Source organism: Mauremys mutica, chromosome 2 (assembly GCF_020497125.1).
Source record: "Mauremys mutica isolate MM-2020 ecotype Southern chromosome 2, ASM2049712v1, whole genome shotgun sequence".
Taxonomy (NCBI): domain Eukaryota; kingdom Metazoa; phylum Chordata; order Testudines; family Geoemydidae; genus Mauremys; species Mauremys mutica.
Genome location: NC_059073.1, coordinates 294918673 through 294989527, shown reverse-complemented (window position 1 = coordinate 294989527; position 70855 = coordinate 294918673). Strand labels below are relative to the sequence as shown.

General features: G+C 49.3%; 2 protein-coding genes across 2 annotated transcripts; both read right to left on the bottom strand.

The window, feature by feature from the left end:
- Positions 1-17883: 17883 nt before the first annotated feature.
- LOC123363309 (GTPase IMAP family member 8-like) lies at positions 17884-43138 on the bottom strand. The gene is made up of 3 exons (XM_045004169.1): positions 42415-43138; positions 25765-26514; positions 17884-20189 (listed from the first exon to the last, which is right to left on the bottom strand). The coding sequence occupies exons 1-3, from the start codon at positions 43136-43138 to the stop codon at positions 19369-19371; spliced, it is 2295 nt and encodes a 764-aa protein (XP_044860104.1). The 3' UTR covers positions 17884-19368.
- An 85-nt stretch (positions 43139-43223) lies between these two features.
- Positions 43224-69446, bottom strand: LOC123363308 (stonustoxin subunit alpha-like). The gene is made up of 5 exons (XM_045004168.1): positions 69373-69446; positions 66561-66685; positions 46413-48539; positions 44439-44503; positions 43224-43400 (listed from the first exon to the last, which is right to left on the bottom strand). The coding sequence occupies exons 2-5, from the start codon at positions 66658-66660 to the stop codon at positions 43224-43226; spliced, it is 2469 nt and encodes an 822-aa protein (XP_044860103.1). The 5' UTR covers positions 66661-66685; positions 69373-69446.
- Positions 69447-70855: the final 1409 nt, after the last annotated feature.

The following is a 70855-nucleotide window of genomic DNA, read 5'->3' as shown; positions in this document are numbered from 1 at the left end:
CTGATGTCAGATTTGTGTCCATTTATTCTTTTGCGTAGAGACTGTCCGGTTTGGCCAATGTACATGGCAGAGGGGCATTGCTGGCACATGATGGCATAGATCACGTTGGTAGATGTGCAGGTGAATGAGCCCCTGATGGTGTGCCCGATGTGGTTAGGTCCTATGATGGTGTCACTTGAATAGATATGCGGACAGAGTTGGCAACGGGCTTTGTTGCAAGGATAGGTTCCTGGGCTAGTGTTTTTGTTCTGTGGTGTGTGGTTGCTGGTGAGTATTTGCTTCAGGTTGGGGGGCTGTCTGTAAGCGAGGCCTGGCCAGGCTCCCAAGATCTATGAGAGTGAGGGATCATCTTTCAGGATAGGGTGTAGATCCTTGATGATGCGCTGGAGAGGTTTTAGTTGGGGGCGGTAGGTGATGGCTAGTGGCATTCTGTTACTTTCTTTGTTGGGCCTGTCCTGTAGTAGTTGACTTCTGGGTACCCTTCTGGCTCTGTCAATCTGTTTCTTCACTTCAGCAGGTGGTTTTAAGAACACTTGATAGAGATCCTGTAGGTGTTTCTGGCCTAGCACATTTTCCAGGCTAAAGTTATAGGGGGGCTAAAACAGGGCTTTCAAATGAAAGCTGGTTACAATATTAATGTATCATCTTGGATGGTGCATGGCTTCCGCTGCTGCAGATAGCAGGATCCACCACAAGCTCCATCCACAGTCTGCCCACTGCTCAAACGGTACCACTCCCAAACCCAGCATCCCCTAGGCTGGAGAAACCCCTTTATCTGGCCCAATCCCCTTGCCCATGTTCTTAAGAACAAAAGACCATAAGAAAGGCCGTACTGGGTCAGACCAAAGGTCCATCTAGCCCAGTATCCTGTCTACCGACAGTGGCCAAAGCCAGGTGTTTCCGAGGGAATGAACAGAAGAGGGAATCATCAAGTGATCCATCCCCTGTCGCCCATTCCCAGCTTCTGGCAAACAGAGAAAGGCCCTCAGAGCTGGTGCAGAACCTTGCACAACATCCCCTGAAGCCACATGAGATTTAAGGGAAAACAGGGATGTTTTTGTGCGGCAGGAGAGTGGGGATAAATGTTCTGTGGGAGGAGAAGTTGGGGCAGGGTTAGGTTCCTCCATAACAGATGGAGATTTTATACACGTTTTAAAATGGAGCACAGATCAAATGTGTTTAAGTAAATTTTCAAGTTTCTTGAGACGGTGCCCTAGTAACGAAACTGTTTTGTCTCAGTTTGTAGGTGTGAGGATGATACCATCTGGTGTCAGAACAAGTCAAACAGCTGCCCGTTGGTAGGGAATAAATATACTACCTGTGCAGATTACCTAATGCTTTCTTTTCCTCCTCTGAAACAGCATTGAAAACTTAGCCTAAATGAAAGCAAAAAGCCTGTTTGAAATCTGGATTCAGGAATCACATCACTGCAAGGCTGTGCGGTAATACCTCAGGCAGGTTAGCAGCTGTTGGAGTTCAGTGATGGTCTCATTGGGAAGTGCAACACCCCTCCTCCAGGAAATGAAGGAGTTTTGTATTATTTGTACTGCTGAGCCCTACAACACTAGACGATGTCTAGCAGGTTTTTATTATAATGTTACGAGTTGATTTAATTATACAATTTGCTTTAAATTGAGCTACCTGAAGCCTCATTCACATAAACCAGTGGTTCTTAACCTTTACTGCAGCCTGCACCCCTTTGGTTCTCAAAATATGTTCTCGTACCCCTTAGTTAATATGTTACATTTTTGTTTGTATATGACAGTAATTGTTAAAAAATGTATAATGTTAATAAATACATTGGTTTGATGAAACAAAGTAGTTGTACTTACGTGCCTGTGCTTAGTTTGTGTTTTAGATTATTTACCTTCTAAAAAAATCTGGCATGTCTTGCACCTCCCAGAAAGGGCATCTCGCACCCCCAGGGGGTGCATGCACCCCAGGTTAAGAACCACTGATGTAAACCCTATTGATGCTGCTTTTTTCCTCTTTGGGTGACCAGACTCCATTGCAAGCAACCCCTGAAATCTTCCTAGAGTAGTAGTAGCTACTGAATAACTGTAAAAAGTACAACTAGGTAAGTACAACTGGCTACAGTGCTGTAGACAGAACTCACCCTATGCTGGTAAAGCTTTTGCTATGCACATGCACAGCTATTGAGCTTATATAACCTGATACCCTAAAAAGCGTCTGTTCACAGAAGAAGGTTGTGAAACAAACCCCAAAACTAAGGGGTTCATCCAGGACCAGTGCCAGCTTTTTTGCCGCCCCAGGCAGTGCCAAGGACGGAAGAGGACAGGAGAGGGGAAGTTCCGGGAGAAGCTGCCACCGAAATGCCACTGAAGAACGGGGCGGCCAAAGATCCTGCTGCTGTGAAGCATCGCTGCTGAAATGCTGCCGAGGGACCCAAAATGCTGCCCCCCAATTCCTGGTGCCCTAGGTGACCGCCTAGGTTACCTAGTGTTTGTGGCAGCCTTGGGTTCATCTGTTGCTGGGAACAGAAACCTTTCCTGGTCCTCCCAGCTCCCCACTCCGGATCTGAACTGGCTCCCGGCTCCTTCTCGCCTCAGCACCTCAGCTCCGATCAGCAATATAACAGAGAGGTGAACCCACAGTGCAGCTCTCCTCTGTCTATCACCCCTCCAGTGCTTTGACACAAGGAGCTTTCGAACACCTTATCCGCCAGCCCCATGGCAAGGGGGCAGCAGCTCCCGCTGCAGAGGGCAAACTCCTCTATGGAGAGACACTGCCAAATAAAAAATTGCATCTGCCCACGCCACCTCGGCTGACTACACAACACATTCTGTGGTGTAAACAGGGAACAGCATCACCCAGACAGACCCAGCCAGACCTTCTGCCAGACACTAGTACAGCATCGCCCTCTGCAAAAAAGAGCAAAGATCATTTTCCCTGGCCCCTGATCAAGAAACCAAAATGCCTGGCTCCAGACCTGAGCCAGAAACCCACCCCAAACAATGCACATGTTTTCCCAGCTCTTTCCACATCAGAGACATGCAAACAGCTGGCCTTGCGCAGGACACAGGGTCCTGTGACTGAGGTCAGGAGCTTTCAAGCAAGTAAGATTTATAGATGGGATGAGACTAGGCTGTTGTCCATAAGCAGCACCCCATCTCCTCCTTTGCACGTACAATGCTCAGTGCAGAGACATGCCCCTGGGGTTTCAGGTTGTGATGTATCCCACAGCATGGCAGCTGGTTTGTCTGACACCTCACAAAGCTAGAGAGAGAAAAAGCAAAAGGGTCTCAACTCAAGGCTTTGCTCTGCACAGGTTACTAGCGGCTGTAAAACATACCATAGCTACTAGTGGGGGGTTGTGGTACTAGAGGTATGTTCAGGTTTTGACAAACAGCCAATATCGATGATGCTGAAGCCAGAGAAGGGAATTCGCACTGACACTGGATCAGCTTTTTCCATCCCCACAAAGACTCTCCAGCAATGCAGCCTGTAATGGGGGTCTGGCCCTTTAAGGCCAGAGAACGTAGTTTCTCATTCCGTGTGTCCAGGGAAGAGTGGATGGAGGCCTGGAAGCAGCCACTGGGAGGGAGGACGTTGGTCCCGGGGAAGGGGCTGTTCTGGGAGATCGAAGGTACAGAAAAACCCAGAGCACAGTTCCTGCAAAGGTCTGGGACCAGGAGCCCTGTAGCAGCAAGGGTGGGTGTGACAGGTTGGGACTCACCACCGCAGCACCTCCTGCTGATCATCTTTGGGAATTAGCTCACTCCAGTGAAGCGCCCTCTCCTGGTGGTTGGCGCCTGAGCTGGCATCACTGCCTAGCTCACAGCATCCTCTTCCGGACCACTGCCCTCCGGCAGTGCCCCTTTGTCCATCCACACCCCCTTCTGGGGCAGGGGGGTGATCAGCAGTCTTTCTACGCCCCAGCCACCATGTCCAACCACACCCCCAACGTCTAATCCCTCCTGTCATGGATCTGGTGTAGTCTGTGATGGCTGCTCTCCATGGCCAATGGCTGGGTGTACTGCAAGGGGGGAAGGGGCCCAGGCCTGCCCTCTTCTCTGGGTCCCAACCACAGACCCTCTGGTAGCAGCCTTGCTGTCCTTCTCTCCTCTTGTCTGTTCACTTCCCCTATGCCCCCCTTGCACCCACTAGGCCCTTCCCTTCAGGGCCTGCAGCCTGGCAAGCTATGGGCTAGAGCTCCCTTCTGCTCCCTGAGCCTGGCCAGCGCTGCACTGTCCATAGTGCTAATCTCCCAGCTCTGGAGACAGACCTCCCTCTGTCAACGGTCTGGGCAGCCTTTATATAGGGTCAAGCTGAGCCCTGATTGGCTGTCTCCAATCTTGGCTCTGATTAGCCCCCTCTAAGCCCTTTTCTTATTGGCTGCCGGTCTGTGCACGCCCACTGGCCTGCTGCAGCCCCCTCTAGCATGGGGGTGGGGCAAACACCCCACCACAGTGGGGCAATGCTCCCCCTCTCCCAGCTGCCCCAGACAGGTGTTTGGGGGTAACTAGACACAGCTGGGAAGGGTCAAGGAGTGGTCAGGTGCCTGGGGTCCGGTGACTGAAATGGAAGCTCCAAGTAGGGGGGCTACTCACGCATAGGGTGACCAGATGTCCCGATTTTATAGGAACAGTCCCAATATTTGGGTCTTTTTCTTATATAGGCTCCTATTACCCCCGACCCCCGTCCTGATTTTTCATAATTTCTATCTGGTCACTCTACTCACGCATTCCTGGAATACCAGACGTTCTGGTACTTCTGGGAGCGGTGTGACCCTGCCCCCTCTGATGTGATCCCACCCACTGGTGTGACCTCGCACGCACTGTCAAACCGCATGGGGGATGCTGAGGTATTGGGGGTCATCTTCCCCCGGCCCTGCTGAGTTGGGAGCTCTGCCACTCCCCCTCCCTGCAGGGGATCCTTTAGTCCCTGCTCCATTCGCTCCCCGCCCTGCACCCCCAATGCTGGGGCTGCGTGTGCAGGGGAGCCCCGGCTGTGTGCACCGAAATCTGGCTGTGCTCTTGTGACCAGGGAGCAGCTCTTTGCAAATAGCTTCTTCTGATCGGTCTCCATTGCAAACCCTGCAGGCTCTCTGGTGTTGTGCTTGCAGACCCGTGTTCAGCAGACAATGGGTTAATGCTGACTGAGCTGCTGCCCTTCAGGTAGATGTGGTTTCCCTTTGCAAGACTGCAATAGACGGCACCCCAGCTTGCCAGCACAGAGAGGACTAAGGAAGTTGCCCCAAGGAACTCTGGGATACATCCAGAGGACTTCTGGGACCTGTGTCAAGCTGGGGCCATGTGCACACAGGACAGCAATACGGTTCGGCCCCTAGGTCGGAGATCAACATGGGCTCAAACCCTCCAGCCCTGCAGGACCCTGGGACCCTGAGCCCTCGGTTAACACAACTGGTGTGTGGACTCAAAGGGGGTTAGGGTTGAGCCTCACATTGCTGTGTGGACAGACCCAGAGAGATTGGAACGAAAACATTAAGCAAGCACTTGTGATATTTTAAGTTTGTCCATTTCATGCTAAAGTGTTCAGACAGCAGGGACCACACTCCTAGAGGTGCCTTAGAAACAAGTGCCTCCTTCCTCCGGGAGGAAATCCTGGAAATGTGATGACCGGGTTAGGTGCTAAGAAACTGATGTTTGATGATCAGAAGTGGCTGTAATAAGAAATTTGGTGATTTGTTTATTCCTCAGTATAACTGCTGAGCCCCACGTCTCCAACCACTGCTAACCACTGCTTGCCAGGCTGTGTTGGTGTGTCCAGTACATGCCTAGGACCAGGGCCGGATTTCCAGTTGGGCACAGTAGGCACCTGCCTGGGGCGCCAGTGTTCTAGGGGCAGGGGTGAAAGTAACTTACAGGATTTACCGGTACTGCCGGAGTCCAGAGGGGGGCATGGCCTCATCCAGAAGGGGGCGTGGCCTCATCCAGGAGGGGCATGGCCTCTCAAGATTTAAAGGCCCTGGGGCACCAGCTGTGGCTGGGAGACCCAGGGCCTTTAAATCAACCAGGGCATCCCAGCTGCAGAGGTAGCTGGGAGGCCCCCAGAGCTCAGGGGCAAATTAAAGGGCCCCGGGCTCCTGCTGCCACAGGGAACCCTGAGCTTTGCGGGGCTGGGGCAGGTATTTAAAGGGCCAAGAGTTCCTGCCACTGAGGGGAGCTCCAAGCCCTTTAAATCCTGGCCCCAGCCCGGCCACCGGAGCCACGGCCGGGATTCAAAGGGCTCTGGGCTGCCCGCAGCGGCGGGGAGCTCTGAGCTCTTTAAATCTCAGCTGCGGCGGAGGGTTTAAAGGGTTCTGGGCTGACCGCAGCCGCAGCACCCCAGAGCCCTTTAAATCCGGCCCCCGCCCGGCCGCTGGAGCCGCAGGTGGGGGGTTTAAAGGGCTCTGGGCTGACTGCCACCATGGCAGCCCAGAGCCCTTTAAATCCCCGCAGCGAAAGCTGGTGCAGTCCGGCACGGGGTACTGGCTCTTGCTGGTACGCCGTACCGGCTTGTACTGGCTTACTTTCACCTCTGTCTAGGGACACCTAAAAGTTAAAAGTTTCATTTCTTACAGAAAACACAAAGGTCGGCTGGGGGTGGGGGAGCGCTGAAGACGCTGGGCCTAGGGGTGCGTAAGGTATAAATCCAGCCCTGCCTAGAGCACTGGCTGTGTCTCTACTGGCTTGGCGAAGTGCTGCGGCTCCTGGTTTAGATGTCAGCCCCCTGGGTTCAGCCCTTGCTGATGACCCCCAGGGGGACGCCGCACAAGGAAAGAGACAACGGGAAGCCAAGTTCTGCTCTCGTGTGTGCGGCTGCTCTCGGAGTCACCGGCCACTTGTGCCGGCAGAATCTGACCCTAAAGTTACCGAGCTTCTTGTTGGGTGCTTGTCTCCTCCCTGTATTGCTGTTACGTGAAACAGCTCAAGATCCACCAGGGGGGAAGATACAATCGGTGAATAACTCCTCGGTCTTTCCCGCGGTTCCTATCCTAACAGCAGCCTGGATAAACAATGGTAATTAACGCACATCATCAATTGGGGAAGCAAAAGGCCACACGGTGGCGCCAAACCCCAGCAGTGAGTGAGCAGCTGCCCAGGGCACAGAGAGACCTGGTTTCTCTGCCTTCCCCTCCCTGGGGAGAGATGGTTCTGGAGAGACGTGTCCCTGTATTCCCAGCCCTTAGAGGTGGGAAAGGCCTGTCCAGCCCCCTGCCCATCTCCAGAGCAGGCTGCTCCCTGCAGCACAGAGTGACCTGGAAACACTGCACCGGAGCCCGGCTAATATTCTATTGCCAAGTGAACCGAACCGAGCCCAGCGCCATGACCCTCGCAGGGGAGAATGTGGAAAGAGAGCCCAAGACTAAACCTTGGGCTGTGTGTTCCCCTCTGCTCCCCCATTTCACACCAGGGTTCCTCCTCCCCCGTGGCTGCTGATGTTGCATTAGCTCATTCTCTCTGGGAGCACGTTGCAGGCAGTAGCTGGGGTTGGTGGGTTTGATTGTATCTGTCTTGTGTTTCAGTGGCTGGGTAGCACCATCATCCCCTCTCTGGCTGCTCCTCGCTCCCCTCCATCTGTCCCATTCCAGGAGAGGTGGGTACAGCTGGGTCATTGCCTGCCACACACCCTGTGCTGCTAAGGGACCTGCTGAAAGGCCATCGGAGCCAGGGAGCCCCAGATGCGCTGTTAGCCTGATGCTGTCAGAGCTGCAGTGCAAGGGGCTGCTGCTCTCCCCGGTAACACCCGTCCCCATCCCCAAACCCCGCAGCACAGCCTGGCCAGGCAGAGCAGTGAACACCCCCTTGGCCAGGCCCCGAATGGGGGTTCCAGCCCCACTGAGATCAAGGGACAGGCCTTTTTTCCATGGGTTCATCCTGCCTTTTACAAGTATAAGCAGGGTCTGAATGACTGCTTCCCTGGCAGCTAGCTGGGAGCGGGAGAGACTTGGGTGTGTTTATGTAAATACAGTTTGCTCCTGCTCTGCTTACACATTCAGCAGACACTGTGGTGTCAACGTGATCAATTTTGGCTGGTGTTGGGTACAAATCACCTTAGTACTGAATGTCGGGGTAGTGAACTATGGTTACCAATGCTGTAATTATTGTGGGAATACAGAAACACAGGATCGTGCTTAACCTGGGCCAAATGAGGGGGCAACCCTCAGTTGAAAGAACCTCATTAAGCCAGGGGCTCGACTGTCAGAGCCTTATGATGCTAGTAAGTAGGGAAGAAATATCTTAGTTGGTAGTGTGGCAAACCCAGGCCAAATGGCTACAAAGGGAGGGGTAGGAATTAGTCCCAGGGGGGTTAAAAGGCCTCTCCCTATACATTGAGAAGAGACAGCAGTGAGAAATTAGGTTCAGCTGGAACAGAGGTTACCAGGGAACTAATTAGGTTCAGCTGGCCCCAATTGCTGGTGACCTTTTTAAACCCTCCCTGGCAGGGAAGCAGGGGGGTAGTCAGAGAAGCAGCCAGGGAGTAGCTGCAGCAAGACTCTGCTCTCTTCCAGCCAGAAAGACTGTGCTCTGTCCCCAGAAGGGGAGAAAAACAGCAAGGGACTGACTGAGAGGAGGATCAGCCAGACCCTGCGTGACCGGGAAGGATTTTGCTTTGCCCAAGCCTGTGTCTCCAAGGCAAAAAGGGACTGAGCCAGCCGAGGAGAAGCAGGTACTTTGCCACAGTAGGTTCTCTTGCTTGCTTTCCCCACCTTTCCTCTCTTTCTCTGCTTCTGCTACCCACCCTGAGGGGCCTTCTGTGACTGGTTCAATTGGTTTTCACCCACAGGTTGAAAAAGGGAGCTAAGTAGGTTTCACAGGGAAACTATTTGGTGTTTTAATTGCTTGTTCAGCACTGAAGCTGGCTGTGGTAGGACTGTGGTTCTGCACTGCTTACCCAGAGCTAGAAATCACTGGGAGCTGAAATCACTTGAGATGGGGCTGTGTTTTTTCCCAGCCTGCAAAGAGTTGAAGAGACTGATGTGCGGAGGTTGAGGCAGGTAGCAGCAGAGGGCCAGGAACAGTCAGCTGGTGAGGTGGGGGCACAGTCAGAGACCATGAGGGTGGTGGGGGGAGGTTCGGTGAGCTGCCAGCAGGGCTGCAGTGGAGATGGGTGGTGAGAGCGGTGAGCAGGTGGCTGGTGGGAGCAGGCGGGCAGCAGAGAGGGGTGGTGAGCAAGTGCCCAAGCAGCGGAATGAGTTAGGTGCCTCTTTACCCCACCCAGGGGGGAGGTGAACTCTGCAGATGCCCCTCTGAACTCTGGGTCTGCACTGACCAAGGACAACAGCTGTGAGTGGGTGCAGAGAAGGATCGGGCACATGAAAGGGACTTTTGTGTTGCTGGACTCGAGAACCTGAGGGGAAAGGACGCTGCCCAACCTGCTTGGGGGTGGGTCTGTACTCATGGTTTGTGAACCCTGGTTGCAGTGTTTTCCCAAATTAATGCTGTTACTTTCCCCTTTTATTAAAAGTTTCTTTCCACACTCAGACTCTGCCTGTGAGTGGGGCAGTATTGCCTCTCAGAGGCACCTAGGGATGGGATGTAATTTTCCCAGGTCACTGGGTGGGGGCTCGAGCCGGTTCTGTGTTGTATTGATGGAAAGGAACCTGGCCCAGGTTGCTGCTGGTTCCGTCTGGCAGAAGGGTTACACAAGCAGGATCCCAGGAGGTTTGCGTCCATGTTGTGACAGGACCATGTGGCTCCATACGTCACCACCTGGCAGCCAGTGCTAGGGCACCAGGCTGGTGAGTCACATCCCTGCGTGAGGGCACAGTGTGAGCCCGGCGCCTGCTGCAGCCTCCACCCTGGGGCAGTGACGGGACACGGAGACTCAGAGCTGCCGTGTGAGTATTAGTCCCACAGGACGGACCCTGCACCAGGAGGGGCTGCGCCAGCAATAGCCCCACGATGACGTCACAGGCAGGGGGTGCAGCACACACAGGTGCCGGTTCTGCCCTCGTCAGCTCACTGTCCAGATCCTCCGAACCAGGCTGCTCCTGCAGCACCGGGAGCAGGTGTCGCCGGCGTGGGCAGGGGAGTGAATGAGCGAGTGATGGGGATGAGATGGGGAGAAGCAGCATGAGCAAAATCCTGTTATAAATAATCCCAGTCTGAGGCCCCAAAGCTCCAGCAGCCTCCGTTCAATACACTGCAGAGCGGAACTCCGGGGAAATCCTGGAGCCCCGGCAGAGCCAGGAAGGCTCGGGAGGATGGGGGCAGAGCTGTGAGCAGGCTGCCTGGGCAATCTGGGGCAGAGTGAAAGGCTGCCATTGCTGTTAGGTACCTAACTCCTATTGACTTTCCATGGTGAGTCTGGAGTAGTGTTACAGGTGTGTTAGCTGCCTCGAGCTACTGACCCACAGCTAAGAGTGGCCCCCTGCCCCACAGTTCCCAGCAGATGTTGGGAACCGACCCTGGGAACTGAGATCAGCTGTTAGGTGACTGGTTCTTACGTTCTGGGATTGCAGGAGACCGGCAGGATCGGAGCATTAGCAAGAGCCCTGAAAGCACATTTCCTGCAAAAGCAAAACTAACATTTTGGAACCCTGGTGGGTCAAACATGTGTGTACAACCCCAAAGTATCCCCCAGTGTGCTGTGCACGGGTTTGTCCCACCATCATTAGGAGACTGGCTCCCTTGTTCTAGTCACTGTCTGGTACTGGCTGGGAGGACTCAGTGGAGAGTGACGAGGCTGTTGGGGAGAACGGGGTTTGTACCATGTGGAGCAGGGTTACAGTGGAGAGGGAGGGGGGAAAGGAAGCAAGAGAGACCTTCGTATGGAGCAGAAAGTGCTGAATGGATAAATCACCCAGCAGCCAACTCTCCTCTGGGGATGGTTCAGTCATTAGTCATTTCCAAAGGCTGGTTGAGGTGCCTGATTGGGCAGCTGGTGGGTGCGACTGCTGCTTATGCTGCTTATAACAGTCGCAGTAGCTCCTTGGGTCCCTGCCTGTCCATACCCACCTGCTGTCTCCCTTAGAGTGCGAGGCCTTCTGAGCAGGGCCCCTCTTCCTGCTCTGTTTGTACAGCGCCTGGCACAATGGGGCCCTGATCCCAGCCCAGACTGGGATCCCTTGGTGCTCCCGCAATACAGACAATTAACAACACGTAGGATAGGGGCTGTGAGGGACCTCTTGGTGCCAACTGGGGGGGCAGAGGGGTGCATAGGGGTTACAGGGACCCCCTGGGTCTGGTAGCTACATACTTGTTTGGCAAAGAGAGCTGTGGAAGGTCTCTACTGCAAGCCTGTGTCATGCTGGTCATCATAATCATCGCAAGGTGTATGTACCGACAATATGTAAGGATATTGTGTGTGTGTGTGTGGGTGTATATACACACACTGAGAACGTACAAGGTCTGTAAAACAGGTCACCAGAGAGTGACAGGCTCTGTTCAGATGAGGGACAGGAGACAATGCCTGGCTGATCCCTGTGTAGTGTGTGTCTGACAGTGGAAGTCAAATTGCACACAGAATCACCAGCTAATCAAGAGTGCAAAGTCGATCAGAGATCACACAAAGGAAGGAACGTGCAGCAGGAGGGGGTCTGGTTTAGGACTAAGATCAGCGAATTAGTCAGGTCTATTAGGAGAACGCAGGGAGACACACGACATATTTCACATAGGAAGTGAGCTGACAGTGGCCTTGCTCCAAGAACGGAAGCTCACAGCCACGCCAGGCTGGAACACATGGGGAGGATTTTGGGGGAGCTTCTGCTCTTCTGACATCATATTGTCCCATGAGTTAAGCTGAGGCTTTAGACTGTCAGCTATCGCTTTATTTGATCTGTAACCCATTGTTTCCAGTGCTGCTGCCAGCTGCCATCAGACTCTGATCTTTGTTTAATACATGTACACTCACCTTCTCTATGTACGAATCTCAGTGCCGAGTGCTACACGGAGCTGTGTTCCCAGGGTAACTAGTGAGCGGTGCTGTACTGCGCCTTTCGGAACCTCGGGTCTACAATTCTGTGAGTGCCCAGTGGCTCCAGGGCTGGACACTGCTGAGGATGCTCAGATGCCTGGGGGCCCATGTTTGTTGCTAACCTGCAGAGGGAGCAGAGCCTACAGAGGCTGAGGTGTGAGTGCTGGTGCAGCCTGTATCTGGGGGTGCCAGGAGCTGACCATTTACTGTGGTGTAGGGGGCTTTCAATAGCCCCCTAGGACTGCTGGAGCTTGTCAACCCCTAGAAAGATCCTCTCCTCCTCCTTCTCAGCTGGGGGGCTGGGGCTGCCAGAAGACACAGGGTGCTCAGTTAGACACAGAGCTGGATTCAGGTTTCCCAGAGCCCTGGGTCGCAGCAAGTGGAGAGACCTCTTCCACCTGCAGACCCACACACAGTCCCACCCCTTTCTGCTGCTTGCCATAGGGTCATGGTGACCATATTGCTCCTTTAGCCCCACTGACAGTAATAGGAGATGGCAGCCATTTTGACCAAGGGAAAATTGAGGTGTGGCCCCTGCCATCATGTTTTCCTGAGACAGATAATAAAGCAACCCCTCACCTGCTAGAGTCATGATAAAATTGTGAAAGTTGCGATAAAACAGAGGAGCTGTGGTCATACCGCGCGCAGCAGGGCCCGGAGTCATGGCTAGTGCATCTCCATCAAAGGATTCATTTGGGCCAACCTGCCATATGACCCGGAGCTGTCACTGGCATCTAGCAGGATTTCCCTGCCCTCGGGCCCAGGCAGTTCACTGAAAACGCCCCCATCACTTGCTCATTCTTTCACCGCACCCAAAGCTGGGCCAGCACCACCCAACCCAGGGGACACCCATTCCTGCCCCTGACGGTGACACACTGGAACCAAACCAAACCAAAGCCAAACAGTCAGGGGCAAATTCCCCACTGATACAACCCCATTGTCTCCAGGGAGTTACCCCAGGGGAGAATTTAGCCCTAGGTATGGAAGGGATGTGGCATGGCTGGGAATGAATGAGGATGTAAGCAGTCAGGATGAGCTCTACCCTGACATCTGGTGGCAAATTATAGTAAGTGTGGAAAAGAATTTCAGAGGCTGATCTTGTTTGCATAGGCATACCCACCCCTCCTAGCATGAGCCCACGGCAGCCCAAAATGGTCACCTTGACAGCTGTGGGATCCCAAATTTCTCTGTTATTGGGGCAGGATGAATAACGTGTTACCCTGATTATGTGAATGAGGGACTATGAAACTGTTTTAGGACAGAAGGTCTCACCATCAACTAAGTAACACTCGGTAGACAAGGGACATGGGTTCCAAAACCCAGTGACTTGAGAAATGTTGGATCTATGTATGTGTTTCTGGTGGTATCAATGCCCTTGGAGAGCCTGAATTCTCAATTACATTTTCTATTCTCTTCAGGGTTGAATGGCAGAGCTACTAATTTCATGAAGAAACTAGCTAAAGATTGTTGAACTGGATTGGCTTTGGGCCAATGGTGCACCAGCACTGGGACTCCCCTACTGCAAGCTAAAATTACTGAGCTGAGATCACTAAGTGGCTGGCAGAGCAGTTTTGCTGGATGGTTGGAGTAGCCCATGGAACAACGAGCAGAGCAGTTTGTAGGGACAGCTGAAGGAGCAGAGTGGAGTGGCTGGTGGAGCAGAGCCATTCATGGTGAAGGCTGCAGCAGAATTCCACAGAGAGGTGGGGCAGTTGGCCTTGGCCCACCTAAGGTACCCCTTAACACCCTGTGCCCCCCCATTTCCACCGGGGGGGGGGGAACTCTGCAGATAAACTTTTGAACTCTGGGGCAGCACTGACCAGGGACAGAGACTTTTGGGTTGTTGGACTTTGGGGTGATTTGGACTTAAGACCCGGAGGGGAAAAAGACACTGCCAAAACTTACTTGGAAGTGGGTCTTTTGCTCATGGTTTGTGTTATGAATCCTGTTTGTGGTGTTTCCCCAACGTGATGCCGCATTGTTTCCCTCCTTTATTAAAAGGATTTTGCTACACTCGGACTCTGTGCTTGCGAGTGGGGAAGTATTGCCTCCTAGAGGTGCCCTGGGGGTGGTATGTAATTGTCCCAGGTCACTGGGTGGGGGCTCGAGCCGGTTTTGCATTGTGTTATTGAAACGGAACCCCTGGATACTGAACCCGGCCCTTGTTGCTGCCAACTCAGAGGGGCAGAAGGGTTACAAGAACAACCCAGCCCAGTGGCCGTGGATGGGTGAACGTCTGGGCTGTTTGTCACTCCGCTCCCTGTGCCTGGGGCTGGGTCAGAGTCAACCCTTTACAAGCCTGGTCTGGGGTGTTTGTTCCCCCTTTACACTCTGACCCCTCGTGCTGTGTGCCGTTTGGGTGGATTCATTGCCCCTGGAGGGGAGACCAGACAAGAACTCCTGAGCTCCCTCCTCTGGCGCCTGCTCCCTGGGACGGGAGGGGGCAGCTTTCCCCAGCTGAATGTTTCTAATCCCACCACTGAGCCACTGGAGGATGGAGCTGAGGACAAAGCCAGGGGCAATCCTGCCGTGAGCCCTGGGGCTGGACTATCTGGGAGCTAATGCGGCTTTTCCAGCTCTAGCCTGTGTGATCCCATGGACCTCCAGCCCAGCTGGTATGAGGGGAATAAATGCAGCCGGAGCAGCTCTCTCCCTCCCACCCACCAGAACGGCTCGGGGGCAGAGCAGAGCATGGGCTGCTGTAACAGTAATCCTGGCTGCCGTCTCTCCCCTCCCACAGGAGACCCCCAGGGATGTGGTTACCATAGCGATGGTGGGGACAGAAGGGAATGTCACTGATATGGAGAGAGACGCCAAGTCCCCCAGAGACCCACTGCCTTGGCTGCTGTGGTGCTAACACAACCCATGGCCCAAACCAGCCAGGGAAAAGAGGCGGGAAATGCTGCCACCTGCCTGCAGTGTAAGGAAATGCTACGAGCCAGCAATGTCAGCAGGAGACCGTGCTTTGGTGCTGGGCTCACCAACAGATTACATAATGCATGTGTGGAGCATCTCAGCCTGGGTAATCTCCTCCTTCGGTGAATCCCCTGTACACAGAGCCCCTTCGACCATTGGCTCCTTGCCCCCTGTTCATCCTACAGCAACTGGTGAACTCTCTGTTTCTGGCTACTTAAGGCCTTTAGGAGGGGCTCTCTGGCTACCCCACCTGCCAGTCACAATCAGCAGCAATTTAGTGTCACCTCTTGAAACAGACTCGAACCTCCTGCTTCTCCTTGTGCCGGACAAACCCTCCAGAGGGGATGTGGGGCCCCTGGGCAGCACCCCCAGGCCAGCACCACCCTGGAGAAATGAAATGACAGGAGCTCAGCGCCCCAGCAGCTACTCTGTGCTGAGCTGGACACCTCGGGTACCTGTGCCAAATGTGCCAACCAGATTGAATGAAGACACCCCAGAAGGGGGCACAGCATGAACTGATGATGTGCCAGGGTCCCCTGAGACAGGGGACAATCTAGAGACAGTCGGGCTGGGTGAGTCCCAGGGGTACAAGGACCAAAATGAGGAAACCAACCCCAGTGCCCAAGAGCTCCCCACTCCGCCCCCATGCCAGGCCTGGAGAGCACATGATACCAGTGTAGCAGCAGGAGATACAGCCCAGGGTGCAGGCTGCAAGAGGCAGAGTGTCTGGGCTGTTTGTCCCCGAGCTCCCCTCCATCATGCACAACAGCCAACCCTCCACCCTGCCCCCACCCCGGGAGAAGACAGACCAGAGACAACCCCTTAAAATACATCAGAAGTAGGAAGCCTGGCAAACAATCAATGGGGCCGCTGAAGAGTCAAGGTGCTAAAGAAGCACTCAAGGCCATTACAGGGAAGCTTAATGAATTATATGTATCAGTCTTCACCACAGAGGGCGGGAAGGTGATCCCTGCACCCGAGCCATTCTTTTTAGGTGACAAATCTGAGGATCTGTCCCAGACTGAGGTGTCAGTAGAAGTGGTTTAGGAACAAATCCATCAATTTAAACAGTAATAAGTCACCAGGACCAGATGGTATCACCCAAGCAATTTTGGAGGAACTCAAATATGAACCTGCAGAACTACTAACTGTGGTATGTAAACTATTGTTTAAAGCAGCCTCTGTACCAGATGACTGGAGGGTAGCTAAGGTGACACCAATTTTTTTTAAAAGGCTCCAGCGGAGATCCTGGCAATGACATGTCAGTAAGCCTGACTTCTGTATCGGGCAAATTGATTGAAACTATAGTAAATAGCAGAATTATTAGACACACAGATGAACGCGATTTGTTGGGGAAGAACCAACATGGTTTTTGTAAAGGGAAATCCTGCCTCACCAATCTATCAGAATTCTTTGAGGGTGTCAACAAGCATGTGGACAAGGGAGATCCAGTGGATATAGAGTACTTGGGCTTTCAAAAAGCTTTTGACAAGGTCTCACATCAAAGGCTCCTAAGCAAAGTAATCAGTCATGGGATAAGAGAGCAGGTCCTTTCTTTCATGGATCATTAACCGGTAACAGAGGGTAGGAATAAATGGTCAGTTTTCACAATTGAAAGCGGGAAATAGTGGAGTCCTCCAACAATCTGTACTGGGACCTGTGCTCTTTAACATTCATAAGTGACCTAGAAAACTGGGTAAAGTGTGAGAAGGCAAAGTTTGCAGATGTTGCAAAATTACTCAAGGTAGTTAAGTCCAAAACTGACAGCAAAGAATTACAAAGGGATCTAACAAAACTGGGTGACCAGGCAACAACATTCCAGATGAAATTCAGTATTGATAAGTACAAAGCAATGCATGTTAGAAAACATAATCCCAAATATACATACAAAATGAGGGGGTCTAAACTGGCTGTTCCTACCTAAGAAGGAGATGTTGGAGTCATGTTCTCTGAAAACATCTGCTCAATGTGCAGAGGCAGTCAAAAAACCTTAACAGAATGACAGGAACAAGTAGGAAAGGGATTGATAATGAAGATATCTGTCACTATATAAATCCATGCCGTGTAGTTCTGGACACCCACCTGTAAAAGGATATATTAGAAATGGAAAATGCACAGAGAAGCTAACAAAAATGTATGGAACAGCTTCCACGCAAGGAGCGATTGAAAAGACAGGGATTGTTCAATTTTAAAAAATGAGACGACTAAGGGGACGATGATAGAGTCTGTACAATTATGAATGGTACTGAGAAAGGGAATAGGGCCGTGTTATTAACCTCTTCACATAACACAAGAACTAGAGGTGATCCGATGAAATGAATAGGCAGTAGGTTTAAAGCAAATAAAAGGAAGTACTTCTTAACCAGCACACAGTCAACCTGTGGAATTCATTGCCAGGGGATGTTGCGAAGGCCAATAATAAACCAGGGTTCAAAAAAGAATTAGATAAGTTGATGGAGGATAAGTCCATCAATGGCTATTAGCCAAAATGATCAGTGACTCAATCCCCATGCTCTGGGTGTCCTAAAACTCTGACCACCAGAAGCTGAGAACGGACAAAAGGGAGGATCACTCAATGATTCCTGTTCTATTCATTCCCTCTTACGTACCTGCCACTGGCCACTGTTGGAAGACGGGATCCTGGGCAAGATGGACCATTGATCTGACAGTGTGGCTGTTCTTATGGCTGGTGTTCAATTTCAGCTTATGATTTTTACAAACACATTGAAATATTTTAACGAGTTCCCTGATTTTTAAAAAGTCTAAATTCTTTTTTATCTAAGTGTTAATATAAACATGTTCAGAGATGAGGCCAGTAACTGGAATGTTATGGGTGAATTTCATCCCTGTACAGAGGCAGCACGCACACACACACACACACCCAATCATCATTTTAATCTACTTAAAGACGTATTTTAAGTACATAAGTGGGTTTAAAGTGGTGCCTTGGCCTGGTGCTGACTCTCTGCACTAGGATGATTTTCACCCTAAGAGAACAAAACAAAAAAAATCCTATATTTGTAACCACATATAAAATAGAGATTAAAGTATTTTATTGTAACTCATTGAAATACAAGTGTGAACTGTAAGCATAGTTTTTAAAGACAAATCAATTTAGAGTTAGAGAAAGCAGAATCCAGACATAGTCTTGCATGTACAATTCTAATATTTGTTACCATGAAATGATTATTTCTTTAATATTTTAGAAGAACAAAGAGAATGCTTGTTAGGTTCTCTCACTTTAAAGGTTATGTATCTTCTGCAGGCTTTTACAAGCTTTGGCAACCAATGTATCAATAACATAAAAAAAGTCTCACTCAACCAAATTAATGGTAATTTCATCTATTTTTCACTACAACTGTCTAATATTTCATACATCAGAAGCTTAGATTACCTGCTCAATTTCATTTTCATCATAAATCAAAACATTAATATAAAATAATTCTGACATCTCTAAAGAGTGTTTGTTTAATTTTGAGAGGTTTATACTGCAGCAGTCTCCTAAGACATGTTTTCACAATAAGGTGTCTTTGGTACAGATTTCTCAGTTCATAATATTAGTAAAGAACAAATGCTAATTAATGGGTTGACTTATTGATCTCGGTATAAACACTGCACTAATATAGGGTGAGGACACAGGAGCTGTTGAGATGCAGGACTTAGGAATTCGTAGGGCTATGGAACAGTGAAATTCCTTTAATGACTTTTTAGAGATTATGGGATGTGAGGGAAACACACACATTAGACATGAGTTTGCCATGTGAGGTGTTAGCAGACAAAGCCAATCTGCCTTTGGGCTGCAGAGCCATCATGTCCCAGAGCAGGAAAGTGACAGAGCTGGCTAGAACCCTTGGAGCGATCACTCCTGGAATGCTGCTTTCAGATCTTGGCATTTCACTACCAGAAAAGGTGAATTATAGGGGTGCTGGAGACGAGCAGTAAAACGGATTGGGCGTTTGGAAGACCTGAATTGTTTAGGATGGGCCAAAGGTTTATACATAGTTATAACTAGGTGAAATTGAAGAAAAGAACAATTATGATAGCAGGACATTTTCTTAACAGATGGCCAAGGGCTTTAATCAACAAACAGATGATTTCCAGTAGTGATTTGTTTAAGACTGAATGGAATGGAACATTGGAGTAGATACTGTCGGGAACAATCCTCCAAAGTTTCAGTCCCCCAAGACCTGGAGAAGATGGGACATAGGCTCTGAAGTCACGTGGAGTACGTCTGCACAGCATGTTGGAGCAACCATCCCAGCCTGGACTAGCAGGTCTCACACTAGTGCTCTAGAAACAGCTTTAGAGACAGCTCTGGGAAGCTTCAGCTCGAGCTGAAGCTCAGGTCCTGGAGCCTGAGGGTTTGGTTGGGCTTTTATCAACCTGGGCTGAGAGACGTGCTCCCGTGCACTCCAAAATGCCATATAGACACACTCTGAGGCGCTTTGAAAATGTTACTTAAGAAGAGTGAAAAGTTCTTTTCCCTCTATCTCTAATTCCTGAGCCTCTACAAAGCCTGGTAAAACCACAGGAGAACCAGAAAATAGATGTAGCTCAGTTACCATCATTCTATAACCACTGATATTTTGGCATTGAGAAAGACAAACCCCAGGAATTAGACTTTTTTGGTTTTTTCTCATAGGGTTTCTGTGTTTTTATCAATTCTCTCAGCTCAGCCTCCTCTTTTGCACACCAATGTGCTCTTTCATCTTTCTCACAAAACATGGCTTTTACCTTTGGAAGCTTCTCAGCCTTTTCATATACCTCATTGGTGTAGAACGGTTGGTCATTATTCCTCTCCACCATATCAGCAATCTTAGTCATCAGCTCGTCAGCCTGGGCAGCCCGTTCCGCCCATGTAGCTTTATTGTTGAAAGCGCAGTATCGGCCCTGACACTGTTCGATCAGCTGCAGAAGCTGTTTGTTATCTGAGTGGGAGATATACTCCTCCAGGGTTCCACTCCTTAAGTCCTCTCTGTGGGTGAATAAGATGATCGTGTAATTCAAGGCTTTGGGGCCAAAAATCTCTTGTACTCTCCTCACGGCGCGCTGGTCTTCCTCAGTGAAACGGCCCAGCTGGGTCACCAGCACCAGAGCGTGGGGGCCTGGGGAGGAGAGCGCGACGCAGCGACAGATCTCATGGATGGTTTGTTCATCAGAGTCCTTGGTGTCAAAAATAGCAGGTGTGTTGATAACCACAAACTTCCTTCCATTCCAGTCCCTGCAGCCTTCACTGCACGTCTTAGTAACAGATGTTGCCTTCAGTACAGACTTAAACTTCTCCTGCCCAAGGATGGTGTTTCCTGTCGCACTTTTCCCACCTCCACTCTTACCGACGAGGATGATCCTCAGGTCTGATTCCCCAGTGAGTCGGCTGCCGCTCCCCGGCCCTGTTGGGAACAAGTGTGACAGATTCAAAACATCACTGCTCAGGTACCAGAGAGGTGGCAGAGAACTAAGATTTGTGGCTCCAAATGACTCATGCTGAAAGAGAAGTGAGCTTACGTCTCATCCTAGTGAGCCTTTATACACTGGGAAAACATTGCTCAACACAAACACTTTGCACCATCTGGTTAGGACAGACCTAGGATTGGAGGACTAGGGATGCTGCATTCAGGACTGAGGCCTGTCAATGGAGCTGTGTTCGGTCCCAGATAGAAGCAGTGGACAAAGACTGGAGTTTATTGGCACAGCCATGGGTCCAAGACTGGAGAAGCGCCGGATGCAGCAAGTTGGGGCCGATTTGAAATGAGGCTGGAACAGGGTAAACCAGGGATAAAGAGGTGGATGGGGAGGGAAGGCTGCAGCCCCAGGATTGAAAGGGGACAGGTGCTGTGAAATCAGATTGAGGTTCATGGGCAGATCTTTGGGATACGTGTGCATGTCACTTGACTCTGTGCCCAGTGTGGGGAGTGAAAGATCCCCAGGAGCAGGCCGAGCCCTTTCGGAGAGATTGGCAGCATCCCCAAGAGGAGGTAACCCCAGCGCCCACCCTGCAGCTCACCTTATCCAGCCAGGTCTCAGTAACAATGTCTATGTAAGGGGTCGGCAGCCTTCGGCACCCGGTTGCCGACCCCTGAATCTATAGACTCAGAAGATTCTCCGAATTACCAGCAGGTGCAGTATCCTGTATCTCAGTAAGATCAAGGAACTAGCAACATCCCTAAGCCAAGACATAGCTGTCTACACCCAATGTGCTGGACTCTTCCCAGCCAGGGATCAGGCCTGGCCATGGAGCAGAGAAAGCTGGTGTCAGTGACCTCCCACGCACAGAATGGGGGACACATGGGTCTGTCTGTGGGGTTGGATATCACTGACCACAACACAGGCTGTCTCCAGGCTCGGTGCTGGTAGCTCCGTGTGCCAATGGAGAGCGTGCTGAGCTGCTGCTTCTCACCCTCACTGGGCACCTGCTGCCTGCCTACCAGGGGCAGGGCAGGGCAGGGAAGGGAGAAGGCAGAGGGGAGGGTATGGACGGGAGGGAGGGGCCTGAGAAGAAAAGCAGAGGGGCAGGGGCAGGGCTGGTAACCGGTGTGAGGGTGGGGGGCTCACAGGAATGGACAGTAGAGGGAATAGGGGGTGTGGGAGGAACATAGGGTGGAGAGGAGCTGCCGGGTCCCAGTCCCACCACCAGGGCAGACTGAGCCCCTGCTGCCACTGCTCATGGGAAGGGCTGGGGTGTGGCCTGAGCTCCTGCCGGTAGCAAGAGGCCAGGGGGAAGCTGGATGAGGAAATGGGGCCCTGTGAGGAGCTCCCCTCTTGAGGGTGTGGAGCACGTGACCCAGAGCTCAAGCTGATACCTGAGAGCAAGGAGGGGGCAGAAGAGAGAGAATGAGAGGTTGGGAGGGAGAGGAGGTGGCAGTGGACATGGGGCTGGAATTAGCAAGGAGAGAGGGAGGAGGGGGTCGCAGTGACTGCAGGGGTCACTGGAAGGAGGTTGGGGACACAGTAAGAGGAGAGGGAAGGGGAAAGGGAGGCTGTGGGTCTGAGATTTGAGCTCGAGCACTCATTCTGCACACAGACTAAAACAGAGATGGCTGGGTGCTGCTCCCACTCCCCTGGGTTCCTGCCTGGGGGTCCCTGCTGACACCACCTCTGTGGGTTGGGGGTGGGGGCATGTTCTGTGTGTGTGATCTGCTGCCACCCCACGTCAGCTCTATGAGGGTGGTGGCGAGACCCTGCACCCAGGGTCCTAGGCTGCGGTGGTGATTGAGCCGGATTTCCAATTAGGCACAGTAGGCACATGCCTGGGGGCGCCAGCATTCTAGGGGTGTCTATAAGTTAAAAGTGGGTTAAAAGTTTCATTTTTTATGGAACACGCCAGGGTCAGTGGTGGGGGGGATGGGCGCTGAAGATGCTGTGCCTAAGGGTGCATAAGGTGCAAATCTGTCCCTGAGCGGTAGCGGTAGGTGCTCTGCTCTGCTCTGCTCAGCAGGGCGTGAGGTGCATCCTCCTGGGCAGGACCCAGCTGCCTGAAGCCTGGCCACAGTGATCCAGAGAGGAGGGAGGCCCCAGCCCACACAAAGAGGAGCAATGGCAGGACCCCACCAGCCCAGCACCCAGCCCTTGTGTTCCTGGCCCCACCCTTCACCACCCTAGGCCTGGGCACGGCAGCAGCAGCAGAGCCATGGCACGGAGTGAAGAGAGAGACAAGCATTAAACCAAGAGAGGGGAAACTGCATAACAAAAGAATTTCCCCTCATACAAGTACTGCAGTGCAATCTCTTAATTGTGAAAGTGCAACATACAAATGTAGAATTATTTTTTGTTACATAACTGCAATCAAAACTAAAATAATGTAAAACTTTAGAGCCTACAAGTCCACTCAGTCCTACTTCTTGTTCAGCCAATCGCTCAGACAAACAAGTTTGTTTACATTTATGGGAGATAATGCTGCCTGCTTCTTATTTACATCACCTGAAAGTGAGAACAGGCATTCACATGGTACTGGTGTAGCTGGCCTTGCAAGATATTTACATGCCAGAATGCTAAAAATGTGTATGCCTCTTCATGCTTCAGCCACCATTCCAGAGAACATGCTTCCATGTTGATGATGCTCGTTAAAAAAATAATGCATTAATTACAGTTGTGACTGAATGCCTCAGGGAAGAATTGTATGTCTCCTGCTCTGTTTTTACCTGCATTCTGTCATATATTTCATGTTATAGCTGTCTCAGATGATGATCCAGCACATGTTGTTCATTTTAAGAACACTTTCACTGCAGATTTGACAACACACAAAGAAGGTACCAATGTGAAATGTCTATAGATAACTACTGCACTCGACTCAAGGTTTAAGAATCTGAAGTGCCTTCCAAAATCCAAGAGGGATGAGGTGTGGAGCATGCTTTCGTAAGTCTTAAAAGAGCAGCATGCTGATGCAGAAACTACAGAACCCAAACCACCAAAAAAGAAAATCAACCTTCTGCTGGTGGCATCTGACTCAGATGATGAAAATGAATGTGTGCAAGTCCAAACTGCTTTGGATTGTTATTGAGCAGAACCCATCATCAGCATGGACACATGTCATCTATAATGGTGGTTGAAGCATGAAGGGACATATTAATCTTTAGCACATCTAGCACATAAATATCTTGTGATGCCAGCTACAACAGTGCCATGCAAATGCCTGTTCTCACTTTGAGGTGACACTGGAAATAAGAAGCAGGCAGCATTATCTCCTGCAAACGTAAACAAACTTGTTTGTCTGAGCCATTGGCTGAACAAGAAGTAGGACTGAGTGGACTTGTAGACTCTAAAGTTTTACATTGTTTTAGTTTTGAGTTCTTAATTCCACATTTGTAAGTTCAACTTTCATGATAAAGAGATTGCACTAAAGTGCTTGTATGAGTTGAACTGAAATATTATTTCTTTTGTTTCTTTTTTACAGTGCAAACATTTGTAATAAAAATAAATATAAAGTGAGTATTGTACACTTTGTATTCTGTGTTGTAATTGAAATTGATATATTTGAAAAATGTGGAAAACATCCAAAATATTTAAATAAATGCATTCTCTTATTTACAATGCACTTAACTGTGATTAATTTTTTTAGTCGCTTGAGAGCCCTAGTTTTTTCATTTTTATAATTAGGCTAGAAGATGAAATGGGGAAGGAGGGGACAAGCAAGGAGGGTGAGCCTGGGTATGACAACTGGCCACGCATGCTCTAAAACACTTTCAGTACAAGGGCCTCAGTTCACTGGAGGGTTTCACATAATGGAGTACAGAGTCAGGGAAATGGTAGGACCATCCAGTTTAATAGTTCTTTCTCCAGCATCTCACCTTTATATTTCATTAGTCTCCTCCCCACCAAATAGAAATTAATTTACCTTTGCGGTCAGTGAAAGCAACCTCACAGACCTGTTTACAAGTAAGTGACATCAAAGTGAAGGACACTTCAATTAAAAGCCTCTCAGGAGTGTGACAAACTGGTTGCTTAATGGAAATAGTCATTTAATATTGGTGGCATTGAATTGGATTCAGTACATTTGGGAATACTTTGGGGGTAATTTCAAGACCTGTTTGCCTGATAAATTGATCTCTTGTCAAGGTTTCACTGTATGTGATGCTGATAAAGAGAAATTGCCAATTTCATTTACTGACCCTTATCAAATGTTCTATACTGGGCTGCTCTACACTAGAAAGTTAGGTCGACCCAGCTCCATTGCTCAGGGGCATGAAAAAGTCACACCCTGGAGAGAGGTAGTTAAGCTAACCTGAGCTCCAGTGTAGACAGAGCTAAGTCGAGAGAAGAAGTCTTCCATTGACCTAGTGACCACCTCTCAGAGAGATGGGTTCACGACAGTGATGGAAGAACTCCTCCTGTCAGCGCAGTAAGTGCCTATACTGCCACTGTTGCATTTCTAGTGTAGACACAGCCTGAGATAGGTGTGGGTCTCTGAGTGGCTCAGATGCAGGATTTAAGACTAAGCAAGTTTGAAAATTTTACCCTTAGTCTCCAGGTGCTATAGGAAAACAAATGCTTATGAGTCTGTCGGGTGACAGAGCAGCAAAATTCCTCTCATGACTTTCTAGAGTCTGTGAGGGTGTTAGGGAAACAATTTAGAAGTCAGTTTGCAATCTGACATGTCAGCAGAAAAAGCCAATATGACTTTGGGTTGCAGAGGCATAATGTCCAAGAGCAGAGCAGGGAGAGAGCCCCTAGGGCTTGGAGAGTGATTACAATTGGAATATTGCATTCAGATCTCAACACTTCATCACCAGGCAGGGTAAGTTACAGGGGTTCTAGAGAACAGCAATAAAACCGATTGGCGTTTTGGAAGGATGGACTTGTTGGGTGGCTCAAGTATTTATAACCAAGAATAACGGTATAATACTGAACCAAAAGAAACTGTAAGGTAACGGAAAACCTTCCGAACAGATGGAACCATCTCATAAGTGATAAAAGCCCCATCAAAAACTTGTATAAAACTAATTTGGAAAAAAAAAGGAGAATGCAGAGTAGGGAACAATTCAACATTTCCCCAATATATACATTCAACGTGAATTAGTAGGTCTCTTCCATCCACCTCTAATTTCATTGACACTATGAAATCTGGTAAAAACACACAGGAGAACTACAAAATGGATGCAACTCAATCCCAATAACTGGGATGGTGCTGAGCACCTGAAAGACTGGGCTTGTCTACACTACCCACTGGATCGTGATAATTGACTTCCGAGCGCTCTCATGTCAACTCTGGTACTCCACCAGAATGAGGAGCACAAGCGTAGTAGACGAGAGAGCATCAGCTGATGATTTATTGCACTGAAGACACTGCGCTAAGGAGATCTAAGTACGTCGACTTCAGCTACGCTATTCACGTAGCTGGAGTTATGCATCTTAGATCAACCCCACGCGATAGTGTAGATAAGCCCTGAGGTACCTAACATACAATGAAACCTACTTTTGTTTACTTCTGTCAGCAGTGTTGTTTCCTCCCCCCGCCCAAATGGGATTTACCTGGTTCCCCGGATGAGTGCTCTTCCTCTTGAGCTGTTTCCTGCATACCCATTTCCATTCCATCTTCCACTTCATCCATCTTATCTTTACTTTTATCTGTCTCATCTTTTTTTAGAAGCTTCTCAGGGGATTTACACATCTGATATTTATGCTTCTCCTCCACCATACGAGCAATCTTAGTCATCAGCTCGTCAGCCTGGGCAGCCCGTTCCGCCCATGTAACTTTATTGTTGAAAGCGCAGTATCGGCCCTGATACTGTTGGATCAGCTGCAGAAGCTGTTTGTTATCTGCGTGGAAGATATACTGCTCCAGGGCTCCACTCTGAAAGTCTTCTTTGTGGGTGAATAAGATGACTGTGTACTTCATGGCCTCAGAGCCAAAAATCTCTTGTACTCTCCTCACGGCGTGCCGGTCTTCCTCAGTGAAACGGCCCAGGTGAATCACCAGCACCAGAGCGTAGGGGTCTACAGAGGAGAGCTTGACACAGCGACAGATCTCATGGGTTGTTTGTTCATCACAGTCCTCGGTGTCAAAAATAGCAGGCGTGTCGATAACCACAACCTTCCTTCCATTCCAGGTCCTGCTGCCTTCACTACATGTCTGAGTAATGGGCGTTGCCGCCAGTACGGACTTAAACTCCTCCCGCCCAAGGATGGTGTTTCCTGTTGCACTTTTCCCACCTCCAGTCTTACCGACGAGGATGATCCTCAGTTCTGATTCCCCAGTGAGTTGGCTGCTGCTCTCCGGCCCTGTTGGGAACAAGTGTGACAGATTCAGAACATCCCTGCGCAGGTACCAAAGAGGGGGCAGAGAACTAAGTTTTGTGGCCCTGTGCTCACACTTGACTTAATGCTTTAACCTCTATGGGAGGGTAAATGGGCTACTGATCAAGTCAGTAAATCCTAGAGGTCTTGGATCCAAATGGCTCCCGCTGAAAGTGAAGTGAGCTCACGTCTCATCCTAGTGAACCTTTATACACCGGAAAAACCTCGCACAGCCCAGCACAGCACTCTGCACCATCTGGTGAGGACAGACCTAGGACTGGAGGACTGGGGAGTGCTGCATTCAGGACTGAGGCCTGTCAATGGAGCTGTGTTTGGTCCCAGACAGAAGCAGCAGACAAGGACTGGAGTTTATTGGCACAGCTGTGGGTCCAAGGCTGGAGAAGCACCAGATCTTGTAAGTTGGGGCTGATTTGTAATGAGGACTGGGACAGGGTGAATTGAGGGTAAGGAGGGAAGAATGGAGCCTGTGACAAAGTGGGGGATTTTCTTGTTTTTTCCTTGTTTTCTGATGGTTTGCATGCAGAGGGGGTGGGACTCAGTTTCCCTGGGTGTTACTGGTTTAACGAGGTGAGGGGAGAGGGAGTTTGTTGTTACAGAGGTCGGGAGAGGGAACTTGGGACCCCAGCCAATGGCCGGGAGGATGGAGACCCCAGGGACTGGTGACTGGGTGTCCCAGCTCAGGAGTCGCAGCCAGTTCTGGCCAGTGGGAGGACAATGGGCTGTGGGGAGAGGACCCCGGTGACCTGACCAGCCGGTTCCAGCCCGAGGGGCCAGAGGAGGGCTGAGAGGAGAGGAGACCCAGGCCTGTCTTTATGACCCTGTTTACCTGGAGAGAAGACAATGGACAGAGGGGGCTTGGGGCCGGGGGTATCAGAGGCCCAGCTGGGAAGCAGGGGGGCTCGGGGCTGGAGAGGGGGAGCAGGCAGAGCCCCCCTGGCTGCAGGGGGACTGGGATGTGCTGGGCTGAGGGAGCCAGGCCTGAGGCCGGAGAGTTTCCTGTGCTGTGTTCAGATGCTCAATAAACCCTCCTGTGTTACGCTGGCTGAGAGTCGCTCCCGTCTAGAGAACAGGGGGCATTATTCCCTTTAGGGGTGAGGAGGCCCGGGGGTTCCAGAGTGAGGGAACTCCCTGAGGGGGCCCATGGCAGAGACAGACGTGCTAAGGCTCAGAGAGGTGCGGCTCCAGGAGGTGGAGGGGCCTGACCCCAAGAGAGGGTGGACCCCCCGAGAAGGGCTGTGTCACTGAAAGGGGCACCCCCCACGGACCACACAGGGCCAAAAGTGGGCCTGATCTGTGAGTCCATGACAAAGCCCCAGGACTGAAACAGGACAGGTTGCTGAGAGTTCAGACTGAGGTTCATGAATGGATCTTTGAGACACAGTTGCATGTCACATAATTCCATGCCTATTGTAGGAAGTGAAAGATTCCCTGGATTGTATTCAATTCCAAACGTGAAACCAGCACGCACAGGCATGAATCCTGCTACTGCTTGGCAAGAGTACAAATATATACAATATGTGGCCAGCTGTTCGGGATAAACCGATGGCTGGGGGAATAGGGGGTACTGCAGTTCAAGAATGAAATAGGAAGCTGGGTGGCAGGCGAGAACCGAAGTTCCTGAGCCAAGCTGCAAGAAAATGTTGCTTATCACCTGAGAGCACTGGCCCATTACTCTGGGTAAAGCAGTGGATATTTTGTTCACCAGTGTCCTGTGCTTGAGAGGAGTACTTTGGTAAACGGGATGATGGAAGACTGGCAGCCTGTGGGGTAGTGTTAAGATAGATACATGTGAGCTGGATTATGGTAAAGTGTGTATCTGTGGTTGGAAGAGTAGAGATTATGTACTGGCAGGTGGTCTGACTTTTCATATTTTTTGCTTTTGTGGGTTTGTCAGTTATATTGGGTGTAGGAAACTAACTGCTTCACTGAAATGTTTTTGGTTATGAATCTCCTAGGTTTGTAAAGGCTTAAGTGGGAGTGGAGTGGTGCGCAGACCTTTCAGGAGAAAGCTGGAGGTGCAGATGCCAAGGAGAAGAGGTACATGTTATATGTCAGCAGCTGCACATGAACCTTAAGAACATAAGAACAGCCATACTGGGTCAGACCAAGGGTCCATCTAGCCCAATATCCTGTCTACCGATAGTGGACAGTGCCAGGTGCCCCAGAGGGAATGAACAGAACAGAGAATCATCAAGTGATCCATCCCCTGTCACCCAATCCCAGCTTCTGGCAAACAGAGCCATTGATGGACCTGTCCTCCATGAATTTATCTAGTTCTTTTTTTAACCCTGTTATAGTTTTGGCCTTCACAACATCCTCTGGCAAGGAGTTCCACAGGTTGACTGTGCATTGTGTGAAGAAATACTTCCTTTTGTTTGTGGCTATGAGAAGAAGTAAATAATACTTCCCTATTTACTTTCTTCATACCAGTCATGATTTTATAGACCTCTGTCATTGTCAGAGTCAACACCCTCACTTGAAACTGGGGGGTTTCAAAGTGAGGACCCGCATGTCTTCCCCCCACCCCAAAATCCTAGGGTAGGTCTCCCCTTTGCTGCCACCACCTCGGTCAATTACATGGGCCGGGACACCCCTGTTTTCCCCCTGTCTCCCTTCAAAGACACTCCCTGGGAACACAGATCAACTCACAGAGGAGGAACCTTCCCCCTCCCCTCTCTTCCCTCTCTCCAGCCTGCTCCGGAGAGAGAGATACCTTGATTCAAACTCCTTGAATCTCTACACACAGGGAAGCAGCCCACTTCCCCCCTCCCTCTCTCCTAGCCACTCTGGAGAGATACACAACGATTCAACTCTGTGAATCACCGAGAGAGAATGTCTTAGCCCCTCCCCCTATATCCACAGTAGAAGGGATTTAATCAAATCTTTATAGAAAGAATTTATTAAAAGAAAAACAAGAAAATACAGAATCTCTATGAGTCCAAGCTGGACACTCATAGGGTATAACTTTGCTAAGTTCTGGAGAGAATCCTCTCTCTTTCTCAGTACAACAAAACAGGCAGAATTAAGAATAATCAATAACAAACACACAGAATTGCAAACATAGGATTATTGGATAATGACACAAAGTATCTTTCTAATACTCACTATCTTGACTAGAAGAAATTAGTTCAGAAAGGTAGAAACTTGTAGACTTGATTAAAACATCTGGACTCTTGTAACTCCAAACGGCTAAAGGCAATACACACACACACAGAGGGAAAAAATTCCCTCCCAGGAATTTCAAATTCTCTTCCCTGATTGGTCCTCAGGTCAGGTGCCTACCAGGTACTATGTTTAACCCTTTACTAACTATTCATGACAGTCATATCCCCCCTTAGTCTCCTCTTTTCCAAGCTGAAAAATCCAAATGTTATTAATCTCTCCTCATATGGAAGCTGTTCCATACCCCAATGATCTTTGTTGCCCTTTTCTATACCTTTTCCAATACTAATACATCTTTTTAAAGATGGGGTGACCAGATCTGCACACAGTATTCAAGATGTGGGTGTATCAAGGATTTATGTAGAGGCAATATGATATTTTCTGTCTTATTATCTGTCCCTTTCTTAATGATTCCCAACATTCTGTTCACTTTTTTGACTGCCACTGCACATTGAGTGGATATTTTGAGAGAACTATCCACAATGACTCCACAATCTCTTTCTTGCGTGGTAACAGCTAATTTAGACCCCATCAGTTTATATATATAGTTGTGTGAGATCCCTTTGTAGCTCTTCGCAGTCTGCCTGGGACTTAACTATCCTGAGTAGTTTTGTATCATCTGAAAATTTTGCCACCTCACTGTTTACCCCTTTTTTCCAGATCATTTATGAATATGTTGAATAGGACTGGTAACAGAACAGACCCCTGGGGGACACCACTATTTACCTCTCTCCATTCTGAAAACTGACCATTTATTCTTATCCTTTGTTTCCTAGCTTTTAACCAGTTTCTAATCCATGAGAGGACCTTCCCTCTTATCCTATGACAGCTTACTTTGCTTAAGAGCCTTTAGGGAGAGACTTTGTCAAAGGCTTTCTGGAAATCTAAGTACACTATATCCACTGAATCCCCCTTGTCCACATGCTTGTTGAGCCTCTCAAAATTTTTTAGTAGATTGGTGAGGCATGATTTCCCTTTACAAAAAACATGTTGACTCTTCCCCAAGAAATCGTGTTCATCTAGGTGTCTGATAATTCTGTTCTTTACTATAGTTTCTACCAATTTGCCTGGTACTGAAGTCAGGCTTACCAGCCTGTAACTGCCAGGATCGCCTCTGGAGCCCCTTTTTAAAAACTGGCATCACATTAGCTACCCTCCAGTCATCTGGTACAGAAGCTGATTTAAATGATAGGTTACAGATGACAGTTAGTCCTGCAATTTCACATTTGAGTTCCTTCAGTACTCTTGGGTGAATCCCATGTGGTCCTGGTGACTTATTGCTGTTTAATTTATCGATTTGTTCCAAAACCTCCTCTAATGACACCTCAATCTGGGACAGTTCCTCAGATTTGTCACCTTCCTCTGTCATGCACAGTGGCACATAAAGTTTATGCATCAGCAACAGTTAACACATAACAGAGTTTATTGTTGTGAGCTGGGTTAAACTTTGCTGTGGTTTGAGTTAAAACTTTGCTCTTAAGATTGTTGTAAGAAATATCTAAGGGGCCAGACCTATAACAAGGCCTAATAGAATCTGCTCAGAAACTAGCATCATGTGGTGGGGGGCTCCACTGGCTTTTGTGACCAGTGTGTGTGTGTGTGTGTGTGTGTGTGTGTGTGTGTGTGAGTGTGAGTGAGTGAGAGAGAGATGAAAGCCAAGCAGTAACCTATGAACACAGTGGGGTTTCTGCTTTCCTTCTTCTTCCAGCCCTTAGCTGTGCCCTGGCCAGCTCAGATACGTTGCTTGCTCAAAACCACATATCAAGGCTGGTACCAGGTCTGGATAGCTCAGTGTCTATTCTGGGGGTAGGTTCTGCAGCACCATCAGAGCTGGGCCTCCTAAGCTGCCTGCTCATAGCCCCCCTTTCTGTCCCTGCTCCTAGCCATTCCTCTGAGCTGCAATGTTGAGTTGAGCCAAATAAGCCGCCCAGGGAGCATCATTTGAGCTGGGGCAGCCCAACCTCTCCCCTGTGGGCCTCTGTGGGTTCCCAGCAGGGCAGGAATCTGTTGTAAATGTTCAGTCTTTCCCAAGTCCTCTGGCTGGCTCAGTTCCCCATTCAGGAAGGTGCCTTCCCCTGGGTCTGTGACTCTTTGATTTCCTTCTGCAGCTGAATTTTTAGCTTCATACGTCCTTGTTGCAGCTTGTCTTGTTTGGAAAGTTCAAAATTGGCCAAATTCTGTTTAGTCTCTTCTATTTAATGGAAAAACTTCTTGTGTGTGTCAGTGAGATTGTTGGTCAGCACATCATAGACTCATAGACTCTAAGGTCAGAAGGGATCATTATGATCATCTAGTCTGACCTCCTGCACAATGCAGGCCACAGAATCTCATCCACCCACTCCTGGAACAAACCCCATAACCTATGTCTGAGTTATTGAAGTCCTCAAATTGTGGTTTAAATACCTCAAGGTGCAGAGAATCCTCCAGCAAGTGACCGGGCCCCACGCTGCAGAGGAAGGCGAAAAACCTCCAAGGCCTCTGCCAATCTGCCCTGGAGGAAAATTCCTTCCTGACCCCAAATATGGCGATCAGTTAAACCCTGAGCATGTGGGCAAGACTCACCAGCCAGCACCCAGGAAAGAATTCTCTGTAGTAACTCAGATCCCACCCCATCTAACATCCCATCATAGACCACTGGGCATACTTACCTGCTGATAATCAAAGATTATCAGGGAAGATGAGAACAGTACCCTGATCATTTTCGTTGCCCTCCGCTGGACATTCTTCAATTTGTCCATATACCTTCTATAGTGGGAGGCCCCAAACTGGATGTAATACTCCAGGTGCGGCCTCACCAGTGCTGAATAGAGGGGAATAATCACTTCCCTCGATCTGCTAGCAATACTCCTACTAATGCAGCCCAATATGCTGTTAGCCTTCTTGACATCAAGGGCACACAATTGATACCCATCTTCTCGTCCAGTGTAATCCCCAGGTTCTTTTTGGCAGAACTTCTGCTTAGCCAGTCAGTCCCCAGCATGTAGCAGTGAATGGTATTCTTCCTTCCTATCTGCAGGACTATGCACTTGTCCTTGTTGAACCTCATCAGGTTTCTTTTGGCCTAATCCTCCAGTTTCTCTAGGTCACTCTGGACCCTATCCCTATCCTCAAGCATATCTATCTCTCCCCCCAGCTTAGTCTCATCTGCAAACTTGATGAGGGTGGAATCCAACACATCATCCAGATCATTAATGAAGATGTTGAACAAAACCAACCTCAGGACCCACTCCTGGAGCACTCTGCTTGATACCGGCTACCAGGGCTGGCTCTAGCATTTTTGCCGCTCCAAGCAGAAAAAAAAAAAAGCCGCAATCGCAATCGGCGGCAGCTCTGCCGCCGCTTCATTCTTTAGTGGCAATTTGGTGGCAGGTCCTTTGCTCTGAGAGGGAGTGAGGGACCTGCCGCCGAATTGCCGCTGAAGAGTCAGACATGCCACCCCTCTCCGTTGGCTGCTCCAAGCACCTGCTTGCTGCACTGGTGCCTGGAGCCGGCCCTGCCAGCTGCCAACTGGATACCGAGCCGTTGATCAGTATCCATTGAGCCCAATGATTTAGCCAGATTTATATCAACCTTATAATCCATTCATCCAAACCATACTTCCTTAACTTGCTGGCAAGAATACTGTGGGAGACTGTTGTGATGTTGCACCCCATAATGCTTTATAGAAATATGCTTATCAGAGTAAATATGACATAACTGGAATATGTTTTATGCTAGATATGCCATGTAACAGATCTTTGCAAAGGTTATGTTCTGATACACGTATTCAGCCTATTCGTATGCATGTATCATTTTTATATCTGAAGTTATGAGCGTTGGCTCTGTGCTTGTTTTCAAAGTGTTTGCTGTAGGAAACACCTAAGGCAGATTTGGTCAACATAGTGTGAAGGGGTTATTCAAGTAATTGGGAGAACTTGGCCAACAATGAACTTTGATAGACGCCAATCCATATCTGAGCTCTCCTGGGTTTATGCCTGTAGAGAACTGTGTCACGCATGGACATGTGACTTGCCTATGTGACTCCAAAACTCCATCTTGTAGCTATGATTCTACACAGGGGGAGAGAGGGGTTTCCAACCACAAGAAACAAACGATATAAAGCCCTGAGAGACCCCTTCATTTTGTCTTCAGCTGGCACAAAAGATAGCCTCTCCACCCCAAAGAGATACCTGAAAGAAACTGGAACAAAGGACAGTAATCACAGGTGTGTGAGTGATTGCTGGACCCAGACTAGGAGGAAGTCTAGTCTGTAAAAGAGGGTTATTGGAACATCTCTGAGGGTGAGACTTACCTGCATTCCGTTTCTGACTGTATTAGGTGTAGACTTGCTGCCAGGGAAAACGGGCTCAGAGATAGTCTCAGCACATCAGGTGGCAGTTCCCAAAGGGGTTTCTGTGACCCAGCCCATCGCAACTGTATCAAAATCTTTGCTAAAGTCAAGGTATATCACGTCCACTGCTTTCCCCATATCCACAGAGCCAGTTATCTCATCATAGAAGGCAATCAGGTTGGTTAGGCATGATTTGCCCATGATGAGTCCATGCTGACAGTTCCTGATCACCTTCCTCTCCTCCAAGTGCTTCAAAATGGATTCCTTGAGGACCTGCTCCATGATTTTTCTGGGGATTGAGGTGAGGCTGATCAGTCTGTAGTTCCCTGTACTCTTCATCTTCTCTTTTTTAAAGATGGGCTCTATATTTGCCTGTTTCTAATCATCCAGACCACCCTGGATTGCCATGAATTTTCAGATATAATGGCCAGTGGCTCTCCAATCACATCAAGCAACTCCCTCAGCACTCTCAGATGCATTGCATCCAGTCCCATGGACTTATGCATGTCCAGGTTTTCTAAATAGAACTTAACCTGGAGGGATAGCTCAGTGGTTTGAGCATTGGCCTGCTAAACCCAGGGTTGTGAGTTCAATCCTTGAGGGGGCCACTTAGGGATCTGGGGCAAAAATTGGTCCTGCTAGTGAAGGCAGGGGGCTGGACTCAATGACCTTTCAAGGTCCCTTCCAGTTCTAGGAGATTGGTATATCTCCAATTATTACCTTTTCACCACTGAGGGCTGCTCACCTCCTCCCCATTCTGTGCTGCCCAGTGCAGCAGTCTGGGAACTGAACTTGTCCATGAAAACCGAGGCAAAAAAAGAATCGAGAACTTTAGCTTTTTCCACATCATAGAATCTCAGGGTTGGAAGGGACCTCAGGAGGTCTCTAGTCCAACCCCCTGCTCAAAGCAGGACCGACCTCAACTAAATCATCCCAGCCAGGGCTTTGTCAAGCCTGACCTTAAAAACCTCTGAGGAAGGAGATTCCCCCCCCCCAGGGAACCCGTTCCAGTGCTTCACCACCCTCCTACTGGAAAAGTTTTTCCTAATGTCCAACCTAAACCTCCCTGTAGAAAGGGGACGACTCACTGGTCCGTCGCCTCCTGCTGGTTGTCCTGAGAATTAGCTCTCCAGCCTCCTGAGGGCCCTCTGCACTCCGGTGTCCCGCTTGCTTCAGGCCCCATGTTCCTTCCGAACCTCGGTGCCTCTCTACATCAGGGTTCTGCCCCCTGCAGTCTGGTTCTCCCCTCCCCCGGGAATCCCCACCCTCTATCCCCACCTTGCCTCAGCGTGTACTGCCAGTCCTCATCTAGCCCCTGCACACTGGGGCTGACTGCAGTCCATATGGCTCATCATCGGGAAGGAGGGTTTGGATATGCTGCCTTTGCCTACCCTTGGGCTGCCCCTCCGTAACCCCAGTACACACTTTAGGCCATCAGCAAGGCCTGCAGGCTGGGGGTTTTCCAGCTTGGCGCTTGCCAGTTCCTCTGCCCATTACCAAGCCCTGCTTCATTCTAGGTACCCTGGTGAGCTCCCCAGAAGACAGGCCCATCTCTCTCAACAGCTAGACAGAGACTGCCTGAACTCCTGGCTCCCAGCCTTTTATAGGGCCAGCTGTGGCCTGATTGGGGCGTGGCCCCAGCTGTGGCTGCTTCCCCAATCAGCCCAGCCTTTAGCTCGCAGCCCCAGCCCTCTCCCAGGCTGGCTGTAACCTTTCAGGCCCAGAGCAGGTGACCACCCCTCTACACGCCCCCACTGCAACTTGAGACCATTGCTCCTTGTTCTCTCATCTGGTACCACTGAGAACAGTCTAGATCCATCCTCTTTGGAACCCCCTTTCAGGTAGTTGAAAGCAGCTATCAAATCCCCCCTCATTCTTCTCTTCTGCAGACTAAACAATCCCAGTTCCCTCAGCCTCTCTTCATAAGTCATGTGCTCCAGCCCTCTAATCGTTGTTGCCCTCCACTGGACTCTCTCCAATTTTTCCACATCCTTCTTGTAGTGAGGGGCCCAAAACTGGACACAGTACTCCAGATGAAGCCTCACCAGTGCTGAATAGAGGGGAATGATCACATCCCTCGATATGCTGGCAAAGCCCCTACTTATACAGCCCAAAATGCCATTAGCCTTCTTGGCAACAAGGGCACACTGCTGACTCATATCCAGCTTCTTGTCCACTGTAACCTCTAGGTCCTTTTCTGCAGAACTGCTGCCAAGCCATTCGGTCCCTAGTCTGTAGCAGTACATGGGATTCTTCCATCCTATCATCAGAATCATCTGTCACTAGGTTGCCTCCCCCATTCAGTGAGGTTCCAACACTTTCCCTGACCTTCTTGTTGCTAACATAGCTGTAGAAGCCCGTCATTTAAACTTTCACATCCCTTACTAGCTGCAACTCCAATCAGACCTTCCTGATTACACCCCTGCATGCTTGAGCAATATTTTTATACTCCTCCCCAGTCATCTGTCCAAGTTTCCATTTCTTGTAAGCTTCATTTTTGTGTTTAAACTCAGCAAAGACTTCTCTGTTAAGCCAAGCTGGTCACTTACCATATTTGCTCTTCTTTCTGCACATCAGGATGGTTTGTTCCTGCAACCTCAATAAGAGTTCTTTAATGTACAGCCAGTTCTCCTGGACTCCTTTCCCCCTCATGTTATTTTCCCAGGGGATCCTGCCCATCAGTTCCCTGAGGGAGTCAAAGTCTGCTTCTCTGAAGTCCAGGGTCCATATTCTCCTGCTCTCCTTTCTTCCTTGTGTCAGGATCCTGAACTCGACCATCTCATGACAGGGTTATAAGTCTACTGACAGATTAATTTATGATGTGCCTGGTGTAGTTAGTGAAGAACTGATACACTTGGCTCACAGGCTTGTGGCAGCCATAGTAGGCTTCCTAAGACCCTCTGGGAAAAACTATCAGACCTGGTGGAGGTGGAGTGTAATTAGCCGGGACAACAAATTCTTGGCTGGGGGAGGACTCCAGGGTTTGGGGTTCATGTCCCCCCACCTCCCACAGAGCTCTGGGCTCCAGGCCCCCGCTGCCTCTGGAGTGAGATTAACATATTAAAAAATAATGTGTTAATCGTGCTGTGAATTAATCCTTAACTGACAGCCCTAGTGCAAAGTGGAAGGTCATGGGCACTTATCAGTTGGAAGTGACAGAGGGAGAAGTAAGATCTGGGTATATTGGTTGATGACTACGAGCTGCCATTGTGATGCAGCTGTGAAAAAAGGCTAATTCAGTCCTAGGATGCATCAGGCGCAGTATTTCTAGTAGAGACAGGGAAGTGTATTACCGTTGTACAAGGCACCGGTGAGATTTCATCTGGAATCCTGGGTGCAATTCTGGTCTCCCATGTTTAGCAAAGATGAATCCAAAGAAGAACCGGTTCAGAGAAGGGCTGTTAGGATGACCGGAGGAATGGAGAAACTGCCTTACAGAAGGAGACTTAAGGATCTTGGCTTCTTTAGCCTAATAAAACGAAGGCTGAGGGGAGGTGTGATGCTCTCTATAAATACATCAGAGGGGTCAATACCAGGGAGAGAAAGTGCTAGTTAAGTTAAGGGACAGTGGTAGTACAAGAACAAATGGCTATAAACTGGCCATCAACAAGTTTAGGTTTGAAGTTAGATGAAAGTTGCTAACCACCAGAGGTGGGAAGTTCTGGAACAGCCTTCCAAGGGGAGTAGTGGGGGCAAAAAACCTAATTTGTTTCAAGACTGAGCTTGATTAGTAGGGCTATCAAGTGATTAAAACTATTAGTCATGGTCAATCACAGTTTTGGATGCATTGGATAAAAAGATGGTTATGTGTAGCTATTGCAAGGCTAAGTTCCAACATCATCAAAGTATTTCAAGTCTGCAGCACCAGTACATGCTAAACATGCTTTCACCTTGAGTTCTTGTGCTACAGATAAACCACTGACAGCAAATGAATCCCACCAGCTATGACAGATTTTCAGGATTGCTACAAACCCATGAATCAAACAAAGTACAACCAATGCTATTGCAAAGTGAATAGCTATGGACTGCAGACCACTCAATATTGTAAACAACAGTACTCCTGTTTTTTTTAGAGGCCTAAGAGATATTATTCAAATTGCATCTTCCAATCAGTCATATACCTTGCCCTCCCATTGCATCAGGAACACATGACCTATATTGCAAGGAAAAGACTACAAAGTTGGAGCTTTTGAAAATGCACGAGCTGTTGCTTTGACTGGTGATCACTGGACATCCTGGAGCAATCACAGCTATCTTGGAGTCATAGCACAACTGCCTGATGCTGCATGGACACTGCAGTCATTTGCTTTAATAGTAACACATACTGAAGAGAGACATTATGCTAAAACATGTGTAGAGCTTTTCTTGGATGTTGCGAAAGAATGGAAAGGTCAAGAAAAGGTAACAACAATTAGTACTAACAGTTCAATCAAAACTGTGATTATTCACAACTAATTTTTTTCATCATGATTCACTTGTTTTGAATTAATCACTGAGTTAACTGCAATTAATTGACTGCCCTAGTTGAAGCTTTAGTAGAGAAGAGAATGATCAGGCACATAGATGAACACAATTTATTGGGGAAGTCAACATGACTTATGTAAAGGGCTATCATGCCTTACCAATCTATTAGCATTTTTTCAGGGCATCAGCTGTGTGGACAGGGGTGATCCAGTGGCTATAGTGTACTTGGACTTTCAGAAAGCCTTTGACAAAGTTCCTCACCAAAGGTTCTTAAGCAAAATAAGCTGTTATGTGATAAAAGGAAAGGTCCTCTCATGGATTGGTAACTGGTTAAAAGATAGGAAACAAAGGGTAGGAATAAAAGGTCAGTTTTCAGAATGGAGAGAGGTAAAAGACGGTTACTCACCTGTAGTAACTGTTGTTCTTCGAGATGTGTTGCTCCAATCCATTCCAGTTAGGTGTGCGCGCCGTGCGTGCACGGCTTCTCCGGAACTTTTTTACCCTAGCTACTCCGGCGGGCCGGCTGGCGCCCCCTGGAGTGGCGCCGCTATGGCGCCGGTATATACTCCAGCCGGCCCGTCTGCTCCTCAGTTCCTTCTTGCCGGCTACTCCGACAGTGGGGAAGGAGGGCGGGTCTGGAATGGATTGGAGCAACACATCTCGAAGAACAACAGTTACTACAGGTGAGTAACTGTCTTTTCTTCTTCGAGTGATTGCTCCTATGCATTCCAGTTAGGTGATTCCCAAGCCTTACCTAGGCGGTGGGGTCGGAGTGAGACGTGGCGGAGTGTAATACCGCAGAGCCGAAGGCTGCGTCGTTTCTAGACTGCTGCACCAACGCGTAGTGGGAGGCAAAGGTGTGGACCGAAGACCAGGTGGCCGCTCTGCAGATGTCCTGGATAGGGACATGGGCCAGGAAGGCGGTAGACGAGGCGTGCGCTCTCGTGGAGTGAGCGGTGAGGCGGCACGGTGTCACGTGAGCCAGCTCGTAGCATGTCCGGATGCATTGCGTTACCCAGGAGGAGATGCGCTGGGAAGAGACCGGCTCGCCTTTCATGCGATCGGCGACTGCTACGAAGAGCTGTGTGGAACGCCGGAAGGGCTTCGTCCGCTCGATGTAAAAAGCAAGCGCTCGACGGACGTCGAGGGTGTGGAGCTGTTGTTCCCGAGGCGTGGTATGGGGCTTCGGGAAGAAGACCGGAAGAAAGATGTCTTGATTAAGGTGGAAAGCCGAGACCACCTTTGGCAGGAAGGCCGGGTGAGGACGAAGCTGCACCTTATCTGCGTGGAAGACGGTGTAGGGCGGGCCCACCGTCAACGCTCGGAGCTCCGATACTCGTCTTGCCGATGTTATGGCAACCAGGAAGGCCGCCTTCCAGGAGAGGTAAAGGAGAGAGCATGTGGCCTAGGCTCGAATGGTGGACACATGAGTCTGGCCAGGACGAGGTTCAAGTCCCAGGTCGGGGCAGGGCGTCGAACCGGCGGGTATAAGCGGTCGAGGCCTTTCAGGAAGCGGGAGACCATCGGATTGGAAAAGACGGAGCGACTCTCCACCGACGGACGAAAGGCGGACACTGCTGCGAGGTGGACCCTCAAGGAGGAAACCGCCAAACCTTGCTCCTTAAGGTAGTAGAGGTAGTCCAGGATGGTAGGGACCGGTACCACGAATGGGTTGAGCCCCTGTTGGTCACACCAGAGTGCGAACCTCTTCCATTTCGCCAGGTAGGTGGAACGAGTGGAAGGCTTTCTGCTTTCCAACAGGACCTGCTGTACGGCCGCCGAACAATCCCTCTCTGCGTGGGTCAACCACGCAGGTACCAGGCTGTAAGATGGAGGGACTGCAGGTTCGGATGGTGGAGCCTGCCGAAGTCCTGCGTAATGAGGTCCGGCCATAACGGGAGTGGGATGGGATCCCGAACGGAGAGCTCGAGGAGCAGGGTGTACCAATGCTGCCTCGGCCAGGCCGGAGCCACGAGTATGACGGTGGTTCGATCCCTCCGAAGCTTCTGGAGCACTCTGTGTACGAGCGGGAACGGAGGGAAGGCGTAGAGGAGGTGAGTCTCCCAGGGATACAGGAAGGCGTCCGACAGAGAGCCCGGCGAGTGACCCCGGAACGAGCAGAACTGGAGACACTTCCTGTTCGCCTTGGAGGCGAAGAGGTCGACCCGGGGAAACCCCCACCTCTGGAAGATCGTGTGTGCAACGTCGGGACGAAGGGACCACTCGTGGGAGAGAAACGACCTGCTGAGATGGTCGGCCAGCGTGTTCTGCACTCCCGGAAGAAAAGACGCTTCCAGGTGAATGGAGTGGGTCACGCAGAAGTCCCACAGGAGGATCGCTTCCTTGGAGAGGGGGGACGAGCGGGCTCCGCCCTGCTTGTTCACGTAGAACATTGCTGTCGTATTGTCCGTGAACACTGTCACACAGCGGCCGTGCAGGTTGGACCGAAAGGTGTGACATGCTAAGCGGATCGCTCGGAGCTCGCGGACATTGATGTGGAGTGCGAGCTCGTGCGCTGACCAGAGGCCTTGAGTGTGAAGGTCCCCCAGGTGAGCCCCCCATCCGAGCGCAGAGGCGTCCGTGGTCAACGTTGCAGATGGCCGAGGAGGGTGGAATGGGACTCCGGCGCACACGACCTCCGGGTCGAGCCACCAGCGGAGGGAGTCGAGGGTCGACCTGTTGACCGTGACCACCATGTCGATGGAGTCGCGATGCGGGCGGTACACCGTCGCGAGCCAGGACTGGAACGGACGGAGGTGGAGCCGCGCATACGCGGTGACATACGTACATGATGCCATGTGGCCTAGGAGGCGAAGGCATGACCGCACCGTCGTAGTTGGGAAATTGACGAGGTCCCGGATGAGGGAGACCATTGTCTGGTGCCGAGCCCGAGGGAGAGAGGCTCTGGCCACCGTGGAGTCGAGGACCGCGCCGATGAATTCGACGCGCTGTGTCGGAATCAAAGTGGACTTGTCGATGTTGATGAGAAAGCCGAGCCGCCGAAAGAGAGCCAGGATCTCTGTCAGCTGATTCCCCACCAGTTGTCGGGACTGACCTCGAATGAGCCAGTCGTCCAGATACGGGTAAACATGTATCTGACTCCGTCGTAGGGCTGCGGCGACGACCGCCATGCATTTGGTGAACACTCTGGGGGCGGTCGATAGGCCGAACGGCAACACGGCAAACTGGTAGTGGGCGTCGTTGACCACAAACCGAAGGTAGCGCCGATGAGGAGGGTAGATCGCGACATGGAAGTATGCGTCCTTCATGTCGAGGGCAGCAAACCAGTCTCCCGGATCCAGGGAGGGAATGATGGTCCCCAAGGTGACCATGCGGAACTTGGGCTTGAGCAGGTATCTGTTCAGCCCGCGAAGGTCCAGGATAGGACGTAGCCCGCCTTTCGCCTTGGGGATGAGGAAATACCTGGAGTAAAATCCCCTGCCCCGCCTGGAGGGAGGCACCTCCTCGATGGCACCCACGCGCAACAGAGTCTGGACCTCTTGTATGAGGACCTGCTCGTGAGAGGGGTCCCTGAAGAGGGACAGGGAAGGTGGGTGGGAAGGAGGGGGTGAAACAAACTGGAGACGGTATCCCGAGTGGACCGTGCTGAGTACCCAGCTGTCCGACGTCACCCGGGACCACGCCGAGAAGAAGCGGGAGAGGCGGTCGTGAAATAAACGGGAAGGATCCGGAGGGGAGAGTGATGTGCAGCCCTCGTGTGTCCCATCAAAAGGGTTGCTTGGCCGCGTGCGGGGCTTTGGAAGCGGCCTGGCCCTGGTTTCGGCGGTTGCCCGATGGGCGACGGCGATTTTGGGCCGGTCGCCGAGCCGGGTAGGGTCGGTACCGTGACTGATACCGGGAAGGCTGTGGGCGGAATGGCCTGCGCTGCGTCACCGGCGTATGCATACCGAGTGTACGTATCGCCACCCGGCCATCCTTTAGAGACTGGATCCACGAGTCCGTCTTCTCCGAGAATAATCCCTTGGTGTCAAAGGGCAAATCCTGGAGAGTATACTGTACTTCCGGAGGCAGGGTAGAAGATTGGAGCCAGGCGATGCGCCGCATCGTGACCCCCGATGCTAAAGTGCGTGCCCCTGAGTCCGCCACGTCAAGGGCGGCTGTAATGGAGGACCGAGAGGATCGCCTCCCTTCTTCCAACATCGTGGTGAAGTCCTGGTGGGATGTCGACGGCAGAAGGTCCGAGAACTTGTCCAGAGACGTGAGTATGTCAAACACGTATCTGGCCAGGAGGACCAGCTGGTTGCCAATCCTCATCTGCAGACCCCCCGCAGAATAGACCTTTCGGCCGAGTAGGTCCATCCGTCGTGCGTCCTTTGACTTTGGAGCAGGGGCCGGCTGGCCGTTTCGCTCTCTATCATTGACGGACTGTACAACTAGGGAGTCCGGTGCCGGATGCACATACAAGTACTCATAACCCGTGGGAGGGACTGAGTACTTTCTTTCGACGCCACGGGCTGTGGGAGGCACAGATGCGGGCGTTTGCCAAATAGTGGTGGCGTTCCTTTGGACTGTGCGCACAAAAGGTAGCGCAACCCGTACTGGCATGTCTGACCCTACCACGTTTGTGATAGGGTCCTCGTCCTCCTTTACCTCCTCCACCGGGAGGGCCATAGCCGTCGCCACACGGTGGAGCAGGTCCTGATGCGCCTTCGCATCAACGGGGGGCGGCTCCTTTGACGCCGCGCCGGCCACCGCCTCATCGGGTGAGGATGCGGAGGATAACTCCTGGACGACCTCTGCCGAAGAGGGGTCCACTGCATGGTGCGCTGGGGGTTCGGGGGGGCCCTCTGACTCCACCGGAATAGCTGGTGGTGGTGATGGCGGTGGTCGAGATATCGACGCCTCTGGGACTCTGCGCTGGGTCCCTGGAGGCCTCGGCAGAAAGGGCACACCGTCCGACTCATATTGGGTCCATGGCACCCAAAATCCCCACTGCTGCGCGCCGCGAGGCTGGGCTGGTGGCGTCGGAGGCGGGAGCCCATAGGCTTCTGCGCCGGAGGCGACCGACTCGGGGCGAGAAGGCCAGGGAGGTGCGGAGGAGGTTCCAGGGCATACCGCAGCGGGATGCCCTTCCACTCGGTGCCGGGAAGGCGACCTCGCATGACTCTCTCCACGGTGCCGGGAGCTCGACCGGTGCCGGGGACTGGAGCGGTGCCGGGAGCTCAACCGGTGCCGGGAGCTCGACCGGGAGTAAGATCTCCGGTGCCGGGAATGACCACGGTCATCGCGGTGCCGGGAGCTCGACCGGTGCCGGGAGCTCGACCGAGAGCGCGAGCTGCGACGTCTGGAGCGTCCGCGGGAGTCGCGGCGCCGGGAACGGTGCCGTGACAGAGACCGTCGGTGCCGATGCGGTGGCGACTTGGATCTGGTGCGACGCCGGGAGTACGACCGGTGCCGCGAAGAGGAGCGGTACCGGGACTGCGACCGACGAGCAGATTGTGATCGGTGCCGCGATGGAGAGCGGTGCCGGGATCGCGATCGGCGGGACGGGGACCTGTCGACGGTGCGGGAACGAGACCGGGACCGTGTACGACGTCCACGCCGTGATTCCAGGGATGGTGGCCAGATCATCCCGGCCGGTTTTCCCTTGGACGTGACAGCCCGCACCGGCGGTGCCGGGGGCCGGAGGCCTGGAGCCTCTAGGAGCTGTATCAGCTCTCGCGCAGAGGCGAATGTCTCCGGCGTTGACGGCGGCCGAAGCTCGACCACGGACGGCACCGGGGAGCGTGGCGGCGCCGGACTCGACGGCCCTTGCGGCGCCGGAGTCACAGGTGCAGTGCACGGCTTGTGCAGAGGCACCATGGGGGCTGCAGGCTGCGGAGTCGCTTTGGCCGAGTCCTCTATGCGAGCCTGAGCCAGGGCCTTCGCCAGTCTCTGTTTCCTGGCGGGCAAAAGCGAGCGGTGCCGAGACTTCGTCACCGCCTTCTTCGCCGGCGGTGCCGCAGACGTGGAGCGACTCGGTGCCGGCGGCGTGGTCTGCACGGGAGGAGGCCGCGGGACCGGTGCGGGCAGTGCCGCTGGTTGAAGAGACGCCTCCATGAGGATCTGCTTTAGGCGGGTATCCCGATCCTTGCGGGTCCGCGGTTTGAACTTCGAGCAGATCGGGCACTTGTCTGTTCGGTGCCCTTCGCCCAAGCAGCGGAGACAGGCGTCGTGCGGGTCTCCCACGGGCATCGGTCTCTGGCACACCGTGCAGGGTTTAAAGTCCGGTGCTTTGGGCATGAGCCCGCACCGGTTAAGGCAAAAAAGGGGAAAAACCCCCTTTTTACCTTATCTATCTAACACTAACTATACTAACTAAATAACTACAACTAACTATGGTAACTATATACAACGATGAAGAAGAGAGAAAGCTAGGGACGTGGAGAACCGTTTAGCACTCCACAGTTCCAACTGCCGTCACGGGCGGTAAGAAGGAACTGAGGAGCGGACGGGCCGGCTGGAGTATATACCGGCGCCATAGCGGCGCCACTCCAGGGGGCGCCAGCCGGCCCGCCGGAGTAGCTAGGGTAAAAAAGTTCCGGAGAAGCCGTGCACGCGCGGCGCGCACACCTAACTGGAATGCATTGGAGCAATCACTCGAAGAAGAAACAGTGGTTTCCCCAAGGATCTGTACTGGGACCAGTCCTATTCAACATATTCATAACTGATCTGGAAAAAGGGGTAAACAGTGAGGTGGCAAAATTTGCAGATGATACAAAACTACTCAAGATAGTTAAGTCCAAAGTAGACTGTAAAGGGCTACAAAGGGATCTCACAAAACTGAGTGACTGGGCAACAAAATGGCAGATGAAATTCAATGTTGATAAATGCAAAGTGATGCACATTGGAAAATATAATCCTAACTATACATACAAAATGATGGAGCCTATATTAGCTGTTACCACTCAAGAAAGAGATCTTGGAGTCATTGTGGATGGTTCTCTGAAAACATCCACTCAATGTGCAGCGGCAGTAAAAAGCTAACAGACTGTTAGGAACCATTAGGAAAGGGATAGATAATAAGACAGTAAGGATCCTAATGCCATTATATAAATCCCTGGTGTGCTCACCCCTTGAATACTGTGTGCAGTTCTGGTCACTCCATCTCGAAAAGATATATAAGAATTGGAAAAGGTGCAGAGAAGGACAAGAAAAATAATTAGTGTATGGAACAGCTTCCACATAAGGAAAGATTAAAAAGACGGGACTATTCAGGTTGGAAAAGAGACGACTAAGAGGGGATGTGATAGAGGTCTATAAAATCATGAATGATGTGGAGAAGGTGAATAAGGAAGTGTTATTTACTCCTTCTCATAACACAAAAACCAGGGATCACTTAATGAAATTAATAGGCAGCAGGTTTAAAACAAACAAAAGGAAGTATTTCTTCACACAATGCACAACCTGTGGAACTCGTTGCTGGGGATGTTGTGCAGGCCAAAATTATAACTGGGTTCAAAAAACAATTAACCAAGTTCATGGAGGATCGGACCATCAATTGCTACTAGCCAGAATGGGCAGGGATGCAACCCTATGCTCTCGGTGTCCCTAGCCTCTGTTTGGCAGAAGCTGGGGGTGGACAACGGGATGGATCACTTGATGATTCCCTGGTCTGTTCACTCCCTCTTGAGCACTTGGCATTGGCCACTGTCAGAGACAGGATACTGGGCTAGATGGACCATTGGGCTGACCCAATATGGCCGTTCTTATGTTGATTCACTCTGTGCCCTGAGTCTGGGGCATCGATCACCTCAGCCACCAGTCCACACATAGGGACCAGCTCGGGTATTTAACTGGAAGCTAGGATTTATTTCTAATTGTATTCATTATTTGAATGGAAGCTGAGACTGGATTATACACCCAGGATAATTTAGATTCATGCCCTTGATAAGGATTCTCTTACCTGATCCAGTAGCTCCAGGCACTAGAGGGCTGTAGTTCAGGGGATAATACACAGATTTACTTAAATGTTTAACTTTCTTTAGCGTTGAGATAGAAGTCTCTTCACTTGGGGCACTCACAGCTCCGTCCGCACACACAGCCGACACTCGGAATCTGTAGGGCATTTCAGGCCTCAGTCCATCAATGTTACAGGACTCTGTTCTCTCTCCTGTCCTTCGTTCCAGCCATTTGCCTTTCCCCTCCCGACTCGTATCTCCTGTCGTCTCTTTATATTCCACCTTATACTCGCTTATACTGACTCCTTCTCCAACCACAGTTGGACACTCCCAGGTGAGCGTGATGGCTGATGAATCTACAGTATTTTTTCCAGGCTTCCCAGGCGGGCTGGTAGGAGGGAGGGTCTTCACGGGATCACTCACGTCGCTGCTCTCGCTGAGCCCTGGTTTGCTCACTGCAGCGTATCGGAACTGGTACTCGGTGTTTGGACATAGACCTGTTACTGTAAATGTCTCTTGTGTGTTATTTACATCCACAGCCGCCCAGTTCTCCTGCCCTACAATTCTGTACTCTGCCCGATAGCCGGATATCGCAGCCCTGCCATAGGCTGCTGGGATAAATGTGAACTGCACACGGTCATGCTTAGTTCCACCAATCAGGGGAGGAAAAGGTTTTGATGGAGGCTCAAAGTTGGTGCTGACCAGCTCTCCATCTGCATACAGATAAATTGAAGCTCCTGGATGCTCCTCATCTGGAACAGAGGCCACAATGAACCGGGTCTTTTCTTGAGATTTATTGACACTGGTAAAGTCTAAGAAGGACTTTGCGAATTTTAGTGCTTTTCTTTTTATCTCTTCACCCACAAACCACTGTTTGGAGTTTGATTTCTCATAGGGAGAACTGGCTGATGCTGATTCTTGAATTTTCTCCAGAAACTGTCTTTGAAGCCAAAAGTTCAAATCTGATAAATATGGTTCTTTGTTGTGTAATGAAGTAAGTGTGAAAGACACAACAAAGTCATGCTCAGGGCTGAGTACTATTTTTTCTAGTTCACTCTCGGAGGACATGACTTTCACATTCTGTAGCCTAGCAAGGTAGGAATCCACTAAATTCATCTCTCGCTCCTTTGTATCCAGAAATTCATTGAGTCTCAGTGTGTTGAAGGGTGATTGTTCTTTGCTTTTTAAAATGTCCACCAGGGCCCCTTCCTCTGCTCCACCTCCACGGATAGCAGGTAAGATTCTTGCTAGTTGTTGCTGGAAAGTCTGTCTGTGTTGCTGACACAGTTCTTTGAATTGCTGGATTTTCTTTTTGATTTCAGGGAAGGTTGCGGCAATTGAATTTTTCATCATGTCATTGCATCGCATGTCCAGTTCGGTCAGTTGCTCCAAGGCTTTTTGAGCATCAAAGATCAGTGTTATACTGATCTCACGCACCAGCTGAGCAGCTTTGGAATCCAGCAGCTGCAATGGGTACAGCCAGACTCTCACTGGTACGGCCTTCTCCTCGTTGTCACCCAGCAGCTTCGGGAGGGTGGAATAAATTTCCATGGCATCTAGACAAGTAACTGGATTGTTCTCAAGAGCAAAATCACCATAGAACGTACAACTGAAGTTTTCAGTCTTTTCTTCTTTCTTGGTCTCCTTTTTCATAGACCCCTTTCCTTCTCCAGAAATCTTTGGTAATTTTTCTATCATAAGTTTCATGTTTCCCTGTATCTCTTCTACACTCTCAGTTGAAGAAACTTCCCGATCAAACACAAAGAAAGCCTGAGCCCCGTACAGCACAGCCGTGACCATATGGGTTGCTGCATTTTGGTCATAAACAGCAGGATAAGAGATATTCTGGCACTCTGAATGGCTTATGGCCAGCTGCTCAAACTTGGTTGTTGTTGAATATTGTAATGTAACCCGGGCTTGATTTTTGGATTTCTTGGTATCATTTAAAAATGCTGCAGATCCATTCACTTCTACCAGGCCCCCCAGGAAACTCGCCTTCAGGGATCCTGAGAGACTGAGAGCAGAGGCCTTATTTTCCATGGTGTCAGATGCAATTATTTGAAATTCAGTCTTGTGCTGCATCGTTGTCCCCACTTGTTTGCTAAGGGTATCAGTGTTCCATAAAGTGATACCTGGGAAATTCCACAGAGACACTCCATTAGTGACAGATGAATGTGATATGAAATCCTTCTCATTCAATTTAATTGTCTCATATTAAAGTAACATGCTACCAGTGAGAGGTGTAGAATGACGATGCTCTGTTGGAAGGTCTGTCTGTCTGTCTGTCTGAGGCTTTTATTTGGCATCTATCAGCATTCTGCCTAAGGGCCAATAAGCCCTATCAATTCCATACTAGGGTTATCATGAGTTTGGGTGCTGAGTATAACAGTAGCTTAGATAGCAACATGAAGAATTCAAACACCAGCTGAGGCAATTTAAAAGAAAATATTTTACTTCACATAGTCTAAAGTACAGAGCATTAAAGTATTTTATATTTACTGTATCATCCTTCAAAAACAACAGAGCTCTATGCTTTAAATGTCAAACCACTACTTCAGCAACTGAAAAAAGACCTGGAGTTGTGGGGGGCGTGTCATAAGTAGTTAGTTAAGGGTTAAGTTCTACCTGTAAAGGGTTAACCCAGACCTGGTGAAACACCTGACCAAAGGACCAATCAGGGAAGAGAATTTGAAAATCCCAGAGAGCGGGAACTTGGGTCTCTGTGTTCTTTGTTCTGTGTTCTTAGCCGTCTGAAACTACACCAGCCCAGACGCTTAATCAAGTCTGCTCATCTTTCTGAACTAATTTCTTCTATTCAAGCTAGTGAGTATTAGAAGTACTGGGTAATTTCATATAAGAATCCTATGTCTGCAATTCTGTGTGTATGTATTGATTATTCGTAATTTTGCCTGTATTGTTTGTACTGAGGAAAAGGGAGAAATTTCTCCAGGGATTAATAAGATTAGACCCTATGAATGTCTATCTTGGATTCATAGAGATTGTGTATTTTTTCTCTTCTTTTTTTTTATTCTTTTAATAAACTCTTTTAAGTTCAGGACTTGGTTAAGTTCCTTACCTGTGGATTCAGGGGAAGGAAGCTAGGCGCCACTCTGTGGAGACAAGGGTTGTCTCCAAGCAGAGAAAGCAGGGAAGGGAGAGGGAAGGAAAGGAATCTTCCTCCCTCTGTGCTTGGATCTGTGCTTCCCCGGGAAAGTCTCTGGAAGGAGGAGAGGGAGGGGGGAAGTGGGCTGCTTCCCTGTGTGTAGAGATTCAAGGAGTTTGAATCAAGGTATCTCTCTCTCCGGAGCAGGCTGGAGAGAGGGAAGAGAAGGGAGGGGGAAGGTTCCTCCTCTGTGAGTGGATCTGTGTTCCCAGGGAGTGTCTTTGAAGGGAGACAGGGGGGGACAGAGGGGTGTCTCGATTCACCAAAATAATCGAGTGGTGGCAGCGAGAAGGAACCCTACCCTAAGGGTTAGGGTGGTGGCAGAATACCTGCGGGTCCCCATCTTTGAACCCACAAGCTCAAAGTGGGGGTGAGATCCCAGGACATGGTGGCAGCGGAGTTTCGAACCCATTGTTAGAAGGAGTTTTCAGTTTCAGCAGTTTGGCTGGAGGGAATTAAGTTTCCAGCAGGCTTTGTTGGAAGCAGATTTTCTTTCTTGTTGCTTGGACAGGCAGCTTGAGGAAAAGGCAGTTTGAAGCAGTTTTCAGGGTTAGGAGTTTTTTTTTCTCTGCTGGCTATGCTGAGGAAAAACTCTTCCCTAGGAGGTGTGTGCATTCCTTAGGTGGGGGGAAGTGCCCTCACAGGTTTGCTGGGGAGACAACGATTCTCAAGCCAGAGGTTTTTAACAGTTCAGAGTGAAACATTTTTAGCTCTGGTTGCAAGGAGGTGTGTCCCTCCTTTGTGTGATCAGGATTCCTTGGGTGGGGGGAGGTGCTCCTCGGAGCTCATCCCGTCCAACAGGGAAAACAGGTTTGGTGAGGAGAGAAAGATCCTGAAGCCAAGTTTTTTTTCCTGTGACTTTTGAAATGCAGAAGGCAGGAAGCCACTGATATCTGCGAGAATTTCACTAGACTTTTCTCGCAGAGAGACAGAGAGTTTTTTAGATTTTCCCTGTTGCTCAGTACAGAACAATAGAGAGTTGCAACACACAATTTGCTATACACAGGATTAATTACCCTTTCTTTACTCAAGTTATCATAAACAGGGAGGGGTGTGGCCAGCACCCCAAGGCACAGACATGACGGAAACAAGTGACCAACTAGAGCTTGCTCGATTGCAAATACAAATCCTGGAAGCCAAAGAGAGAGAACACAAGATGGCCATGGCAGCCATGGAGGCAGACCAGAAAGCCAGAGAGGCAGACCACATCAGACAAATGGAATTAAGAGAGAAAGATCTGGAAATCCAGAGGCAGGCTCTGGAAGTGGAAAAGGCTAAGCAGCATAATCCACCACCCCATCCACCTACTGATCAAACTTTTCGGAAAAAATTTCCCGCCTACAAGGCAGGGGATGATGTTGAGGCCTTTTTAGAAAACTTTGAGAGGGCCTGTATTGGATACCATCTTCCTAAAGAACAATACATGATGGAGCTGAGGTCACAGCTCAGCGGACAATTATCCCTGGTGGCAGCTGAAATGCCTAGAGACCAGATGGACGACTTTCCACTGTTCCTAACCAAGGCCAGACTCAGAATGGGCATCACCCCTGATCACGCCCGTCAGCGTTTCAGAGCCCAGAAATGGAAACCAGAGATGTCATTTCCAGAGCACGCTGCTTACCTGGAAAAACACTATTTCTCCTGGATATCAGGATCCAAGGTTGAGGAGCTAGACGACCTACACCTCCTGATATTGATGGAGCAGTTCCTAGATGGTGTTCCTGAGAACATTAGACGCTACATCCAAGATGGTAAACCAAAAACTCTCACTGAGGCAGGAGAGATTGGAGCCAGATGGATGGCATCGGTAGACAACACGAAAGCTACTGCCAAAGGGAACGAATCACACAAGGTACCCACCGAGACTAAACCTTACCATCGAGGGCCAATCAAGCCCACACCTACAACCCAAGCACAGTCACACCCTACCTCTTCTTCTACCTCACCAGTTTCCAGTAAACCAACACAACCCCTGTTGCATCTGAAGAAGTGGGTATTCACCCACGAAAGCTCATGCTGCAAAACATCTGTTAGTCTATAAGGTGCCACAGGATTCTTTGCTGCTTCAACACAACCCCGTGACCCATCAAGTGGGCGATGTTTTGGATGCAATGAACTGGGGCATATCAAAGCCAAATGCCCAAAGAACCTGAACCGGGTCCAACTCCTTGCACCTGCACACCAAGGAAACCCGGAATTAGATATCTCTCAAATACCCGTATGCTTTAGGGAAACTTTGAGAGTGGACGGAAAGGAAGTCATCGCATGGAGAGACACTGCATCACATGTGTCAGCTATCCACCGAACCTTCGTGGACCCCAAATTCATCAACCCGAAAACCAAAGTGACAGTTCGCCCCTTCATGTCAAAACCTGTAACATTACCTACAGTGCGTTTACCTGTCCAGTACAAGGGCTGGTCAGGGACGTGGACTTTTGCTGTCTATGACAATTATTCTGTCCCCATGATTCTGGGCAACCACTTGGCCCATCACGTTGAGCCGCCAGAAACAGAGGGAGTGGTTACACGCAGCCAAACCAGACGAGCTGCTGCACCCGTCCCTGTTCCTGAGCCATCCACCGGGACCCCGTCTGTGTTACCAGAGACCCAGACAGAGGTGGTGGAACCGGATCCCAGGCCAACACCTACAGCAGCCATAGTACATCCAGTCCCAGAACTGGAACTGGAAGAGCAACCAGCGCCAGCACCGGCGCCAGCGATTGCAACTCCACCGCCAGAGGGCGCCAACGGGCCTGAACTGGCAGAAGCAGCAAACAACCCTACCCTAGAGGCTCAGCCGGAGCCTGAAATAACACCTCGTGGACCAGCGGAGAGCAGTTCACAGTCAACAGAAACAATCTCATCACCTACATCACGTCCAGAGGAACTGGTGTCTCCCGCCTCAAGGGAACAGTTCCAGACTGAGCAGGAAGCCGATGACAGCCTCAAGAAAGCATGGGCGGTGGCACGCAGCAACCCACCGCCTCTCAGCTCCACTAACCGATCCCGGTTCGTTGTGGACCAAGGACTTTTATACAAGGAATGCCTTTATGGTGGACACCAGGAGGGCTGGCATCCTCAAAAACGGTTGCTAGTTCCGACGAAGTACCGGGAAAAGCTCTTAAGCTTAGCCCATGATCATCCCAGTGGCCATGCTGGGGTGAACCGAAGCAAAGACAGGTTGGGAAGGTCCTTCGAGTGGGAGGGGATGGGCAAGGACGTTGCCAAGTATGTCCGGTCTTGTGAGGTATGCCAAAAGGTAGGAAAACCTCAAGACCAGGTCAAGGCCCCTCTCCAGCCACTTCCCATAATTGAGGTCCCATTTCAGCGAGTAGCTGTGGATATTATGGGTCCTTTCCCAAAAAAGACCCCCAGAGGAAAGCAGTACATACTGACTTTTGTGGACTTTGCTACCAGATGGCCGGAAGCAGTAGCTCTAGGCAACACCAGGGCTCAAACTGTGTGCCAGGCCTTAACTGACATTTTTACTAGGGTGGGTTGGCCCTTCGAGATTCTAACAGATTCGGGAACAAATTTCCTATCAGGGACCATGAAAGACCTGTGGGAAACTCATGGGGTGCATCATTTGGTTGCCACCCCGTACCACCACCAAACTAATGGCCTAGTGGAAAGGTTTAATGGAACATTGGGGGCCATGATCCGCAAATTCGTCAATGAACACTCCAATAATTGGGATCTAGTGTTACAACAGTTGCTGTTTGCCTACAGAGCTGTTCCACATCCCAGTTTAGGATTCTCACCATTCGAGCTGGTGTATGGCCATGAGGTTAAGGGGCCATTACAGCTGGTAAAGCAGCAATGGGAGGGGTTTACACCTCCTCCAGGGACTAACATTCTGGACTTTGTAAGCAACCTTCAAAACACCCTCCGAGACTCTTGGGCCCTTGCTCGAGAGAATTTAAGAGATGCTCAAGCGGAGCAAAAGGTCTGGTATGATCGACATGCCAAGGAGCGGTCCTTCAAGGTAGGAGACCAGGTCATGGTCTTGAAGGCGCAACAGGCCCATAAGATGGAAGCATCCTGGGAAGGACTATACATGGTCTAGGAGCGCCTGGGAGCTGTTAACTACCTCATAACATTCCCTGATTCCTCTTTAAAGCCTAAAGTGTTTCATGTTAACTCTCTAAAGCCCTTTTATCCCAGAGAATTACAGGTCTGTCACTTTACAGTTCAGGAAGGAGATGACACCGAGTGGCCTGAAGGTGTCTACTACGAAGGTAAAAGAAATGGTGGTGTGGAAGAGGTGACCCTCTCCACAACCCTGCAACGTCTGCAGCGGCAACAGATCAAGGAGCTGTGCACTCACTTCGCGCCCTTGTTCTCAGCCAAACCAGGACGGACTGAGCAAACCTGCCACTCCATTGACACAGGTAATGCTCACCCGATTAGAACCCCACCCTACCGGGTGTCACCTCATGCCAAAGTTGCTATTAAACAGGAGATTGACAACATGTTGGAGATGGGTATCATCCGCCCTTCTACCAGTGCATGGGCATCTCCAGTGGTTCTGGTTCCCAAACCAGATGGGGAAATACGCTTTTGTGTGGACTACCGTAAGCTAAATGCTGTAACTCGTCCAGACAACTATCCAATGCCAAGCACTGATGAGCTATTGGAAAAGTTGGGACGTGCCCAGTTCATCTCTACCATTGACTTAACCAAGGGGTACTGGCAAGTACCATTGGATGAACCTGCCAAGGAAAAGTCTGCGTTCATCACCCATGCAGGGGTGTATGAGTTTACTGTGCTTCCGTTCGGACTGCGGAATGCACCTGCCACCTTCCAAAGGCTGGTGGATGGTCTACTAGCAGGATTGGGAGACTGTGCAGTTGCATACCTCGATGATGTGGCCATTTTTTCTGATTCATGGCCCGAACACCTAGAACATTTGAAAATGGTTTTTGAGCGCATCAGGCAGGCAGGACTAACTGTTAAGGCCAAAAAGTGTCAAATAGGCCAAAACAGAGTGACTTACCTAGGACACCAGGTGGGTCAAGGAACCATCAACCCCCTACAGGCCAAGGTGCAGGCTATCCAACAGTGGCCTGTCCCAAGATCAAAGAAACAGGTCCAATCCTTCTTAGGGTTGGCCGGATATTACAGGCGATTTGTACCACACTACAGCCAAATCGCTGCTCCACTAACTGATCTGACCAGAAAAACCCAGCCAAATGCAGTTAAGTGGACTGATGAGTGTCAGGAAGCCTTTATCCAGCTTAAGGCGATGCTCATGTCTGACCCTGTATTACGGGCCCCGGACTTTGACAAACCCTTCCTAGTTACCACCAATGCATCTGAACGTGGGGTAGGAGCGGTACTAATGCAGGAAGGACCGGATCACAACTTCCATCCTGTCGTGTTTCTCAGCAAGAAGCTGTCTGAGAGGGAAAGCCACTGGTCCGTCAGTGAAAAAGAGTGTTACGCCATTGTGTATGCCTTGGAAAAGCTACGCCCATACGTTTGGGGACGGCAGTTCCAGCTACAAACCGATCATGCTGCACTAAAGTGGCTTCATACTAACAAGGGAAACAACAAAAAACTTATCAGATGGAGTTTAGCTCTCCAAGACTTTGATTTTGAAATTCAACACATTTCAGGAGCTTCCAACAAAGTTGCTGATGCACTCTCTCGTGACAGTTTCCCAGAATCTAGTGGCTAAAAAGAGTTCTTTACCTGTTATATGCTTAGTAGTATATGTAATAGTGCATGTGTTTATTACTCTGTTGGTTTTACAGTTTAGGAGGAAATCACCGCCAGTGCTCCCACTGTTGGTGGTTTGGGGGGCGTGTCATAAGTAGTTAGTTAAGGGTTAAGTTCTACCTGTAAAGGGTTAACCCAGACCTGGTGAAACACCTGACCAAAGGACCAATCAGGGAAGAGAATTTGAAAATCCCAGAGAGCGGGAACTTGGGTCTCTGTGTTCTTTGTTCTGTGTTCTTAGCCGTCTGAAACTACACCAGCCCAGACGCTTAATCAAGTCTGCTCATCTTTCTGAACTAATTTCTTCTATTCAAGCTAGTGAGTATTAGAAGTACTGGGTAATTTCATATAAGAATCCTATGTCTGCAATTCTGTGTGTATGTATTGATTATTCGTAATTTTGCCTGTATTGTTTGTACTGAGGAAAAGGGAGAAATTTCTCCAGGGATTAATAAGATTAGACCCTATGAATGTCTATCTTGGATTCATAGAGATTGTGTATTTTTTCTCTTCTTTTTTTTTATTCTTTTAATAAACTCTTTTAAGTTCAGGACTTGGTTAAGTTCCTTACCTGTGGATTCAGGGGAAGGAAGCTAGGCGCCACTCTGTGGAGACAAGGGTTGTCTCCAAGCAGAGAAAGCAGGGAAGGGAGAGGGAAGGAAAGGAATCTTCCTCCCTCTGTGCTTGGATCTGTGCTTCCCCGGGAAAGTCTCTGGAAGGAGGAGAGGGAGGGGGGAAGTGGGCTGCTTCCCTGTGTGTAGAGATTCAAGGAGTTTGAATCAAGGTATCTCTCTCTCCGGAGCAGGCTGGAGAGAGGGAAGAGAAGGGAGGGGGAAGGTTCCTCCTCTGTGAGTGGATCTGTGTTCCCAGGGAGTGTCTTTGAAGGGAGACAGGGGGGGACAGAGGGGTGTCTCGATTCACCAAAATAATCGAGTGGTGGCAGCGAGAAGGAACCCTACCCTAAGGGTTAGGGTGGTGGCAGAATACCTGCGGGTCCCCATCTTTGAACCCACAAGCTCAAAGTGGGGGTGAGATCCCAGGACAGGGGAGTATGCCATTTCTTGTCTGGGGAGAATAGCCACAGTCCAAATGAATATTCAGCCAAGGATATTTTTCTTATTTCAAAAACTTTCTGTGATTATCCCAGATAAAACCCAAGCAGGAACACAGAGAATGTTGTTAGAATTTATATGGAATAAGAAAAGACCAAAAGTGAGGCCAGATACTTTGTACAGACCCATGAAACAGTGTGGACTAGCTGGATCAGAAACCTCAGTCTGTAGCACAATAAAAGATACTGTTGCAATTGTAAGTCATACCAGTCAGATTAAAAATATAAATACACTGAATGGGGATAAATGTTGGAGAAAGTATGGTGAAAGATTTTTATGCATACAGTATATGGTCGACATCTCCAGTCATTAGAGAGTATTAGGTTGCAATCCATAACCAAATATCACAGACTGTTAGATTTTTATTACCAAATGATCTTTTGGTGATCTTCTTGGGGCTTCCTAGTGGAAATGGTTGCACAAAGAGAAATGAAAAATTAACATCTCTTCTCCTAACGGCTGCTCAGTTATAGGTAGCCTCTCATTCATGAGCGGTGGGTGAAACCCTCCCCCCCTTTGGGGAGGCTAGCCCCCGCTCCTCCCCTTCCATCCACCCTCCCTCCCCCCAGCAGATGGAGGCCTGAGACCCCCTGCACTCCCCCTCGGTGCCAAATCCATGAGCCCCGCTCCACTGGCTAGATGAGCCCCTGGCTGGCTGGAGGCCTGAGTGTATGAGCACCAAGTGAGCCCTCTCATCTGCCCGGAGGAGCCCCAGGCCAGCCGTAGCCATGCTGCACCTCCCCTCCCCCGACCCCAAGCTGCCCTGTAGAAAAGCGTCTCATACTCTGGAAGATGGTTTTGGTACACCCCATGCAGGTTCTGGGATGGCTGAGGAGACGGTGTCTGCTGCTCAGCTTCCTGGGTTCATCAGTCATCTCTCTGCAGTCCGGGGAGATTAGCACATTCCACATCCTCAGCCACCCCGCAAACTGCATGGGGCATAATAAAGCAAAATCTCCCCCCGCCAAACCCTGCAACTGGGGGGTCTGGTGGCTGCGGCAGTGCCAGGAGAGGCAGAGCCTCCCCTGGCCTATTATACCTGCTGCCCACGCTCTCACTGGAAAAAGAAAAATTGCCCAACCATTGAGGAATGGTTCCAGAAATATGGGAGGTTGTGGTTATGGAAAAATGAACACACCAGTTAGATACCCAGCAAAATAGACAGAGGACAGATAGACACTTAGATATTTGGTTACCTTTTATTTAGTACTCAGACAAAGTACATTCATCTGCAAACCCCCCCCCTCCCCCCCAGTACACCTATCCAATTCTTTTCAATATTAACATTAGCTAGGTATACCTGATCTGTCAAATTTGTACATAGAGATTTCACTCAATTTAATAAAATCACTAGAAATTATGTATGTAATGATGCTCACTCTGTAATATGGTAACACATTGTTAAACAGAAAGACCTGATGACTATATTCCTGTATAATGTCTCTTTAAACAAAAGATAACGGTCATAATGACTGTTTTGCTTCTGATATTTACATGGCAAGGATTCGTAAACTTGTTAAAACTTCCTAAATAACTAATTTAAAAAGAGTAAAAAATAAAATCCTATTCTACCAATAGAAACAAAAGTAGATACCCTTCCCCTCAAATGATTTTTTACAAAAATATAAAACAAAAACAAATTTTTTTTGTCAAGGAGAACTTGAACTTCCCATTTCACCAGCTAAAGAACTGATGTGCCTTCACTAAGCTATTGCTGCTACTACAGCAAAAGAACTGTACCAAGATGACTACACTGCATTTTAGCATTGCGTTACTAGGATATTAGATAAGTTAAAGTAAAGTGAGCTGTAGAAAATCACACTGATTCACCTGGTAAAATCCCAGTATAAATTAATTTTATTCCATGCACAAAACTACATTAAAATGAAAAAGCCACTAAAGAATGTGCATGCAGATACAATGCTGAAATAATGACATAATTAACTCAGCCCCTATTATGTGTAAATAATACATTATACCTATATGAACCTATAAGCAAAATGATAAGCTATAATGAAATATTAAACAGAAGTACTAGCTGCTCCATATCTTAGTTAAGGTTCTCTCCCTCTTCCATTAGAAAGTTGTATTTAAGCACCACTGTAAATTTGGCATGGGATATTAGATTGGCCAGAAAATTGACACATTTATAGTAAAGGAGAAATTTATCTGAAGGAAAATTTGTCAAACTACTTTTGATCTAGAGGCCATAAAAGGATTACTTTGTTAGAAAACTGGGTAATGAATTGTGTTAGTTAAATATATATCCTAAATAATGTTAGAGAAATGAATATTATATATAGTTTTATAAAAACATTTAAAGGAATTTTTGCTGTTGTATGTGTCTCTGCTGATGCAGCATTCTAGCTGAAACATGCTTCAGGGTTGTGTAAATTGTAAAACCTTGGTCTGTGTAACTAACAGGGTGAAACAGAATGTCCTAAGGGAATTGTTAACTTCAGGAGCCACCAAGATGAGCTAACAGGTAAAAACCCAAGGGCAGCTGTCAGAAACAGACAGTTATGGGTTAATGCCTCTTTTACCTGTAAAGGGTTAAGAATTTCACCTAACCTAGCTGACACCTGACCAGAGGAACCAATGGGGGAACAAGATGTTTAAAAAGAAAGGAGGGAAGTTTCCTTTGTTTAGAGTCAGTTTCAGTTTCAGCCGAGTGAAAAAGATCAAGGAACCAGCCTCTTATCAGAGTAGTAAGTTTTAGAAAGGGATAAATAGGTTTAGTGTTTATTTTCTTTGTAACTTGTCTTGGTACCATTAAGGGAATTATCAAATTTGGGTATTCTTGTGTGTATTAAGATTTTTGCCCAGGGGAACATCCTGTGTTTTCTATCTGTTGTTTGTGAAGTCAGCTGTATGCCTTCTCCCAGAGGTTTTTTTCTTTTACCTTTCTTTTCTTTAATTAATAGCCTTCTTTTTAAGAACCTGATTGCTTTTTCCTTGTTTTAAGATCCAAGGGGATTGGATCTGGACTCACCAGGAATTGGTGGGGGAAAGGAGGGGGGATGGTTAAATTCTCCTTGTGTTAAGATCCAAGGGGTTGGAATGGTGTTCACCAGGGACATGGTGAGGAAGTCTCTCAAGGCTACCCAGGGAGGGGAAGGTTTTTGGGGGAAAGAGGGTGTTCCAGACACTGAGGAATCTGGATGGTGGCAGCAAGACCAGATCTAAGCTGGTAATTGAGCTTAGAAGTGTCCATGCAGGTCCCCACATCTGTACCCTAAAGTTCAGAGTGGGGAAGGAACCTTGACATGGTGAGCAGCGGTGAGGGATTTTTTAGGAACCAAAAGCCAGATTTTTTTCCCCTCCTTTGAGATGCTGGGGAAGCAGTGAAGGAGAGATATCCTGAAGGCAAACAGATAAGAGATTCTAACACAGGGCTTTTTGTTAGAAGGGAAGCTCCAGCTGTGATCACTGGAGGTCATTAACATATTGCCAAGGCAAGTCACAAAAACCTGTTTTACTTGTGTTTTTTTTTCTAAAGAGTCACATTACAGTAACCAAAGATTCCAAGCTGTTTCCCCCCTCCCCCCCTCAGATAGCTAAGGTAGACCAGGGGGAAACTGTCAGGCAAAGAAAACAAAACCATGCAACAGAACCTAGAATTAGCCAAATTCCAGGCTGAGGAGAGCCAAAAGGAACATGACAGACAGATGGCCAGGGCTGAGGATGCCCACAAAAGAGCTATGGAGGAGAAACAAAAAGAGAGAGAAAGAGAAGAGAAGGCCAAAGAGGCTGACCACCAAAGGGCTATGGAGATCCAGAGGGAGGCCCAGAAGCATGCACTGGAGTTAGCAAGGGCTAAGCAGAATTTACCAGCCAACCCTAACAACCCTTTTCCAGGTACCACTTCCCATCCCAGAAAATTCCCCACCTACACGGCAGGTGATGATACTGAGGCCTTCTTAGGAAATTTCGAAAGGGTCTGCCATGGGTACAGCATCCCTGCAGACCAGTACATGATAGCGCTGAGGCCACAGCACAGTGGACCCTTAGCAGAGGTGGCGGCTGAAATGCCTAAGGAACACATGAATGATTATAAACTTTTTCAAACCAAGGCCAGAATCAGAATGGGGCTTACACCTGAGCATGCCCGTCGGTGGTTCAGAGCCCTAAGGTGGAAACCAGATGTGTCATTTACCCGACACGCCTACCACATTGGAAAGAATTGGGATGCCTGGATATCAGGAGCAAGTGCTGAATCTCTGTCCTTTCTAATGCAAATGGAGCAGTTCTTAGAGGGTGTTCCTGAGGAAATAGAAAGGTACATCTTAGATGGGAAGCCCAAAACTGTAACCGAGGCGGGGGAGATTGGAGCCAAATGGGTGGAAATGGCAGAAAAGAAAAAACTACTAGCAATTGGAGTGAATATCAGAGGGGGCAAACCGAAACCAAACCCTATCACCGGGGGCAACCCAAGGCCCCACCTACAACCCAAGGAAAGCCCCAGACACCCTATTGTCCCACCTCACCAGTCTCCAGCAACCCACCTTGGTCCAGTGACCCGTCAGCTGGGCGATGTTTTAAATGTAATGAACTGGGACATATAAAGGCCCACTGCCCCAAGAGCCCCAACCGAGTACAGTTCATTACACCACAATCACACCAAAGATCCCCAGGCCCAGATATCTCTCAAATACCCTTGGAGTGAAGGGAAACCTTGAGAGTGGGCGGAAAGAAGGTTATCGTGTGGAGGGACACTGGGGCACAAGTGTCAGCTATCCACCAATCCTTAGTGGATCCCCAATTCATCAACCCAGAGGCCCAAGTGACAATTCACCCATTTATGTCAAAATCTTTAAACTTGCCTACAGCTGAGTTGCCTGTCCAGTACAAGGGCTGGTCAGGACTGTGGACTTTTGCAGTCTATGACAATTATCCCATCCCCATGCTGCTGGGGGAAGACTTGGCCAACCATGTGAAGCTGGCCAAGAGGGTGGGAATGGTCACACGCAGCCAGGCCAAGCAAGCTTCCACACCCATCCCTGTTCCTGAGCTGTCCACCAGGGCCCCATCTGTGTTACCAGAGACCCAGACAGAAGTGGTGGAACCGGATCTTCTACCCATGAATGCTACAGCCATAGTGAATCCAGTCCGAGAACCGGAACTGGCAAAGCAACCAGCACCAGAACCGTTGCCAGCACTGACGCCAGCGCTTGCAAACCCATCTACCACTCCAATGCCAGAGGGCACCAGCGGGCCTGAACTGGCAGAAGCAGCAGACAACCCTACCCAAGAGGCTCAGCCAGAGCCTGAAATATCACATAGTGCACCAGCGGAGAGCGGTTCACAATCAACGAAAACAACCCCATCACCTACATCGCTTCCAAAGGGACAAAGCCCACGTCCACAGTCCAAGGAGGAACTGATGTCTCCAGCATCAAGGGAACAGTTCCAGGGGGACATGATACGTAAATTCGTGAATGAACACTCCAATGATTGGGATCTAGTGTTGCAGCAGTTGCTTTTTGCCTACAGGGCTGTACCACATCCCAGTTTAGGGTTTTCACCATTCGAACCTGTGTATGGCCACGAGGTTAAGGGGCCATTACAGTTGGTGAAGCAGCAATGGGAGGGGTTTATGCCTTCTCCAGGAACTAACATTCTAGACTTTGTAAGCAACCTACAAAGCACCCTCCGACACTCTTTAGCCCCTGCTAAAAAAAACCTAAAGGATGCTCAGGAAGAGCAAAAGGCCTGGTATGATAGACATACCAGAGAGCGTTCCTTCAAAGTAGGGGACCAGGTTATGGTCGTGAAGGCGCTACAGGCCCATAAGATGGAAGCGTCATGGGAAGGACCATTCACGGTCCAAGAGTGCCTGGGAGCTGTTAACTATCTCATAGTATTCCCCACCTCAACCCTAAAGCCCAAAGTGTACCATGTTAACTCTCTAAAGCCCTTTTATTCCAGAGAATTAAAGGTTTGACAGTTTACAGCCCAGGGAGGAGATGACGCTGAGTGGCCTGAAGGTATATATATATATATATAATCAGTTGAAAAATTATCTCGAAATCAAGTCCGGATGCACAAGAAGTTTCATAGAATTTATGGCTAGAAAGGATTGTTAGATCATCCAGTCTGGCCTCCAGTATAATTCCAGGCATAATTTACAGAGTTTGTGTTGATACTAAATGCTTCTAGATCACTTAATCACCACTGATTTCTTACCATATCTGTTTATAACCTTCAGTTATCAAACAGCTCTCATACTTCTAATACTCTAACCACAATAACTCTCAAAGGAAAATAGGTTACAGTTTGTCTTAATATACTATATGAATGGTGTCCTGGAGACTTTCTAATACTTGGTTCAGGAAGGACTGGTTTAAAACATCAAAAGAAATTGCTTTAAAATATTTATTTAGGGTTTACTATCAGCCAACCTAGTGGAATTTATAAAGAAGAAACTTATACATGACATTATTAGTAAAATGTAAAATTCAGTTCCTTGGGATCTCAGTGGATTGAGTGAAGATCCAGCAAAGAAACTTTGAGATACTCAGATGAGAAAAACAAAGAGAGAGAATCCTTGAAACAAAAATCTCATCATTTTTCATGCTCCTGGTAGTTGTTGGATAAGGAGAGAAGAGGGCCACACTGCTGGCTGGTTCAAAGCTTCATGTAGAATCAGTTGCTCTTGTTGGGTTCACCAGCTCTCAGGGTTCTCCTCCAAAGCCTCAGTTTCTATACCCGTTTTGAGGTATCAGAGAAGTGTTACTTGTATTGAACACTTGCCAGTTGGCTCTCAGATTTCTGCCCAAGTTTCATTGTTATTATGGTCAATGACCAGTAAATGGTGGAAATGTATCAAACTTTTTCTTTGATTTCTTTCTTTTCAGAAGACTTTAGGTTTTATTCATTTCAAATACATACAGTTTTCTGTATTAGCCCACTTTGACAGGGTTAGACTGCCTCTTAAGGGTAGTAAGACCTAGTGGTCAGATCACTCCTGTCCTGTAGCCATAGCTCTTTAACAGCTGGGGAAGTCTGATGTGGGCAAGGATCTGGAAATCTGGGTAGAGAGGAAGTGGTCCCAGGAATAAGTAGTACTTTGGGGAGAGAAACCTGTTACTGTTTCTTTAAGAATCCAGGACCAGGAGCCTTGCAGAGTGGACGGCCCTCTCACCCAATCAATCGGGAAAGAGCTGGGGAAGGGGGCTAGCATAGGTACTGCCTTCTCTTGTAATAATTGGCCTGCAAAATTTACCCGACATGTGAGCTCAACTGTAGAAATTCATGAAATGTCACAATAAACCATAACAAATGTTGACGGCACAAAGTGCAAAAGGGAGAGGAGGAGACTGAATAAATCCAAACAAAAAGGCTCCCGATACAACTCAAGGACTGTGTTACAATCTTGGCTGGTAAACAAGAGACATGTGGGACCAGAAATCAATGGACCAAATGTGGTGTAGTAGGTCTATTTGGTGAACAAAATAATGGTATTGGGGGGGGGGAGGGGGAGTATTCCACTCATTGCTTCCCTTTGGGGACCTGAAAGAAAAGATTTTTTGGGGAAAAGAAGTTGTCTGACAACTGCAATACTGGCTGACTAAAAGACAGGAGAACAGCCCTTCCTCCCACCCGCATTTCACAGGGCCCTGGGATCCATCATGACATCGTTGGGTCTTCACTCTCCTAATCCTGAGAGATGTCCTAACCAGAACAGGCCAGTGGGGGGAATCAAATCACTCTGCCAAATCCACTAGCTCTGGTTAAATCCCAAATACTATCTTGTATGTGAGACTTTGCATCTCTCCCACCTGCCCTCTCAGCATGTCCTTTTCCTTCCCCACTTTATTTCCTCGTCTTTCCGGTCCCTCTGCTTTTGCCTTTTATTTAATATGAGTTTGGCTTAGTCAGCCAAGACTATATTTTTCAACACTGCTGTGAGCCTGTGATCTGAGAGGCAGCTAAAAGCATTGTCTTAACAGCCTGATGCTGGTACAAGTTTACCAGGCATCAGAGTGCTGTGCCTGTGTTTCTCCAGCAGGGAGGCTGCAAGTGCCTGAACCACAACCCTGGCTTTAGGAGGAGGGCAGGGGGGTCTCCCGCTCTAAGGAGGGAAACCAGAAAGACTGTTTGAAGTACAGCCCAGCCACAGCCAGAGAGACTGGGAAAACTTTAAGGAAGATCCCCAGTCAATAGCTCAGAAGAAACAGTCATTTCCCATTCTGTATGCGTGCAACTGATTGTTCCTTCCTAAGTGGAGCACTTTGCATTTGTCCTTATTGAATTTCATCCTGTATACTTCAGACCATTTCATCTAGATCATTTTGAATTTTAATCCTATCCTCCAAAGCACTTGCAATCCCTCCCAGCTTGGTATCATCCGCACACTTTATAAGTGCACTCTCTCTGCCATTATCTAAATCCTTGATGAAGATATTGAACAGAACCAGACCCAGAACTGATCCCTGCGGGACCCCACTCATTATGCCCTTCCAGCATGACTGCGAACCACCAATAACTGCACTCTGGGAACGGTTTTCCAACAAGTTTTTCACTCACCGTATAGTAGCTGCATCTAGATTGTATTTCCCTAGTTTGTTTATGAGAAGGTCATGCGAGATAGTAACAAAAGCCTCACTAAAGTCAATTTATACCACATCTACCGCTCCCCCACCCCCATCCACAGGGCTTGTTACCCTGTCACAGAAAGCTCTCAGGTTGGTTTGACATGATTTGTTCTTGACAAATCCATGCTGACTGTTACTTATCACCTTATTATCTTCTAGGTGTTTGAAAACTGATTCCTTTATTTGCTCCATTATCTTTCCAGGTACATAAGGTGCCTGGACTGGAAACAGGGCCAACTCCAGACCCCAGCACGCCAAGCACGCGCTTGGGGCAGCATTTTGCCGGGAGGGCGGCAGGCGGCTCCGGCGGACCTCCCGCAGGCATGACTGCGGAGGGTCTGCTGGTCCCACGGCTCCGGTGGAGCATCTGCAGGCATGCCTGCGGAAGGTCCACCAGAGTCACGGGACCAGCAGAGCCTCCGCAGGCACGTCTGCAAGAGGTCCCCTGGAGCCGCAGGACCGGCGACCACCAGAGCGCGCCCCGCGGCGCGCCTCCCTGCTTCGGGCGGCGGAATTCCTAGAGCCGCCCCTGACTGGAAACCAAAGGAGTGGGTGGCCCTGGGTTCTCCTACCTCTTCCCCAGCTGGAAGGGAATTACAGGGCTCAGAACTAAAAGAGACCAAGAACAATGTGTCCCAGAGAGGGGCTGCGGGCCAGGTCTAGAGGCCACTAGTCTTTGGGTTTTCCTGTTTTGGGCTCTTCTGTTATCCTGCATGAGGTCTGGACTAAGAGGTGACCTGGTCCTGAAGGTTTTTTGCTGCAGGATGGCTACCTTTAGATCTGCTATTGTGTGTCCAGGGAGGTTGAAGTGTTCTCCTACAGGTTTTTGTATATTGCCATTCCTGATATCTGACTGTGACCATTAATCCTCTTACATAGAGATTGTCCAGTTTGGCCAATGTACATAGCAGAGGGGCATTGCTGGCACGTGATGGCGCATGTTTTGTGTCAGAATTTCCTAATGGGGAGGTTCTCAACCTGTAGGTCATGATTTCGGGGGAGTTTTGAACAGGTTTCAGGGGATCACAACCACCTTCCTTATCCTTTCATTAAAAAAAACCCCAGCATGTTTCTACCTCACATGGGGTTTCAATGGCATAGAGGCAGGTCCCCTATGTCAGGGTTTCTCAACCTTTTTCTTTTGGACCCCCTCCACCACTCCCATGCTATAATAAGTCCACCGCCCACCTTTGCCACAAAAACTGCATATAAAAGCCAGGGTCAGCATTAGGGGGTAGCAAGCAAGGGAACTGCCTGGGGCCCCACACCACAGGGGTCACCGCAAAGCTAAGTTGCTCTGGCTTCAGCTTCAGCCCCAGGTGGCAGGGCAGTGGTTCTCAACCCGTGATTACTGCTGAACCCAGGAAGCTGAGTAGCAGATACCACCTCCTCAGCCGCCCCGGAACCTGCATGGGGCACATCAAAAGCTGTCCCAGGGAAAAGTGTCTCGTACTGTGGAAGACGATTTTTATATGCCCCATGAAAGTTCTGGGGTGGTTGAGGAGGTGGTATCTGCTATTCAGCTTCCTGGGTTCAGCAGTCATGCAACTCTAACCGTACCTGGTATGAGCTTGTCACTGCGGCAGTCGTACAGCATCCCCAGCCGGAGAGGGCGGCCCAGGGCTGGCATCTCAATTGCTGCAGTTTCAGCATAAGCCATGGTGGTGACAGACGTTCATCCAGCCCTAAAACACACCAATGACACTGTTACACCGAGGATGTGATCTGTTCTTATTCATGTTCTTCCTGCTTGACTTTCATTTTCTATTCATTTTCTGCACCTACTAACACATCACAGGACAAACATCTGAACAAAATCTAACCAAGTAGGATCAGCCAGAAAACAACAGTTGCATTCTGTTGAGCACAGGGTACAAGGAGGAAGAAGTGGCAATAACACTAGTGAGCGATTCTCTGAAGAGCGCCGTGGTTAGGGCCCTGGCCAGGGATGTGAGTTCGAGTCTCAGCTCTGCTCAACATGGCTATGCTCTGTTTTCTTCAATGGTGGGAACAGCCTGAGGGCTGGACCCTCATGGTCTCTCTCACTCACTCTTTCACACCAAGCCCCTCATGATGGGAGTAGAGGGCAAGACCCTTATGTCCTTTCTCTCTCCCCCTCCCCTGCCTTCAAGTCCCTCACTTGTACTCTTGTGGCTCCTGCTGCTTCTCCAGCAGGAGGGGGAAGCGTCCGGTATGGCAGGGTTTATATGCAGTAGCAGTGTTATACTAGCACCCAGAACCCCAGTCAGGATCAGGACCCATTTGTGCAGGGTGTTGTACAAATACATGTAGCGCTAATCCCCGCCTCACACATCTTACAATATAGATGTAAAATGCGAAAAAAGGAAGCTCGAGCTACGGTTGCTGTGGCAAAGCAGCACTTTGTGCTCCTCACACCCTTGCAAAATGAAGAGGGGAAGCAGAGCTGGGGAACTGTAATGAGAGCTCTCCACCTGTCAGCGCTGCTCCATCAGCAAGGGCCTTCAAGTTTGCCCCACAGACACTGAGGCCAGAACTGGCACAGCAGTTTTTAAAATCTATGTCTAGATTGCAGGGAGGAGTGACCATTTGGATTTCAGCAATAACCTTGTTCTAACCTTAAATATGGTCTGAATATTCACCACCCCGTAATAAATGTATGATTGGTCTATAATGGACTAGGTGATCTAGAGGTCACTTCATGCTGCCCACTTCAATACTGTACATAACTGAAAATAATTTAATTTATCTGGAACCAGGGAGTGGTGCAATAAAATCCTATTAAGATACTGCAGTGATTGTTTGGGGGTGGAGTGAATTTGCTAACAACATTGCATTAAATAGCCCCACATGACTATCAACTATGTACTAAAGCACTACAGCTGTAGATAGAGGCAAGTTCTTTTAATACCAATGTGACATAAAAAACAGGATAAAACCTCAAAGGTCCCTTCACAAAAACATTTCTGACCTAAATCTCAGCAGAGATAGAGGACTCCTCACTTACAAAGAGAAACCAGCCAGGGGAAAACTAAACAAATTCAACACTTAACTGAAGACATAGCAAAGCAAATGAGACGTAGTAAACAATATCCTTATGGCAGAGGAACAGACAGTCACATGACAGGCTTATTGAATCCGGAGACAGTCAAAGGGGTTGGCAGGGTGCTGGTCTCTCGAGAGTGCCCCTTGGTGTGTTGATGGGGGTGTAAACCCATTCTGCGATTGGCCTCTCTAGTGGGGAAACTCAGTAGCATTATGAAGGGATCAGAGTCGCAGCCCTCCCACCCTGTGGGTTCTCTCCCCTTCCGGGTTCCCAGAGAACAGACAACTTAGGATCAGGAAAAAGGACAAGGGGAAAATGAAATCTACAGACACTCCCAGCTGGGCCACTGGCCTCTTTTCCTTCAGAGAAGCCTTGGATGGGCTGCAGTCCAGCTCAGTGTCTTCTGCTTCACCAGCAGATGGAACCTGGTACAATCCCCTTCACTGCAGGAGTCAAGTATCAGAGGGGTAGCTGTGTTAGTCTGGTTCTGTAGAAGCAGCAAAGAATCCTGTGGCACCTTATAGACTAACAGACGTTTTGCAGCATGAGCTTTCGTGGGTGAATACCCACTTCTTCGGATGCAAAAAAAAAAGCTCATGCTGCAAAACGTCTGTTAGTCTATAAGGTGCCACAGGATTCTTTGCTGCTTCACTGCAGGAGACTTGGCCCTTCTTTTAGGCAAGGACATAGGCTCTGTTCTCTGCCAGGCCTCTCACCTGGAGCTCAGGGCACAGCTCTCACCCCAAACCTGACCACTACTGAGCTGCGCGTCCCGCATCTTGAACTCCCTCTCTGCTCTTCACATGACTCGCAGGTCCAGCGGGGTGGGGTTGTTCCATCCCAGAGCAGCTCCTTGACCACTTCCTGCCTGGTGTGGGGATTAAACATCCCCTCACAGAGCTCAGCCTAACTCACAAAGGGCATCAGGATGTACATACTCAAAATAGACTTGATTTTAATGGACTATATACAAAAATACTGCTCCCAGAGGAATCCAGACCTTCCCCATACAGGGAAGCTTCCAGAGTAAAGTACCCATCCTGCACTAAATGCAAACGCTCCAGCTCAGTTAAATAGTATCATTTCTACAACTGAGAGAAAAAGCAATTGAGCAGCACCTGATACTTATCCTCTAGATTTCTGTACAAAATTCAAACCCAGCAGCTTGAGCTGTAGCCCTTGAGACTACATTTAACAGCCCAGCTCCAAGGGCTCAGATGGCTCAGATTGGACACAGCCCTGGAGACAAAAGTGTCACCAGAAAAAGAACAAACAAACAAAGAATTCTAAAGTTTGTACAGGCCAATATAGTTCCATTCTGACAGAGAGATTTGCTTAAATCCTTACCTGGGGGGTGGATTCCCTGGCTCTAATAATACAAATGAGGCAGAAGAGCTCAGGAAATGTTACTGCTTTATCCAACAGCTTCACATAAAATGTCCGCAGGGAAGGTGGTGAGCAAACCTGAAAGTGAAACCATCATCCCCGGTTGCTGCATTTCTCGGAACGCGGCTCAGACCAGCCCGAGGAGCCAGATTGGCAGCCTGGAGCTGAGCCAGGGAGAGCACAACAGCTCAAGCAGCCAGTGCTGCAGAAGCATAAAAGCGCTAGTGCTGGGCTGCGTCTCCTGCTCTCACAGCAGGGCCACAAGTTCTGTTCTGGGGGAAAGGAAGAGACGGGCCCCTTCCAAAGTCTCTTGGGGAAAGTTAGGTGCCAAGGAAGGCACATGGAAAGCTGGAGAATGGGTTCCATCACACAGAGTCCAAACCCATTCTGGGCAGGTTCACACCAGTTCAGGAAGAAGACACCGGACTTGTAAATTTGTTGTTCCTGTGAAGAGTAGCAGGGCTACTCAGGGAGACCAGGGTTTTTAAAAGCCTGCTCCTAAGCGACCAGAGGAGCTAGCGAACAGAAGCAGCTTACAGAGGAGTTTGGTGAGGGAGTTTACAGGGGGAGTGTGAGCAGGGGCTAGAACTCAACATTCTTTAAACTTAAAAGCCCCAAACACCCCCCCTGGTATAAACAAAACAACAATAAAGGAACCAGCTGCAGGCATAGGCGGCAGGTTTGTATAATTTTTGGTGGGGCCCAAAATGGTGGTGCCCCCCCCCCCCGCTCCCGCCCTGTAAGCCGATATAAAATGAAGCTATAATGCGTTAGTGCCACAAGATTACAAGGGTCAATTAAAAGTGGAAAGTCAGAAGCAGCACTTGCCTACTTCAATATACAGTATTATATTTTGTTGCACCTGTTGTGATGAAGTGGGAATGTTAATATTTTCTCTGAATACTGTGTGGGTGCCTCAGTTTCCCCTGCAAGATGCCAACTGAAGGTGTTGGGGACAAAGAGATCAGGTGGCCTCCTTGTCCGGAAGAGACACAGAGGCCAGAGGAGGGAGTGTCAGTTTGGAGCTGGCTGGGGAAATGGGGAGAGACCCAGAACTTGGTTCTGGGCTCCCCACCCCCTAAGATAGACCTGACAGAGGGGTTCTGTTTTCTGTACCAACAAGCTCTGTTTAAACTGTGTTCCCGTCATCTCATAGACTCATAGACTTTAAGGTCAGAAGGGACCATTATGATCATCTAGTCTGACCTCCTGCACAATACAGCCCACAGAATCTCACCCACCCACTCCTGTAACAAACCTCTAACCTATGTCTTAGTTATTGAAGTCCTCAAATCATGGTTTAAAGACCTCAAGGTGCAGAGAATCCTCCAGCAAGTGACCAGTGCCCCACGCTGCAGAGGAAGGCAACAAACCTCCAGGACCTCTGCCAATCTGCCCTGGAAGAAAATTCCTTCCCGACCCCAAATATGGCGATCAGTTAAAC

Coding starts and splice junctions, on each gene's coding strand:
- LOC123363308 (XM_045004168.1), bottom strand. CDS start 66,660: ATGGCTTATGCTGAAACTGCAGCAATTGAGATGCCAGCCCTGGGCCGC. Junction 48,540..66,560: donor CAGTGACAAGCTCATACCAG/GTACGGTTAGAG, acceptor GGAATTTCCCAG/GTATCACTTTATGGAACACT. Junction 43,401..44,438: donor GCGAAGAAGGCGGTGACGAA/GTCTCGGCACCG, acceptor CTTTCTGCCGAG/GCCTCCAGGGACCCAGCGCA.
- LOC123363309 (XM_045004169.1), bottom strand. CDS start 43,138: ATGGCCCTCCCGGTGGAGGAGGTAAAGGAGGACGAGGACCCTATCACA. Junction 26,515..42,414: donor GGTGGCGATACGTACACTCG/GTATGCATACGC, acceptor TGTTCCCAACAG/GGCCGGAGAGCAGCAGCCAA. Junction 20,190..25,764: donor GCACTCATCCGGGGAACCAG/GTAAATCCCATT, acceptor TGTTCCCAACAG/GGCCGGGGAGCGGCAGCCGA.